At 42.7% G+C, this 72089-nt stretch overlaps 1 protein-coding gene, 1 long non-coding RNA gene and 1 pseudogene across 2 annotated transcripts; 1 reads left to right on the top strand and 2 right to left on the bottom strand.

The window, feature by feature from the left end:
- Nucleotides 1-53688: 53688 nt before the first annotated feature.
- On the top strand, nt 53689-55662 carry LOC131901946 (uncharacterized). Its single transcript, XR_009376947.1, has 3 exons — nt 53689-53772; nt 54052-54136; nt 54978-55662. It is a non-coding gene; the product is annotated as an uncharacterized LOC131901946 (long non-coding RNA).
- Nucleotides 55663-58722: 3060 nt separating this feature from the next.
- On the bottom strand, nt 58723-59447 carry LOC131901948 (SIN3-HDAC complex-associated factor-like; annotated as a pseudogene).
- A 3822-nt stretch (nt 59448-63269) lies between these two features.
- On the bottom strand, nt 63270-64700 carry LOC131901944 (nitric oxide synthase-interacting protein-like). Its single transcript, XM_059252987.1, has one exon. It carries the CDS (start codon nt 64684-64686, stop codon nt 63781-63783), a length of 906 nt encoding a protein of 301 aa, XP_059108970.1. The 5' UTR covers nt 64687-64700; the 3' UTR covers nt 63270-63780.
- Between the last annotated feature and the right edge of the window lie 7389 nt (nt 64701-72089).

Raw genomic sequence — 72089 nt, 5'->3', positions numbered from 1 at the left:
ACTGAGCCCAAACAAAAATCCAGCATCTTTCCAAAGAATCCATTAAGGCCCAGGAGCTAACTAGAGCAAGTATACAAAAATGCTTTGAACTCAAGGTGAGGTCAAGGTCACTGGGTCTTATGAAGGCAGCACAGTGTGATTGATGGCACAGAACTCAGAACCTGGAGGTAAGGCTGGGTGTCCAGAGCCAGGGCTTTGCTAGCCTTGTTCTCAGGCATTCACTCAACCTCCCAGCTTTCATTTCAGATGGTGAGATGAGAATTGTTACAGTTGACCACCTTCCTTCTTTGTGATTGTGAAGAGCATTAAGAGTTCTAACAGCAAATGACCACCATTGTTAATTGTTAATTATATGCTAATTGCAAGCTGAATGTTCCTTTTATGAAATGCTTGGGATCAACAGTTTCAGAATTCACAGCATTTCGTATTTCAGATGTTTTTTAGATGTGAAATGCCCAATCAACCAGTGCAAGGTAAGCATGGGGTGCACGGGGTGGTGGTGGTGGTGGTGGTGGTGGTAATTTCAGTTATATATAGAGAGAGTGAATTGAATTATGTCAGTACTCACTTTTGACGAGATTTATTTAACAAGTTTCAGACACGCTTCAGGGTATGGAATCTTCTGTGCCAAGCACAGCAGCACACATAAAAGAAAGAAATCCTCAGGTTTGAGATCAGCCTGGGTAGCTAGACTTAAAACGAAAAGAGGACGAGATAGACAGACAGACAGATAGATAGATAGATAGATAGATAGATAGATAGATAGATAGATCGAAGGTGTAATACTGAGGTGCAGATTGCTTTGGAAACCTTGGCCTACTGTGTCTACCAGTTCATGCCCTATGGAGCTAAGTGATATGGTAGAAGCCATTAGGGCTGAATTGTCAGGAAGGCATGTCTTGAGAGAGAAGTGATAACCAAAGCCACTGAGACAGAAATTCCTGAATTATAGATCTGTTAGCCTCATATTTTTATTTACTTAGTTTATGTGTCCAAGTGTTTTACCTAATGTGTGTCTGTGTGCCATTTACATGCTTGGTGCCTATGAAGTCCAGAGCAATGCCCCTGGACCTGGAGTTACAGGCTGCCATGAGCCATCAGGAACTGAACCTGGGTCTTCTGCAAGAGCAGCCAGTACTTATAGCCACTGATCCATCTCTTCAGCCCCCCATTAGCTCTATTATAATTGAGATTTAATTATTTTTGTCTTCTGATTCGATGTAACCCTGATCTAACTAATGTTAGTGTGATGGTGTGTAGACACACATGCAGGCAACACTTTGTACACATAAAATAAATCTTCTTTTTCCTTCTTTTTTAAAGAAAAACACAATCCAACATGATGGCATGACTTTAGTCCCAGACCTCAGGGAGCTCTATGGTTGCTTAGGTGGTTTCTGCAAGGAGTAGGTTTTAGTTTTCCTCTTCCACCCTTATGGTGATATTTTATTTGTGCTGAAATGTGATTTTATTTGTATGTTAATAAATGAAGTTGCCTGGGGGTCAGAGCTAATAGCAAGCCATAGCAGAAGTCTGGCAGTCGTAGCACATGCCCTTAATCCCAATCACATGACAGGCAGATCTCTGTGTTTTCAAGAACACCACCAGCACGGAGACACACGTCTTTAATCTCCATAACAACCATAGAAGACCTGGAGTTCTGTATAGACAGGTAGTGATGAGAAGGTCATGTGGTTGGGTTTACAACCAATGAGAAGGCAGAACAGAAAGTCAATAAAAAGACAGACACACAGGAAGTAGGTCTCTTTCTCAGGGGAAGGATGGCAGCCTCAGTGAGGGGTAAGAAGACGGTTTTAGTCTCAGTTCTTAGCAACTGCTCTGATCTCTTGGGCTTTTAACTCTGCATTTGGCTCTGTGTTTCTTATTTAATAAGACCGTTACATCGACACACCCTGCTGTCTCTTTATTTCCTAGGGAGGGTCCCCTGCTCCAGTGGTGAATGAGAAGGGCATGAACCACAACATCACCCCCACCGTGCTCCTTCTTGCTTTACCTGGGGTAACTGGCAGCCTGGCATCCACTGTTGCTTGTTGTGCTGTTGCTGTTTGTAAGCTTTGAAGACTTATGCCAGTGTAGAAATTTGGTGTCCTCTTAAGTTCAAAGCAATATGTATAGAAAACAAGCATATCTTGAGAATGCCACAGGAAGTCAGCTGCCAGGACCTCCACAGCACACAGGAGCACAGGCCCATCGAGATGGCTGGGTGTTGAAGGCAGTCCAACAGATGTGCCATTAAATTCTCATGTCTGATAAATGTGACTGTCCCCTATTAAACAAATCCTTCTTGTCCTGTATACACAGTTTCAAGACTCCTGCATCTTTCTCTGACCTCTAAGCAAGTACATCAAAGGTCAAGTGGCTTGATCTCTGACTGTTCCATAACAGGTTTCTGTACCAGCTGCTGGAAAGCCACCTGAAGGAAGGAGCAGCATATTGCCAAGGACCAAAGGCAGGGCCTGGCTGGGGCTTGGGGGTTGGCATTCTGGCATCAGACAAGGAGGTGTCAGGCCTCCCCAAGAGCAAGCAAGACAACCTCTCACAGACATGTCCACAGTCCAGCCTAATCCAGACAACCCCTCACTTCCCAGGTGATCCTAGATTGTGTCAGGTGGACAATGAAAACTGACCATCAAGGGGTCTCAGTCAGAAAGGATATGATTCAAGTGTTTGTGACAGGAGCATGGGGCAGTGTGAATGAGGGCACAGCCATATGTCCAAGGAACTACTTGCAGAACCAGGGACCAGGTGGGGATTGGCCAGGAGCTACTGTTTGCTGTTGGTTTAGGGGCTCTGCAGAAATTAGAGCCCACTGGGTACCTGACATCTGGGCACTTAGGAGTTGGAGATAGGAAGATCAGGAGCTCAAAGTCATCCTTGGCCACACTGGGGAGATTTAATCCAGTCTGGGTCACATGAGACCCTACCTCAAAAAAAAAAAGCAACAAAAAATTCTCCAGGTGGGGATGAGAGCAGCGCATGAGTCTGGCTAGGATTTTCTCATGTCACTGAGTGAGGGCTGTGATTGAATCTGGGCCAGTCAGGGTCCAGGACCTGCCTGGATTAAACAGGGTGCTCATCTAACAGTGACGATGACTGGTTAGGGATGTGTGCAGACATTTTATTTGGATTTTCGTCATTGGTGGATGGAACTACAGCTGCTGGTTGAACCCTTGGTGGACACAGCAACCCTGGAGAGGCCCTGACTAGCCCAGATGTCAGCAGTACCAAAGCTGAGGAACTACTTTTATCTTATTTCATTTTGTCATCATAGATAGTTGTTCCTCGCACCTTGGCACGTGTGGCATCAGAGGACAACTCTGTGGAGTTCTTCTCTCCTTCCAGATTCCTGTGCATTCCCCAGATTGAGTCCATCGTCAGGCTTAACAGGCAAGGAAGGGCCTTTATGGGCTGAGCCAGCCAACCCATCCCAGTGTTTTTTGGCTTTTGGTTTTTGTTTTGTTTTTTGTTTGTTTGTTTGTTTGTTTGGTTTGTTTGTTTGTTTGTTTTTTGATACAGAGTCTCATGCAGCCCAGACTGGCCCAGAAGTTGCCTTGCATCTGAGGGCAGCTCTGAATTCCTGAGTGCTGGGTTGGGTCTTGAGCACAGGAGCTACTTACTTCATAGCTCCAGAAGTTAGTAGCTCCTGTGTTACTGTGAAGTTTCTTAACGGTTTCCTTGCATAGCATGGTTGTAAAAGCAGTAAAATAGAGCCCCTCCCTACCTCTTTATAGGTCACCACTTTGAACAGATTTATCTTTATATCTAGGAATTACTTGTTGTGGTTTACGGGTTATGATCATCCCAAGACTTGCTAGCAGGGCTCCATCTTCAGCACCACAAAGAAGAAACACTTAGCCTAGTGGCACCCATGGTCCCTTTAGTCTGTTTAGAATGCCTGTGCCTGGGGAGTTGACAGGGTTTGTTGTTTGTTTTTGAGACAAGGTCTCACTGTGTGGCCCTGGCTGTCCTGTAACCCATAGAGATCCAACTGCCTTTGCCTCCTGAGTCCTCTAAAAGTAAAGGTGTGGGCCACTAAATTATGCTTGGCAGTAATTTGCTCTTCTGAGAAAGAATTTGTTGGGGCTAGAGAGAAGGCTCAGCAGATCTTAGAAGGCTGGAGAGGTGGCTCAGAGATTAAGAGCACTGGCTGCTCTTCCAGAGGACCTGAGTTCAACTTGTAGAACCCACATGGCAGCTCACAACCATCTATAATGAGATCTGGTGCCCTTTTTGGCCTGTAGTGATACATGCAGGCAGAACTCTGTATACATAATAAATACAATCTTAGAAAAAATGGAAGGGTAAGTCTCTGTTTGTTTGCTTGCTTGCTTGTTTTTCATGACACCTGGCTGTTCTGAAACTAGCTCCATAGACCAGGCTGGCCTTGAACTCATAGAAATCTGCCTGCCTCTGGCTCCCAAGTGCTAGGATTAAAGGTGTGTGCCACCACCTGGCAAAAAAAAATAGATCTTAAAGAAATAAAAAGATTCCCCCCACCCACCCAACTCCCAGCCCGTGAGATGGCTCAGCCATTAAAGGCACTGCCTGCATGCCTGGTGCCCTGAGTTCAGTCCCTAGGACCAGCCTAGAAGGACCTCAGCCCACAACAGTCTCACTCACCACAGTAAATAACTTCCTAAAAACAAGACACTTAAAGAGGCTTATTGAGCTCATGCTTCTGTAAGTCTGTGCACAAAGACAAGAGAATTGAGGAGCTGCCCCTCACCTCAGCCACGGGGCTCACAGGCACAAGAGTCCAGCACCCACACAGCCTGGAAGAAACAGTCCTGGGGGCCCCAAGCAGTACTGTACCAAGAGGTGCAGGCCCAATGGCACTGACAGTGACATTCTTTGGGCAGAAGACAGCTGGGTGATGATGGGAAAAGGAAACCTGCAGTCCACCATGCTGGATGGGCACGGCACAGCTCCTCCTGACCTAGACCTTTCAGCCATCAATGGTAAGTAGTTTCTTTTAGCCCTTCAGCAGCTGAGGTTGTAAGGATGGTCCACAACCTTAGAAAGCCCTTGTTGCCAGTTTGACTCACTGCTGTGAGAAGAATCTGTGCCTTTCATGCACACCAGGCCTAGGATTGTGGGTCCCAGTGTGTTCTCAACTGACAGTGTGGGTCAGTTCCCTCCTGCCTGGTGGGGTGGCAGGTCCCAGGCAGGGTGACTGTACCAATTACAGGTCACAGGCCAGGTGGTGGTAACAGGTGTGGGTCCCAGGCAGGGTGGTGGTAACAGGTGTGGGTCCCAGGTGGGATGACAACAGCAGGTGCGGGTCTCAGGTGGGATGACAGCAGCAGGTGTGGGTCTCAGATGAGGTGGCCTCAGCAGGTGCAGGTCCCAGTTGGGATGACAGCAGCAGGTGTGGGTCTCAGATGAGGTGGCAACAGCAAGTACAGGTCCCAGGCAGAGTTACAGCAGCAGGAACAGGTCCCAGGCTGTGCTTCTGTCATAAAGGGCATGAGGGCCTGGGTGCTGGGGTTGAGGGTGACATCTTCCTCTTGTGACAGTCTGAGTCATGAGTCAAGAGGCACCTGTTATGTTCTTGGTCACTTATGGTAGCACAAGCCTGAAGCCCCAAGCTGGGGCAGGAAGATTGAGTCTTAGGCCAACCTAGACTACATCTCCAAAAATCAAGTGAAAGACTCTTTTTTAAATAAATAAAATGGGTCTATTTTAGACAAAAGCATGTTCAGGGAGGCTCCCCAGCTAGACAAGACAATGTCAAAGAAAGCTAACTTCAAGTCCTTTACCACCCCTCAGAGAAAGAGAACCCTTTACAAGAAGAGACAGGTAAGTACAGAGGTATTGGGCAGTGGGTAGTTCTGACTCTCAGCACCTAAGGCTTCAGGTCAGAGGCAGTCAGTCCTCCTCTAGGAAAGAGGCCAGGACTATGGTGCCCATGAGACCTGCTCAGGTGAGTGTGTTCATATACTGAGTGGGGTAGGGGATACCCATACAATTTCCAGGCAAGTATAGACCTGGCTCCACCCCCAACCCCTCTGACACTATTTCCATTTGAACCTATAAAGTACACAGAGGTTGGGGGTTCTGCCATACCCGGAAGAGCCAGGTGAACATGGCTTACTGAGAACTGAACAGCTGGGCCCTGCAGGATCTGCAGCAGACCATGGACATGATGGAGTTGCAGATGCTGCTGACCCTGCTGTCTGTATGAGTAGCTTAGATGGACCTCATGAGCACCAGTGTGTCTTCTGCCATCTCCCCCACCCCACCTGAGTTGGTCTTGCACCCACAGATGAAAGAGAACATGATTCTGCTGGAGAAGGATGAGAAGGACTTGGCAGCCATGTGCTGTGAGGAGAGGCTACAGGACAGGTGCTGGAGATGCAGCACTAGCTGCTGCTCTAGCAGAAAGACCAGGAGCAGAATGCCATCCTGGATGCCCAGGTGGGTCTGAACATGCTCCTGAAGCCAGGGGTGCATGAGGAAGCAAGGATCAGGGTGTCACTGCTGTGGGATGGTCTATATGTCAAGTGTGTTGCTGATTGGTCAATAAATAAAACACTGATTGGCCAGTGACCAGGCAGAAAGTATAGGCGGGACAAGGAGGAGAATAAAACTGGGAAGTGGAAGGCTGAGTCAGAGACACTGCCAGCCACCATGATGACAAACAGCATGTGAAGATGCCGGTAAGCCACGAGCCACGTGGCAAGGTATAGATTTATAGAAGTGGATTAATTTAAGCTGTAAGAACAGTTAGCAAAAAGCCTGCCACGGCCATACAGTTTGTAAGCAATATAAGTCTCTGTGTTTACTTGGTTGGGTCTGAGCGACTGTGGGAGTGGCAGGTGAGAGAGATTTGTCCTGACTGTGGGCCTGGCAGGAAAACTCTAGCTACAAATGGTGCCCAACGTGTTGGCAAGAGTTTCCACCTAAAACCTGAGAAAAGATTCTAAAATGGAGCTAAAAACAGCTTCCTAATTGTCTCTCTCAAATGAGCAGCAGCTGCCGGTTTGAGCTACTGGCGGGTTCCTGGCATGTGTGCTCGACCTGCAGTATGGCGGGAATGAGGCCTCTGCAAGTGGCACATTAAGCTGTGTGGTGGATTTAGCCTTTGCTAGTACAAAACAAAAAAAGAGGTTTCTGGGCTACACGCTGCTTGGATAAAAGCATAGACCCAAGATAGCTTCCAGAGCTGGCAGTAAACTACCACTGCCATGTTGGGAAGCTGAGGTGGGCGGAGCCAGCAGCCACAGCTGCTGCAGTTTAAAGCAAAAGATTCACAGTAAGACAGATTCAGATGTAATAGTTTACAATTTGTGTAAAATATATGTAGGCTTGAAAGAGACAAAATAGGTGATATATAGAGTTATAGAAACAAATACATAGTTTTAAAAAATAAAGTCTTTAAAGAGACAGTAAATGTAGTATAAAAAATAAGCCACGTAAAAATGGATATTACACAGAGAATCTGGATTGTGTTGTCTTTGGGATTCTTAACTGCAGAGAGATATTTGATTGTAAAAGAAGCTGAGTTAAACCAATATGCATTTTTAAAGACATCTTGACTCCAAAATTTGGATGTAAGGGTATGTTACTTTGGAAAGGAGACTCTGCCTTTGTTCCCACAGAAAGCCAGAGGCTGTGGATTTGTTCAAGATTAAGATACATCAGGTTTGACCAGCCAAGACCCCCTGAAAGGTCTCTGATGACACCATGGCCCAGATGATCCAACATCCAGAAAGATTTGAAGGCAACTGGCTCAGACGATACACCCTCATGGACTGTTCCATAATCCTAAAATTTTCTTTGTATCCCCATAAGATACAGCGCCCCCCTCCAGCAGGAAGTAGTAAGAGAAGCTACGCCCAAATTCCCATATTATATGTAATTTTACTTTGTTAAGGTTAAAACCTTCCTTTTTGAAATAAAAAAAAAGGGGGGGAGTGCTGTGGGATGTTCTGTATGTCAAATGTGTTGCTCTGATTGGTCAATAAATAAAACACTGATTGGCCATTGGCTAGGCAGGAAGTGTAGGCGGGACAAGGAGGAGAATAAAACTGGGAAGTGGAAGGCTGAGTCAGAGAGACACTGCCAGCCGCCAAGATGACAAACAGCATGTGAAGATGCCAGTAAGCCATGAGGCACATGGCAAGGTATAGATTAATGGAAATGGATTAATTTAAGCTGTAAGAACAGTTAGCAAGAAGCCTGCCATGGCCATACAGTTTGTAACCAATATAAGTCTCTGTGTTTACTTGGTTGGGTCTAAGCGGCTGTGGGACTGACAGGTGAGAGAGATTTGTCCTGACTGTGGGCCAGACAGGAAAACTCCAGCTACAATGATCCTCCTGCCTCAGCTTCCCAAGTTGCTAGGTTTAGAAACATGCACCACTATTCCCGATAAAATGTATTACTCAAACTGGGTGGTGAGATCTATGTATTTGCTTGTATAAGGTATATGAAATTGAAGTTTATATAGCTACTGCCAGGTTGCTCTGTCTAGAAGCATCTGCAGAGCTCAAAATGTAACATAGGTCTATTTTCCAGTTTCCTGTCTCAAACTTTACTCTTGTGTCTTTCATACGGTCCTACTGATAATGAGTGGAAGTTGGCAAGAACAAAGCTCTGGATGAGATACTTTGATGAAGGTGGAACTTTCAGCCTCCTTGCAACATTATCCCCAGCCCCAAATCTTTTCTCTATCTTGCCAACTGATTCAACAACACTTCCATTCCCCACAGTGACCCTGATAGAAGACAGAGGAGGCACAACTTGAGAAGCCTCACAGTGACACTAAAATGAAATCTGTTTCCCTGGACACAAATTGTTTTCCTCCTTTCCCTTCTGCAGGACAGCTCTTATCTTAACGATCACGAAATCACTCAAACTTATGCTTTTGACATTTCTCAGCCATGATCCACTAAGTCATTTTGCCTGCCGAATATTTACCAAATCACTTGGAGAGGTGAATGATAAGAGCGCAGTCCGACAGATGCAAGCTCCCTATCCATGCTGAGTCACAGGAACGCCTAGCTGGTGACCTGATACAATGTCAACATTATTACATACCACTTCCTCACTGGGACTAAACACAGCCAGTTCTGTGGAATAGAAGTCAACTCTAATCTAGCTGTCTGTGGAATTGACTTGACTAGGGTCCCTGTCACATACAAGCAGCTGTGTAATTTTGAGAAAGTGACTCTCTGGTTGTCATTTTAATTTTCTCCTCTTTGCAATAAAGCAGCACTATCTTGTGGCCTCCCAGATGGCCAAATGGGTTTTCTGCTCCAGGTAAGAGGATGTGAGTCTAGGTCAGATAAGATGAGGCAAGGTGAGACAGAACAAGAACTATGGGATGGTAGGTGTGCAGCTCTGGCCACAAAGCCTCCCTCTGTAACTTATGAGCAGACCATGGAGGCCTGAGCACCCACTTGTCCTGTGCTGAGCTGGAAGCCTGCGATGTGCAGACCCCCAGTGTTGAGAGGCTCCACAACCTTTGTCCCCATTGAGACACTGCGGACCATTCCCTCCAAAGCCACATCCCACCAGAAAAGGCCAGCCTCCAAATAGAGCCACATGCAACACATCCAATCATAAATGGAATGTGAGGCTTAAGCCTGTCCCTGAAGCACTCTGGCCCAATGAGCATCCGGGCAGAGACTGTAAACCTCCCCCATTCCACCTGTACTTCCGGCCTGGTACATTGAGCATGCTCAGACTTGAGGACGTGAAGGAACTGCTGAGGAGCTGCTGAACCATTGTGGAGGAGGTCTGTGCAGTTCATTCTGGTGAAGGCAATCCCAGGCCAGGGTGGCCAGGCTCAGGGTCTCTGAGGGGTGGACCACACGGGTACTGCACATGCATGTCACACAAGTGCACAGAAATAATAATGGCAATCATAAATCTAATTTAAAATTGATGGAGAATATTGTTATGACTATCTCACAGAATTTTAAGTTTTACTGGAGCTGTATGTCAATAAAAATTATGTTGATTTCTATATTTTATAAACCCAAAATCTGTGTTAACTTTGTATTAAGACTAAAAAAAAAACAAATATGCTTCTAAATTTATTTAACTCAGTTGTGCTCTGTTATTAGCTGCCTATGTCTAAACATGAAAAAGAGCACCAGACTTTAGTTACAGAGATTATAATGCAGTACTAACACTTGCCTATAAAACAAACATGTTTTTGTCAGATGGCTTGCAGGGTGCAGTCAGAAACTGAGGCCAAACAAAAATCCAGCATCTTTCCAAAGAATCCATTAAGGCCCAGGAGCTAACTAGAGCAAGTATACAAAAATGCTTTGAACTCAAGGTGATGTCATGGTCACTGGGTCTTATGAAGGCAGCACAGTGTGATTGATGGTACAGAACTCAGAGTCTGGAGGTAAGGCAGGGTCTCCAGAGCCAGGGCTTTGCTAGCCTTATTCTCAGACATTCACTCAACCTCCCAGCTTTCATTTCAGATGGTGAGATGAGAATTGTTATAGTTGACCACCTTCCTTCTTTGTGATTGTGAAGAGCATTAAGAGTTCTAACAGCAAATAACCGCCATTGTTAATTGTTAATTACATGCTGATTGCAGGCTGAATGTCCCTTATATGAAAGGATTAGGATCAACAGTTTCAAATTTCATAGCATTTCGTATTTCAGATGTTTTTAGATGTGAGATGCCCAATCAACCAGTGCAAGGTAAGCTTGGGGTGCACGGGTGGTGGTGGTGGTGGTGGTGGTGGTGGTGGTGGTGGTGGTGGTAAATTTAGTTATATATAGAGAGAGTGAATTGAATTATATCAGTACTCACTTTTGAGGAGATTTATTTAACAGGTTTCAGACACGCTTCAGGGTATGGAATCTTCTGTGCCAAGCACAGTAGCACACATAGAACAAAGAAATACTCAAGTTTGAGATCAGCCTGGGTAGCTAGACTTAAAACAAAAAGAAAGAGGACAAGATAGATAGATAGATAGATAGATAGATAGATAGATAGATAGATAGATAGATAGATAGATAAATGAAATGAAAGATTAAAATCTTCTCATCTTGGCCACTTCTACTCCTGATAATTATTTACCAATGGGGTCCTTGCTGTTCTCTGGAGCTTATGTTTCCAGATAATTCCAGTATTTGCCCTTTGGCAATGAAAATCTTGGAGAGTCCTAAGATCCATCCAATAGATTCTTATGGAATCCTTAGGTTTTATAAGATGCCCTTCCTGAGGAGAAGAACAACTCAAATGCCCAGAAGAAGCCAGGATCTTCTTATGACTACTTCCATTCCTGGTTCTTAATGACATTATTGTGTTGATGAACTTTAACTTATGTGTAACAACAGCTCTAGTTTTCTTGGAACTCGCTCTGTAGCCCAGGCTGGCCTTGAACTCACAGAGATCTGCCTGTCCGCCCAAGTGTTGAGATTAGAGGCATGCTCTCCAACCACCTGGCATTAAATTGTATTTCTTTTTTTTCCATTCACAGGCAGACCCCCAGTGTTGAGAGGCTCTACAACCTTTGTCCCCATTGAGACACTGCGGACCATTCTCACCAAAGCCACATCCCACCAGAAAAGGCCAGCCTCCAAATAGAGCCACATGCAACACATCCAATCATAAATGGCATGTGAGGCTTAAGCCCGCCCCTGAAGCACTCTGGCCCAATGAGCATCCGGACAGAGACTCTAAACCTCCCCCATTCCACCACATTCTTCTGGCCTGGTACATTGAGCATGCTCAGACTTGAGGACTTGTAGGAACTGCTGAGGAGCTGCTGAACCGTTGTGGAGGAGGTCTGTGCAGTTCATTCTGGTGAAGGCTGCCCCAGGCCAGGGTGGCCAGGCTCAGGGTCTCTGAGGGGTGGACCACACGGGTGGGAGACCGCCATCTCCTCAGAGTCTGGACTTCCTCACAGCCCCGGTTCTGGGGAGGCTGAGGTGAAGGCAAAGGCCTTCTTGGCAGCAGCCTCCTCTTAGGCCAGGTCTAGTGAGGGCTAGGGCAGTCTTCTCAGAGCCTGGAGACTCCTCACAGCCCAATTCTCATGAGGCCTTGATGCCTGCTGTGAAGATCCAGGATGGCAGGATGCAGTTCTGAAAGAATGATTATAGGCTTTCCTCCAAATTGTAATAGGCTTAATATTTTCTGTATTTCTTTACTTCATCTTAGTGCCTGTGGTATCTGCAATATCCCTTTTCTAATTCTTTATGTGAGTAACTTTAGTATTCTTTCATTTTTCATCACTAGTATGCCTAGAGATTTATCAGTGTTATATAGATATGTATTTTTCTCTTACTTCTTGTCATATTTATTTTCAATTTATTGAATTTTAAAAATTGATTAGGGGCTTCTTATTCACTTTCTTTTTAGTATTTATATAAAATTTATGTCACAGATTACAAATTACTTAAGTCAGGTGTTAAGTATTTCATACCTATAATCCAAGCCCTTGGGAAACAGGATTCCATGAGTTTGAGAACAGACTGGGCTGCACACGTAGCCCTGGCTACACTGGGGCTATGCTACAGAGTGAGATCTTATTGTAGAATGTACACACAGAATCCAAATGTATTCAAGTTCATATAAAATCATTTCATGGTTTAGTTTTTTCTAATCATGGTTTAGCTTTATTCCATAAATTTTGTTATCTTTTATTTCCACTTTGATACTTTTACTCTCACTATGACTTTCTCTTTTAATCTATTGATTACTTTAAGAATGAAATGTTTAATTTTCATTTATTGGGGATTGTTAAGATATTGTTCTCCTATTAACCTATATTTTAATTTTCCTGTAGTCACATTGCACACATCACTTTATATCGGGTCTTTTATGTTTATTTAAACCTGTTTAGTATCTTGTAACATGGAGTGTATTGAAAAGTGACTTGTGTGTTCTGGAAATGTTGTCTTAAGCTGTAGTTTGAGGAGGTGTTCTGTAAATGTCTGTTAGGTGAAATTGATTGACAGCAGTGTTCATGTTCTCCTTATCCTTAATGACTTTCTCTGCTTCTTTCTTATTTTATTTTTTATAGTACAAGAACTTAATTTAATTATAATTTAAATTTTTTCTTATTACCCAATCTTATCCTGTGGATATATTAAGAGTAAAATGGAATTTTCTGTTCCAAATGCATCATCTTTAACCCTTGTTATATAGGAACTTTTGTTCCTATGTCAAAATTGCACTGAATTATTCCATATGTTCATGTTTTTTAAAAGTCAAAAACCTCATTCATTTGACTTCTTGTTGTTTAGTTCATGTTAACAAATGGTAGAAAGTGAAATTTGATTTTTTTAACCTATGCATTTTTTCTTTTTTTTTATTGATTCTTTGGGAATTTCATACCATGTACCCCAATCCCACCCATGTCCCAGTCCCTCCATATCTGCCCCTCACTCTTTTAGAGTCCCCCCACAAAGGAAAGAATAGGAGAATATAAATGAGACAAAATAAACAATAATTAAAAAGAAGAAAAAAGTAAAGCACTTCACTCCCCGACCCCCATCTTTCCCACCTCTCCATCATCTCTTCATTATCTTAGTGGCATTGGGAGCTGCTGTGTATCATGCAGGTCTAGTATTGATGGTGTACCGAAGCCAGGGACCTTGAACCTGACCAACATCTCATTACACAACAAACATTTGCAAGTGAAGCTGTTGGACTTTCCCTCCTTTTGTTCTGTTGACTCCCATCTCCAACTTTAATTGTAGATTTTTCAGTTCCCATCCACTTTCTCATCCAGGTTGGAGGATTCGTAAATACTTTTTAAGTAGAGTGTTCTGTCTGCCTGGAAAATTGATCCCTTTTCACCACACACATGTATATTATAATATTTGTGTTATTCATAATAGATACTTTCCCTAGTAAAACTTATTGTTCAGCAGTTTACTTTAGTAGTAACATAGGTACTAGGACATTTTAAAGAACCCTGCCTTTTCCTGCCTCCTAACTCAGACACTCTGCCCATACATTTGTTTTCTATTCATCATAGAGTGAAATCATTTATGGTTGTTTATCTAGTCTGGCAATTTCTCCCATCTAGACCTTTATGTTTAATGCAATTACATGGTTATTTTGAGTCTTCTATCTTGATAGTTTTAACTTCATGGGTTCTGTCCAAAATGTCTTTCTGTGTCTGCTTTTGGGTTTTTATTCTATGTATCCCCTCACCTAGCTTGCTATTCAAACATCTTTTAAGAAAATTAATAGCTGTTTTTCATGCACTGAAGGCCCATGGGATACTAAACTCAGAGCTCCTTCCTTGGTGACTTGTGTCAGAAGCTGCCAGACCTCTGGAGCTCATCTATTGTGTGTTGTGTCAGCCAGACCAAATAATAGTTTATAGTTTACAGATTATTCATGCCAAAATTTCTGTCTTTTGTTATGGTGGACTTCAAAGCTTTTGTAATCCTTCTTAATTAAATATACATGATGAATGACAATATGGTGATGGAATTTAGGCACCCTGTAACTTTCAGTGACTAAAACTAATGAAATGCTAAGAAAGCTCTTATAATGTTTAAATTTTATGCAGATTTATTTGCATAAACTTTATACAACTCAGATTCTTACATGGTCCAATAATTTTATATACTGGTGTTAATCTTTTATGATTTTTGGTTCCAGAATGACCTTGTAGTACTTATAATTTATTTAATTACAATCCTTTATTCTTACAACTGAGAGTGTAAGAATGAACTGACATCATGTATAGCATACATGCAACCCTCTCTGCCTCTCTAGTTCCATAAAACTCAATAGGGAAATTTTGAGAGAATACTTTTAAAATTCCACATATGTGTTTATAGGGGGAGGTGTGTGCACAGGAGTGCAGTTCCCACAGAGATAAGGAGAGAGCTCCAGATTTCCTGGAAATAGGGATATTGGTGTTTGATTATCAATCACTGTGATGGGTGATGGGAACTGAACTCAGGTTCTTTGAAAAAGTACAGTGTGTGTTTTTCAGTGAGGCCAACTCTAGCCCCATCATTCAAACATTTTAAGAGAAGTTTAGAAGATAGTAAAAATGTAGTCATTATGTTTAGTTTTATAAAAATCTATAAGCCCTCATGCATATAAGTAATTCTTTTTCTGTTTTGTTACTTCTAAAATTAATCTTATCATTCTGTACATATTAATTATACAAAGTCACTAATTTGTTCATATACATCCCCTCACTACCCTGTTGTACTCCCTCCATCTAAAATATGTGCCCTCACGCTTCCTCAAAAATTTTCCTCCTACTTTGATATTTTTTCTAGATTCCATTTATGAGAGAAGATATGAAATATTTGTATTTTGGAGAATTGTCTATTTCTTAAGTTTGATGATACATAGTTGCAACAATTTTCTTGAGAATTATATAATTAATTTTTTCTATAGTTTTTCTTTCTTTATTGAATTATCTTGCATTATTTATGTATATCATGCTTTCTTTATCCAGTAGTGTATTGGTGGTCTTCTAAGCTCATTCCATAAATCATCTGTGTTGTGGGAGGCACAGTGATAAAAATTACACACAAACTCACATACACACATATACGTGATTCAGTATAGTGAGTTCACTTTTAGAAGTAGGCACACCCAGGAGTGACACAGCTGGTATGTCTTTGTTAAATTTTCATTCATAACCATCATTACAGCATCCACAGTACCCAGGATGTTTTATTTTACAATAAACATAGCATATATGATCTTTTTTACACTTCCTATGCAGCATTAAAAAATTAGATTTGGTGAAAATTGTAATCAGTAAAAAGACACTTAGAGCTGGAATTATGGGGCAATCTAAATATTATTCATCACCAAAGGATCATTTGTCCTCTTCTGTGTTTCCATTTCTTTTTTTATTTTACTAGTGTGAGAATGGGTCTGGGGACCCAAGAAAATGACCACATAATCTGTAGTTTTTAAGCCAGGCTGTAAGTCCTGCTGCAAATTTATTTTAATGCAAGTGGTTGCCATGCCTTCCTTACTCTGAGTGGCCAGAGCTTGACCTCATATTACTGCATGGCTGGTTCTCTCAAAGTGGTCCACTTGGTAAGCAGAATGCACTTGTGAGTATCCAGTATAACTTTGCACACATATTTGTATCTCACATATATGTTGGCATTTGAGATACTGTCTCAGATATGGTCATTATGAAAAATTGTTTTCAGCATGCAGAAAATGAAACTCTGCTCTTTGTCTTCTACCATACACAAGCTCTGCACCAAATGCATCATAGATGTCAAAATGAGACCTGATACCCTGAAATTGTCAAAAGTCACAGTAGAGAAAATACTCCCACTTCCAAGAACAGGTAAGGGATTTCTGAGTAGGACTCTAATCCAATAGTAAATGAGACCAAAAATCAACAAATAGGATCTTATGAAATTATGACTTTTTATTTCAGCATAAGCAAATATAATTGAAGTGGTGGCCTACAGAATATGAGAAAATCACTGGTGCAATAGTGACATGGGAGTCACTGTTTAATTAACTTCCTTCTGATCTCATGAGGCCTGCACTATAGGAAGGAATTAATACCTAGTACTGTGTACCTGGTCAAAAGTCACTGGCTTGATAGGTCATAACCCTTAAGATGATGCTACTATTGTTATTTTGTGTAATAGCAACTGCTTTGTAAATATTTCTGTTTCTACAGCTAGATCTCTTCAGCTCTCAGTCTTTGTCAGAGGTCCTTCTTTTGGTAGTGGGCATCAGTGAATGCACAGCCTCATAACATTAGAATGTTGAAGTGACCATGAATGCTCATTGCTACATGGAACCTGTAGATTAACCACTTCTGTTAGACATAGGAAACATTGTGGAAAAGGGCCCTGAGTTTCCTGACTGAGCATGAGGGGAACTTCTATGACATGCTGTCTTTTGGACATGACATAAGCCATTGCTCACTCACAAGAGCTGTGATCACCTGAAGCTTCAGGTGACCATGTTCAGGACTGACTGTGAACATACCTATCTTTCCTGAACCAGACAGCTGGAAGAGGCAGTCTGCTGGTGGAAGACAAAGCCTACTAAGCCTTTGTCTTAGTACGGAAAATAAAAAGGAAGCCAGAATTTGGCCATTTGTATTACTTACCAGTTCCCCTTTATCTGTCTGCTCTCCATGGAAGACTGTGTAATTCCTATTCCCTCAAATCAATGAGTTTATTGAGGTTAATACAGGAGAATAGGTATGGAATTAATTATAAGAATATGAATAACTTTAATGTGTGGCATCACAAAGTCTCACATTAGAATGGGTGACTCATGAAGACTAGAATTCTGAATGTGTCTGCATGACTTGTTTGCAGCTGAATGAGACAGAGTGTCTCATTTCTTCAGTTCTCCTTAGTTACTACCTATTTAACTTTGGGAGTGGAAGGGCCTTGTTAATCCTGTAAGTTTCAGCTTTCCCAGCCATAGTTTTAATTGCTGGGTATTATGAACTTCCATAGAACTTTCTGAGACTTAAGGAAATAGCCCTACCCAGGGAAGAGCACATCAGTTGGATACTCAATATCAAATGATCAATCCTGAAAACATATATTCTAGCTATACAGAATGATTGGTTTACATTTAGGAATATATAACTACATGCATATACACATATGTGTATATATGTATATGCTTATAACAGCAATTAATGAAAAGGCAGGTCATAAATTAGAAAGAGAGCAAGGAAGAATATAGGGAAGGTTTACAAAGATGAATGAGAAGAGAAAATAATGTGATTATAGTCTCAAAAACAACAGAAAAGAATATCATGTCATAATAAGGAAAATTGTTATGCAACACTTTACCCTTTCCTTAAACTGTTAATTGTTTCGACAAGATCACTTTCTTTCATGGAGTTCTGCAAAGGCTGGAGAGCCACACACCAGTCCTGAAGTCCCTCATGAAACAACCATTTAATTTTCATCTCTTCTGTAAGCACAACTCCATCATGCCCAGTGAATTGGCCATAATTTACTGCTTCTCTCATACATATATTTTTGTTTCTTTTTTTAATAAGATTTTTTTTCATTTTATATAATAACCACAGATACCCCTCTCTTCCCTCCTCCCGCTTTTCCAGAATTTCCCCCTTCAACCCACCCCATACTCCCTCCTCCAACAAGGTAAGGCCTCTCATGGGGAGTCAGCAGAGACTGGTCCATTCAGTAGAGGTAGGTCCAAGCCCCTCCCTCTGCATCAAGGCTGTGCAAGGTGTACCACCATAGGTAGTGAGCTCCAAAAACCAGACCATGCACTAGGGATGGATCCTGATACTGCTGCCAGGGGGCTTCCTTAAGCAGATCAAGCTAAACAACTGTCTTGATTATGCAGAGGGCCTGGTCCAGTCCCACAGAGGCTCCATAGATGTTGGTCTAAAGTTCATGAGTTCCCTCTAGTTTGATTTGGTTGTCTCTGTAGGTTTCCCCATCATGATCTTGATGCCCCCTTACTCATAGAATCCTCTTTTCTCTCTTTGACTGGACTCCCAGAGTTTGGCCTGGTGTTTGGCTGTGGATCTCTGGATCTGTTCCATCAGTTACTGGATGAAGGCTCTATGATGACAGGGTATTCACCAATCTGATTACTGGACTAAGACAGTTCAGACACCCTCTCCACTATTGCTAGTCATCTAAGCTTAGGTCATCCTGATGGAGTCCTGGGAACTTCCCTAGCACCCAGTTACACCCTATCCCCATGATTTCTCCCTCTATCATGGTCTCTCATTGCTCTTCCACTATGTCCCTGCTCCAGATGGACCATCCTGTTCCCTTATTTTCTCATCCCCAACACCTACCCTCCATCGCCCCTCTCCTCCCCAGTTTACTCATGGAGATCTGCTGTGGATATTGTTCTGTATAAATAAAACACTGATTGACCAGTGGCCAGGCAGGAAGTAAAGGCGGGCCAAGCAAAGAAGAGAATTCTGGGAAGCAGAAGGCTGAGGAAGGGAGTCACTGCCAGCCCCCCGCCATGACAAGCAGCATGTGAAGATGCCGGTAAGCCATGAGCCATGTGGCAAGGTATAGATTTATGGAAATGGATTAATTTAAGATATAAGAACCGTTAGCAAGAAGCCTGCCACTGCCATACAGTTTGTAAGCAATGTAAATCTCTGTGTTTATTTGGTTGGGTCTGAGCGGCTGTGGAACTGGCGGGTGACAGATTTATCCTGACTGTGGGCAAGGCAGGAAAACTCTAGTTACAGAGATCTCATCTATTTCCCCTCCCAGGGTGATCCATGTGTCCCTCTTAGGGTCCACTTTTTTACCTAGCTTCTCTGGAGCTGTGGGTTGTAGTCTGGTTATCCTTTGCTTTACATCTAGTATCCACTTATGAGTGAGTACATGTCATGTTTGTCCTTCTGAGTCTGGGTTACCTCACTCAGGATGACATTTTCTAGTTCTATCCATTTGCCTGAAAACTTCATGATGTCATTGTCTGTTACTGCTACATATTATTCCATTGTGGATATGTACCACATTTTATCTTCAGTTGAGGGTCTTCTAGGTTGTTTCCAGGTTCTTGCTATTACAAATAATGCTGCTATGAACATAGTTGAGCATGTATCCTTGTAGTATGACTGAGCATTCCTTGGGTATATACCCAAGAGTGATATAGCTGGTTCTTGAGGTAGATTGATTCCCAATTTTCTGAGAAACCTCCACACTGATTTCGAAAGTGGCTGTACAAGTTTGCATTCCCACCAACAGTCTAAGAGTGTTTCCCTTGCTCCGCATTCTCTCCAACATAAGTTTTTATCAATGTTTTTAGCTTAGCCATTCTGACAGGTATAAGATGATATCACAGGGTCATTTTGATTTGTATTTTCCTGATGGCTAAGGATGTTGAACATTTCTTTAACTGTCTTTTGGCCATTTGAGATTCTTCTGTTGAGAATTCTCTGTTTAGATCTGCACCCCATTTTTAATTTGATTGTTCAGTATTTTGATGTCTAGTTTCCTGAGTTCTTTACATATTTTTTAGATCAGCCCTCTGTCAGATGTGGGGTTGGTGAAGATCTTTTCCCATTCTGTAGGCTCCCATTTTGTCTTATTTACCATGTCCTTTGCCTTACAGAAGCATCTCAGTTACAGGAGGTCCAATTAATTAATTGTTGCTCTCAGTGTCTGTGCTACTGGTGTTATATTTAGGAAGTGGTCTCCTGTGCCAATGCATTCAAGACTACTTCTACTTTCTCTTCTACCAGGTTCAATGTAACTGGATTTATATTGAGGTCTTTGATCCACTTGGACTTGAGTTTTGTGCACAGTGACAGATATGGATCTATTTGCAGCCTTCTACATGTTGACATCCAGTTATGCCATCATGATTTCTTTTTCCATTGTATAAGTTTGGCTTCTTTGTCAAAAATAAGGTGTTCATAGGTATGCAGATTAATGTCAGGTTCTTCAATTCAATTGATTGGTCCACATGTCAGTTTTATGCCAATACTAAGTTGTTTTTAATTACTATAGCTCTATAGTAAAACTTGAGGTCAGGGATGGCGTTGCCTCCAGTGGTTGCTTTATTGTACAGGATTGTTAAAGCTATTCTGGGTTATTTGTTTTTCTATATGAAGTTGAGTATTGTTCTTTCCAGGTCTGTGAAGAATTGTATTGGGATTTTGATGGGGAATGCATTGAATCTGTAGATTGCTTTTGTAAGATTGCCATTTTACTATGTTAATATTACCTATCTGTGAGCATGGGAGATTTGTCCATTTTGTGATATCTTCTTCATTTTCTTTCTACAGATACTTAAAGCTCTTGTCATACAGATCTTTCACTTGCTTAGTTAGAGTTACCCCAAGGTGTTTTTTATTATTTATGGCTATTGTAAAGGTGATGTTTCTCTGATTTCTTTTTCAGCTCATTTATCGTTTGTATATAGGAGAGCTACTGGTTTTTTTGAGTTAATCTTGTATCCTGTTACATTACTGAAGGGGTTTATCAGCTGTAGGTGTTCCCTGTTAGAGTTTTTGGGGCCACTTATATAGACTATCATATCTTCTGGAAACAGAAAGAGTTTGACTTCTTCCTTTCCAATTTGTATCCCCTTGTTCTCCTTTTGTTGTCTTTTTGCTCTAGCTAGGACTTTGAGTACTATATTGAATAGATATGGGGAGAGTGGACAGCCTTGTCTTGTTCTTGATTTTAGTGGAATCACTTAGAGGTTCTCTTCACTTAATTATATGTTGGCTGTTGGCTTGTTGTAAACTGCCTTTATTAGTTTTAGGTGTATGTTCCTTGTATTCCTGATCTCTCCAAGACCTTTACCATGAAGGGGTGTTACTTTTGAGACTTGTTTGTTCCTAAAAATATCAGTTGAAATCAAGATTTGGAGTTTTATCAGGCTACAACAGAGTGCAGTATAACACCATTTGTATTATGCTATGTCCATATTCATTGGCTACTCAGATGAGAGCTTGGATCATATGGTGAGTAGCACATCCTGGCATGCATGTATTGAGGATGGAATGTCTTGTAAATGAAATGTATGTGTTCCACACAGTTGGTACTCAGGATATCAACTTATATCTGTATATGAAGTTTGAGAGTCTAAGATTTTCAACAAACATTCTTCCATGTGTCTCTTTTGATGCCTAGATTGACTATAAAATATCAAGGTCTGGAATCAGAGTTCCCTCTAACTACCAGATATGTTAATGATGTCCATTTGCTTTCATCTGTAAGGGAGCCATTGGCTCCATTGAGAACATGGTATTTCTGGCTCCCTTTTGGTTAGGGTATTGGATGAAGAAGAAAATATTCTGCCCTCACATCCTTCATGTTCAGGGCTTCTGAGTTTAATTCTTGCTCAGTAGGCTGCAGGTCTCCACTGATAGCAGTTTATGGTCAGGCGTGTTTCTCTTCTGGGATTGACTGGACTCCTTTCACACAGGGCTTGGTCCTTGGCTACTTGATCAGTGTTTGGTCTAGGAAGAGTTCTTCATTGTGGTTGGAGCAGGCTCCATTTAAATTGTCTCTTCAAATTGGACTTCCTAGGGTCAACATTAAGTCTGACCACATATCTCTCATTGGGTTGGCAGGGGCTCCCTTGATTTTCGGGTTTGTGGTTTCTCTTCATCAAGGTCTGTGGTTGGCCTGTAACATTTCCACTTTTGATTTTGCCTGGTTTGTTCTTTGAGCTTTGTATGAGCTCTGAATTCTTCCCAGTCAATATTTGCCCCAGACCTGCTTCTGCATTTGGTCCTTGGTGTCTTCAGAATAAGGATTAGAGCTGGGCATGGCTGTTTTTTTGGGTTTCTCTAGGTGTTCTTTCTTTAAGGAGATGACCCAGTCCCACTTCTCTTCTTTATTAGGACCCAGACATTCATAGTGAGGACTGGACTCAGGCCCACTAATTTTCTCGGTTTTTGCCTGGTCTTTTTCAGCCTTAAGGTTATGATGTGGCCCACATCTCTTCTTCCTTAGGCCCATACTTCATCAGGGTAAGGATTATAGGCAGACAGTTTTTTTTTTCTTGCTTTGTTCTTGGCCTCTGTCATTTAAGAGAATGTCCCAGGTCTTCTTCTCTCCTTGTTTTGTCTAAGGTTTTTGTCAGGGTAAGTGTTAGGCCCCTGTGTTTCCTTTTCCTGCTTTGTCCCGGCCTCTCATTTGAGTGATTGGTCTGGGCCCACGTCCTTCTTAGTTTGGCCCAGTCTTCTTCAGGGTCAGAGTTATGCTAAGGCCAACTTCTCATCTTGGTGGGGGCACTGGCTTCAGTCCAGGTAAAGTTGAGGCATGGATATTCTCCTTTTCTTTCTTTGAGCCAGGTCTTTTTCTTCTGAGGGATAGGGTAGTACTAATTTCCCTTTCGGTTGGGGCCAACCTTCTTCAGGGTCAAGGTTAGGTATGGCTATCCTTTTCTTTTCTTTTTGTTGCATTTCATTTTGTTACTTTTCTTTCTCCTTTAGCCTTGGCTCTTCCATGTAATGGACTGGCCCAGGGATACCTCTGTTTTTCCTCTGGGTCGGAGCTTATTCAGCTTCAGGTTTTGGTGCAGGCCTCTTTTAGGTCAGTATTTGACAATTTTATTCTTAGGGTTGGTCCCTGGCCTTTCTGGATGAGGGAAAGCCATTGCTAATTTTGGCTTTATTCCTGGTCTTCATCAGGTTCATCCTCAGGCCTTGGAATACTTTTGTCTTGACATCTTGGTTTGATGGTTAATCCTGGTCTACTTTCACTTTAGGTACTTAGCATGGGCTTTATCAGGGACCATGTTGGCCTGGGCTAATTTCAGGGTATGGTGGTATCCAGGCAGTTTTTGTGTTAGAGTTAAGCCTGCTTACATTGATATTCTGGGACTGTCTGGTACCTGTTTCTCTTTAGCATTGAAGCAGTGGATACATTTGAGTCCAGGTTTGTCTGAATCTACTTTGTAATTTGTAATTAGCCTTGGATTATGCTCAGCCTTTCTGAAAAAAATAACATGTGGATATTGATAGAGGATGGTGTTTACAGCCCTTCTCTTACATCTCAAGTATATTCTGAGGAACATTGGCTCTTTCCAAATGAAGTTGGCACAGACACCAGCAGACACAGCAGAGATTCCAGATGAAATGATCTACATATTACACAAACAGAAAGGTGGAAGTAGGGAGGAGACATTGGTGCTTGGGATAGTCCTTGGTGTTGCATTGGTGACTGTGCCCATGGTAAAGAGGCACCATGGGCTCATGTGAAAAATTGTTGCTTCTCAGTAAAGATACCAAAATAGAGTCCCGACAAGGTCTCTCCTACCTTTCCTTCCTTCTGTGGTCTGCTTCTATGTAGGCATATCACAGGCAGTTAATATAACAGCAGAGGCTGGTCCTCCATTGATCTAAGGCTGCCTTGTTAGGCACATGACAGTTGTGCAGACCTTCTTGTTGCCTCTTGCGCAGTGTGGGCATGATGTCCCCTCCTGTATGTCATTCATGGCATGCACTATGAGGGTGCTTCTTTGGTCCTTGCTATGGAAACACTTCTCAATATCTCATTTGACTTCTGCCTTGAAAACCCTTGGAACAATGAACCATGCCTTAGTGATCCCTTTCAAGAAAGCCCCTTGTCATGTCCATTCACTGACTTGCAATCAGGTCTTCCCACAAAGAATGTCTGCACTGACTTACCAGAAATTGATTCCTGCTCACATTATGACTGTTGTGAATCACAGGCCACTTTAATTGAGTGAGCTGCCAACCTGTCAAGGGCACACATGTAACCATGAAAGTGATTCCTTATGGAAAGTCACAGAGGCCAGGCCTCACTGTGCTCAGGGGAGCACAAAGGTGGTCAAGCTATGCAGATGTTTTTGGACTGGTAATTAGGGAAGGTGCCCTAGTTATCATCATTGCTTGGGGACAACTTCCCATCCAATAATCCTCTCCTACTACAAAAGTTCACTGCTCAAAAGAGAAAGGTCAGTGGCGATGGGGCAGACTCAGTCTGTATGTAAACAGTTCAAATAATTGTCTACCATTTCTGAGACTCAGTTTATCATCAGTATTCTCTTATTATGAGATGTGTATTGTGCCATCTGCAGTACCTGGGCCTTGGGGAACAGAGCTGTTTGAAATTTGCCCTCCATCCTGTCCCTTCTCCAACATTAAACACAACTTGAAGTGGGATTGACCAGAAAGCAGAAAGCCATGAGGCTTTCCCTACCTCCTCTCATCATGGTAGTTGATGACTTCTGAGGCTGTCACTCACTGGATAGCAGTGTAACAGTAGTTCATCCTGTCCCATTTTGGAAAGTGGAGTCCTGGGACAGGTGCTGACTCTGCCTCAGCTGTTGTCACCTTTTCTAACAAATGCTAGTGGAGATTAGTAGTACAAAATAATGGACATATCTCACTTTGAGCAAACCCCTTCCCAATCTCCCATTGTCCTTTGCCTTCATGCCTCTCTCCTTCCCTGAAAGTTTATCTCTCACAGCTGGTCTCAGATTTCGTGCAATACTTCTAGCTCAGACTCCTTAGTGTTGGGTTTCCTTTTTATTTATTTATTTATTTATTTATTTATTTATTTATTTATTTTTACCATGGATGCTTTTTTCTTGCCCTAATATGACATTTAAGGATAGTGGGAAGGAGGCATCTTAGAGATCTGAGGAGTTAGTCAAGGTATCACAGTGTTCCATCCCTCCATCTTATGAGGATGGAAACATACACTTAAGAATTGTAGCATGCAAAAAGAAAGAAAACAAAACTGAATTAACATGTTTTTCTACTGGTCCTCAACCAATAAAATCTCAGTTATAAAAGAAAAACTCTTGGGAATTTCTTCCTGTTATCTCTAGATGCAGTGTAAGCATTGTGCTATCCTCAAAGCCAAACAGGTTTTAGGGAGGGTGGCCTCAATAAAACCAGGTATCTAATCACAGACTTGAAATGATTTTCCTGTCTGCAGCAGCAGAATCCGGAAGAAGAGAAGTTATACAGTTGCCCAGCAGAGACGCCTCTTTGCTGTCTCAGCCTGGAGGCCTGTGGTAACAGTTACAGTAGGAACATCCCACCTGGAAATCTTCCAGTGGACATCATTTTATCCTGGGAACCCACAATTTCCTGGTCTTCACCAAGTTCTGGATAGCCAGTAAGTGTTTTTAGTTTTACTTGATGGTGATGATTTACTATAATCTGAAAGTGCATTAGAAGAGGAAGGAGAAACTGAAAACTTACATGTGCTTGGTGTCAAATGTTATCTGAAGGGTTTAATATGTGACATAGATTGTAGATATCCATCTAAGAAAGATCCTGAAACATCTATACATTGTTAGCAACATCTTAGAAAACATCAGTATTCTAGAAGCATGGCAATTCCATGCACAAAATGCAGCATGATAAAGCATGCCCCACCCAAAAGTAATAGTGCCACTAGCCCATCATAAAGGATCAGGGCACCATCATTGTTGTGCAACAATACACATGCTTTTTCACACACTATACTCACATATATGTGCCCACATTCATACATTTAGAAACATGTATTTGTCTACACCTTTGCATGCACACACACACACACACTCACACACACACATACACACACAGACACATGCAGACACATAGAAATATACATTAAATTAATTAGATGTACAATAATTTGGCATAACAAAAAATAAAAAGAAACAAACAACCTCTGTGATATTGGTAAGCATGTGTATGGTATGCATGTTGTACGCAGAGCTATGGGTATAGTTATGTACATGTTTTTATAAGTACCTATATGGTATACATAATATGTACAACCATATCTAACTGCATATACATGTGTATATAAATATAAAGATAAACTGAAATACCATTTTCCAGACACCCGCCAAGGAGGCAGCAGAACTTTCCGAGTGGTCATCTTGCTGTGTTAGTTCTTTTCTACCTTCAACTCTGAGTACCTGTTATGTTTGTTTGAAAGGCATAACTTTTTAATTCACAACAGAGACACTGTTTTGCCTTATTAAAAAATATGTAAAATGTAACTTTCAAAAAATAGAAACATGAGAAATAATCTTTGCTTTCAGTATCTAGAAATGAATATCAAAACTTCCTTCAACACTTTTTTCTATAACTGTATATCATTTCAATACTTTAATATTAATCTTATTTTTTAATTTTTTCTCACCTGAATAATGCAGTCTTCAATATATATGTCATGAGGTATCATTCTCCGTGATGGTATTGGCCATTACTGTCTCTATCTAAAACATCTTCTAGTTGCCTAGAAGTCAAGTTGTTAATTCCTGCATGGACTAGTTTATATTTCTGTGTAGACTTAGGAAACATTTATTACACTAGGCTTTGAAGATACAGAGGTAACTAGGGTGAGTAGCATTGGAATGGGATGGCTTGGGTGGGCTGACTGCATGTGTTGGGAATGTTCTAGTTAAATGGGTGAAAAGTCATGTCTGAATTAATAGGAGGCCAAAAGGCAGAACACAGAAGAAAGATATTTCTAACTCTGCATGCTGCTACTCAGTGTAGAACAACAGATCAGCTCTTACCCACTGCATGACACATGGCTGTCCTAGATTTCTAACCTAGCATGGTGAAATTATTGTTTTTGGCTTGCTCTACAGTGGTGTCTATAAAGATGATACAGGTCTAAAAGCATTTGTAACAAATACACCTAAATGTACACCCCTTACAAGGTATTCTGCATCAGAGCTGGTTTATACCAAAGTCCATGCTCAAAGGGTCGTCCAGAAGCAGAATTCTTTCTTGAGTCCATTGTTCTCTGTGATTATGTTGGATACCTACTGTCTTAGTTAGGGTTTCATTGCTGTGAAGGGACATAATGACCACAGCAACATTTATAAAGGAAAACATTTAATCAGGTGGCTTACGATTTGAGAGGTTTAGTCCATTATGATCATGGCAGAACATGGAGGCATGCAGACAGACATGGTGCTGGAGAAGGAGAAAAATGTGGAGATGAAGCTACATCTTGATCCACAGGCAGCAAAAATTGCTCTGAGACAATAGGCATGGCATGAGCATAAGAGATCTCAACCCTCCCCCACTGTAACATAAGCCTCCAATAAGGCCACACTCTCTCCAACAAAGCCACACCCCCTAATAGTGCCAATCCCTATGAGATTATGGGGGCTTATTGCATTCAAATTAACAAACCTCCAAGATATCCTTAGAAGGCGTAATAAAACAGATTATGGTGGGGCTAATAGAAGATGTTTTTGAGAGGAGAGAACTTTTTGTAAAAAGAGGAGAGTCTTATCATTTGTTTCTACCCATCTTAGGATCCTTTTCAGGGACTCCACAACAAAACAGAGATTACCAAAAGGAAAGCATATTCACTTACCTAGTGCAAACTTTCACAGCACAAGTCTTCCTAAGGTAGAAAAAAAACCCAAAATTGCTTAGACATGAGATAATTTTTTCAAGATTGTTTTCATCCAGAATTGTCATTCCATAGAATATCCTGTGTTTAAGAAGTAACCCTTAAATGTGCATATTTTCACATAATATTAAGTAAATATTCTAATTTACAATTGAAAGAGTCAGGTACTTTAAATGTACATTAATAGCAACATTTTGACTTCATTTAATCAGTATCAAATTACTTAATCATAAAAGCATATAGTATTGATGCCCAGCCACTGAGTGAGCATGGGAGTTGGGAGAAGGTGAACATAGCATCATCAGCTGCAATCCATCTCCGCCTCACTGTCATTTGCCCTGGGGAGCCTCTAACCCTGAATCCCGGATCCCCATGCACCCAGCCAGGCATCATATTCATTTGGAGAGTTCCCTCTTAGACCCAACTTAATGAGCTTCCAGCTATCAGGAAAAGGACGGAAAGAGTTATCTCTCACTGAAACTGTTTGATACGTATGAAAGTATAAGAGCAACTGCTACCACTGTACATGCCTGCACTGTCTTTGAACAGGTCTCATTCCCTGGTCTATGCCACCCCTAGTCAGGCTACCAAGCATGAAAGACAAGAACAAAGCCTTTGACACCAACATCTCACTTGTGCCTAAAGTCTCAACAGGAAGAGTAAGCAAACAGAATTAATCCATCCCCAGAAGTCCCCATGCCTCATCCAAATGGCAGTCACCACAAGCTTCACAGACTCCTGCCAAAAAACTGTCCCAAGTGACAGCCAGCAGCCCCAGAACACTCCTTAGTTTAGAAGTGGGGTAACATCCCAGGCGCAGCTCAGAGTGACCCATGGAGCACATGGAGATGGTGAAAGGGCATCAATCCTGCTGTGGAGATCATCTCAAGAGGAATTACTGACCCTGCAGGCAGCTAGAAACCAGACAAGGCTACCAAAGAAAGGGAGTCTTCCAAACACTCATCTGGTCTCATATCAGGCCTGGGTCCCCACATTCTACAACATGTAGGGACAGAGGTGCACATGGCCCCAAAATTATGGGCCCTTACTCTAGATTTCATTATGGTCCTGATCCTTGGAGTGGGCTACAGCCTTCATGTTCACCAGAGTTCCTTCCCTACCACAAAATGATGCCTTTATGTATCTTCCATGTTTCCCAGTACCCTTACCCTTCTCACCTCGGGGACGTTTTCTGATAGTCAACTCCTGGTGGGCCCAGTCATTTCACCCATGCGGCATGACATTGAGCCGTGGACATGCACCATGGCTCAGGGCCAGCACTCTGTCTCTGAGAGCATGTAGTAGACCTGAGCTTTTGTTCTAGAGTTGATGGAAAGTGGAATGTTATGAAACGTGTGTCAAAATGAAAGCAATAGGAGTCAAGCAGATGAATGGCAAATAGTGAGGGCTTTTGGATCATGTCCTCTCTGTGTGCCTTCATCAGTCTTCAGATATGAGGCTGCACGTTTCCTCCATGGAGAGACATGTGGTGCTTCTGACTTGCTTCAGGAAATTGTCAGGAAATCCTTTCTAGGTTTTATGAGCAGTTTCAGGGGAAGATCTGAGTCCTTCCTCACATTCATTCATCCACTCAAATACCTACCTATGTCAAGCCCCATGTTTTGATATAGCATATTCTGAATTCCAACAAGTATGAAATAAAGCAAAAGTCTGGGTATAATTAATGACTGTGCTCATATTTGATCCTGAAGTATAACTTTTATATAAATTTAAAGATGAATCTCAGTATATCATGTTCTGTGCATGTCATTTTGCATCAACTTTTCAGTGATTCTTGTTTTAAAAGTATCTAAAGACTGAAATGTACAAAGTACTTCATCTAAGTGGAATGTTTTCACTAAGTCTTTGAGACATTAGTATTCTAAAACATGCAGTAACCACAAAGGCTATTTAAGTTCTGGAGTACCTTGGAAATTTTGATCCTTGTAAGAATGTTATATTGGGATAAGTATGTGATGATTGCAGTAACTGGTTAAATGCTGAAACCTGAACTGTCCACAGTGGTCTCAGAGCACTAATGACTAATAGCCTTAGACCTGACAAGTGCATGGGGCACATAGGACAGACTCTCAAAGGCACAATGCCAAGAAGGAACATGGCATTTCAATGACTCACCCTGGAACCTTCCTTGGTGCTTTTTCACTGGTTATTTCCAGTGAACTCACTTACCTGTATGGCAGAGTAACTTCACTTTTGCTTTTTCCCATGAATTACTCTGGACTAGCAGTTTCTTCAAGCTAGACACACAGCAACCCTCATCTCATCAAGAATTCTTACCCCTAGGCTGAGCTTTTATTAAGAGTATCAATCATTTGAAACAAAATTATGCACAAATTTTCCAGTGCACTTTAATATTAAAATATTCTCTAAGTTTCAGAACCACAAGAAAATCCTCTAAGGCAGAAAGCCACGAGTTGATCATGAAAAGTACCAGGGAAGGGCCGATGAGATGCCTAGTTGGGTGGGAGGAAAGAGCTTACTCCTACAAATTTGTTCATTGACCTCCATATAAACAGAATGTCAAATTGGCATGGTGTGTATTGTATGTTCATTCTCTCTCTATCATATGTATGTATGTATGTATGTACGTATGTATGTATGTATTTCCCCCTCTCAAAATAAGTAAATGGATATATGTTATTATTTTAAATTCCGATCAGTAGATTTCCATACCCTATTCATATGAAATAATTAATTTTTAAAATAATGAAAGAAATCGATGCAGCTCACAACTGTTTGTAGCTCCAGTTCCAGAGGATTTGACACCCTCACACAGGCATACATGTCGGCAAAACACCAATGCATGTAAATTAGTGAATAAACAATTAAACTTTTGTAAGTGATAGTGGGGTCAGGAGCCCCACAAGCTTGCCACAGAACTAAATAACCTAGGCTCATAGTGAATCAGAGCCTGAACCACCAACCAGGGAACATGCATGGGACTGACCTAGGCCCTCTGCATATATTTTTCAGTTGTATAATTTGGTCTTCTTGTGAGACTCCTAACAGTGGGAGCAGGGCTTGTCTCTAATTCCTGCTTTGGGGACCCATTCCTCCTACTGAGTTGCTATATCCAGCCTTAATAGAAGAAGTCATGCCTAGTCCCACCACAACTTGATATGACATGGTAGGCAGATATCTGTAGGAGGCCTGCCCATTTCTGAAGAGAAGAAAGAGAAAGAGGAATGGATGTGGATCAGGAAGAGTGGAGGTGGGCGGAGGGTTGAGAGGAGAGGATGGAGGTGAAATTTTGGTTAGGATGTAAAAACAAAAATAAACAAATAAATAAAATCATTCATTCTAAAAGAAGGGAGAATATTGATGTTTATCACATTTAAATTTGAGATTTAATAAATGTTTAATAAATGTCCCTCAAGGGACATTACCACTTATTCTAACTTTTTATTGTGTTTGTAGTTGTACAGGGTAGTTAAGTCATGCTAGGCATAATTTTGAGGTGGTCTAATACATAATGTGTTTGCTTTGTACTTGGAATAATTATATCATGTTTAGGCATTATTATGACCTGGTTATTTTTTACATTTAGAAATTAATCATGATATAAAAAGATATAATTATGTGTCAAGTTGACATGGGGTGAAGTTGTGATAGATATTTTTAGTTGTCAATTTTATTACATCTGGAATTAACTAAGACCCAAAAATGGAGGGGCACACCTGTGAGGTATTTTTGCTTAATTTGAAGAGAGAAAATCCACATAGAATCCAGTTCTGGAAGACATTATCTGGATGTTAATGAGGAAAGAAACACCTTTAACTCAGACATTTTGAGCCCCAAAACCTCATCTGTAATCTGAGCCAGGCCTCGTGCTGGAAGCTCATATACAGAAATGGAGGAAGGGAGCTTTTGCTCTTTAGCTGCTTGCTCTCACCTTGCTAGCAAGTCCATTCCTTCACTGGCATTGGAGCCATCTTCTTTGGGATTCGAGACTATACTACTGATGGGCTGAGACATCAAGCATTGTGGACTGAGCAACTACTGGATTCTTGCACTTTGCCATTATAGCCAGCCAATGTTCAATTAGCTGGACCACAGCCTCTAAGTCATTTTAAAAAATAGGCTTTTGTATGTATAGAAATGCTTTCTATAAGTTGTTACCCCATAGAACCCTGACCAACACCAGACAGAGATAAAACTTTTAGAGTAGTTTGGGCCTCACAACAGCATTATCTCAGTTATGAATTGCACAGAATCACTGGGCAAGAAAGTAAAATAACACAAGTCTGAAATTTCTCAAAAGGAACACACAGTAATCAAATTAAATGAGTAATTATATGAGATGGACAGATTCTAGCTTAAGTGAGGAATGAAAAACCAGATGTCTTAGCTTCTGTGGGCCAAGACCTGGCAACACACACACACACACACACACACACACACACACACACACACACACACTAAGATCAGAAGACAGTAGGAACTTTTTGCTCTTGATAGTGATAGTTCTAGCCTGGAGGCACACGGAATTATTTCCTTTACACATTAAATCTCTGCCTCACTCTCAGTCTCAGAACTAAGATCTATCCCAGAGGAGCTTCACCAGAGTAAATCAGTCATCTTGAAGAACTTTCTCGATATAATCGAGATCTGCTGTGGTAGCAGAGCACCTTCACCCACTTCTCTCCTTTTATAGTTTTGCCCAGAATCACTCTACACCAGAGACATGTGGCCCTGACGAAAACTCTATCCACTCCCTCTAGTCATGAGGTTCCTCCCAACATTGCTTATCTGGACCATCAAGAGGGATTCCTCATCCTACCTCTACCCCCGGAGGGTCTTCTCAATTCTGCATTTCATCAGACAGGCTGAATAGGTGTTGTCAACCTAGAGGAGATCTAGGAAATCTGTTCCATTCTGACAGTCAGTGAGACTGGGGCAGGATCCTGAACCTATGAGGGCCCTGAATGGATGTGTGGCAGCCTACGACAATTAGCATGCCTGTCCCTACAGTTTTCAAGAAACTTCAGTCTTTGGTTGGGAGTGATCCACCTAATACAGCACACGTCGCTGGGAGGACAAAGGTCAATTGCAGGGACTGGGGAGATGGCTCATCCATTAAGAGCATTTATTGCTGTCTCAGAAGACCCACAGGATAGCTAACAAACCTCTTTAACTTAAAATGCAGGTGGACTATGCCCTCACCTGGCCTCTGTGGGAATTGCATGTATGTGGTGGTAAACACCCCTAAGTATAAAGAAAACACAAAATATCCCAGCGTGTCTTGCAGGAAATTCTCTCTACTGATCTGTTATCACTCATGATATATTTCAAGAAAACCAGAGGCATATTGCTTTACATTTCCTGATTTCGTTTATACAATTTTAATGAACATTCTTATTTCCTGAGAAGCCTGGAGCAATATATTTTTGTTTCCCTTAATTTGGTATACATGATGATTTTGTGAACAAGTGTGTACAGTGTACCACATTTTACTGGAAGCTAAATATATGACCTCAAAGATACAATATGTCTAGTATTTCTCTTATGTAGTTGTTATCCATGGAGTAGGCTATACCATCCACATCCAAGGTGCCATCCCCTTGTGTAGTCCTGAGACCCACGACTGGGAAATCCCTGTGCAGCCCGAGCTTCCTAGAACTTACTGAGATACATCCAAGCCTGTGATTTCTGGGTTTACAGGAGTGTGAAACCTCACCTGACTAAAGAAGAGTCTCAGAGTGAAAAGTTTGAAATTGTATTTTATTCATAAAATACATTCATTTTACTCAATGGGGCCTTCAAAACAGTGTCATTATATACAGTGTATAGCCTTAGCAAACTATTAAAACAATGACAAGAATAAAAGTAATAACAAAAGTTAACAAAACCTTAAATGAAAATGAAGAAAACCAAAAACCAAAGCATAAATATCCCAAGATATAAAACAAAAATATTAAGGAAATTACAGTTTCCTTTGGAATTTCATTATGGAAGAGCAAAAGAGGTGAGGAACTGGCTTATTCTCTGTAGACAATTATCTTCAGCTACACTTGCCCATGACATGGTGTCAGCTTCGGCACTGCAGTAGAGAGACTCTTGTGCTTTTGGTGTGTTCTGTCTAGATGGCAGTGTGACATAAACACAGTCTTCCTTGTCAGATTTCCCATCACATATGGAGTCAGGGTGCTTAATAATTTGTCTTGTGTTCTCTGTATTTTAGACTTATTTCTGACACAAAATTTTCTCCAGTGATAGTGAGCCCACTGATATGGATCAGATTGAGGCTGGATCGCCTGATGGTAGGTTGATATTTGCCTCACTATTGGGTTCAAAGCTGAAAAGAGGTGGCATTTTCTGAGGAGGCCTTGAACCTGGAGTGTAGAATGTCATGCCTTCAAGGTGTTCCTGGCTTCATCCAGCCTTCTCAGTCTTCTTAAGAGGTGCTGTCAGGTAAATTCAGTAAAGAAAGTATGATTTAGAAACAGTTTTGCTGTGCCACTGGCATGAAAAATCAGGGCCTATTCATCCCTAGTAAACAAAAGTTAAGGAAGGAAACACACTCCATGATCCCTGGCTCTTGGGGATGGGTCTCAATGGTAACTTAGTTGCCAGGGACATAGTGTTTCTGCTTCAGCAGCTCCATCTGCAGGAGGCTCTCATCCTGGGCTGTGGTCTGCTCCAGTTCCTGCTGGAGGTTTTCAAACCTAGGGGAGGAAGATAGATGGGACACAAGCCTGGTGGGGACCTGCCATGTCAGCTTTTGAGCCCCCACCAGATCTACTCAACTAGACAATCGAGCATTACCTTTCAGCTGAGTTCATTCCCTGCTTCCCCAAGGGAAAAGGGTCAGAGAGCTACTGGGCAGGATTTTTTCCTCAACTTTTTTTTTCTTTTTTTGGTTTTTCGAGACAGGGTTTCTCTGTGTAGCTTTGAGCCTTTCCTGGAACTCGCTTTGGAGACCAGCCTGGCCTCGAAATCACAGAGATCCACCTGCCTCTGCCTCCCGAGTGCTGGGATTAAAGGCGTGCGCCACCACCGCCCGGCTTTCCTCAACTTTTAAAAACTGATAGAAGTTGATCTGGAAAATACACAATTCTAATGCTGGATTAGAAAAAACAGCATATTTCTACAACAGTCCAAAGACATCATTTTGGAGAAATATCAGTATGACAAGGTCTGAGGCACAGGTCAGGGAAGATGTACCTGGTCTTTTTTTTTTTTTTCTTTTTTCTACTCTGGTTTCTCTTCAGATCGTATAAATCTTTCGCCTTTTATCTGGTCTTGATTAGATACCAGGTGAATGTGAACCTCCTGGAAAACTCTATGCCTGCCCTCTAGTGGAGCCTACACAGCAATGCAAAGAAGGCTCTGATGATTCCTACAGCCCAGACCCCTGCATGGGATTAACTTGTCAACTCCTACTCTGTTTATGACCAGAATAAATCTTCTCATGAGAAACTGATAAACAGTGAAGAGAGCCAGCAATCAGCAGTAGGCTGCTGTATGCAAATCTGCCAAAGTGTAGACATTTATCTCTAAACACATTCATGATGGAAAATAAAGATGTAGGAGGACACACTTACCTTCACGATTGATGATCCCCCTCTAGGTTTCTGGCAGTCATGGGAATATTTGTGAGGAGATCTAATCTAAGAGATGAGATACTCAGAGGATACTAGAGGTCTCAGAAGGGAAGAAGAGGACACAATCCCCATAAGACCAAGGAGAAAGCATATTGCTTCCAGGACAGAATTTCCTGTTGACTGAGCCAGTAACAACACTCTGAGGTGTTCTTTCCCTGGCTATATGGCTGGGAGCTTTGCCAGTTGAACAGAAACTCAAAGAAGACAGAGATCCAGGTACAGCGGACCCACTTGGATCCACCTGCTTCTTGAATCCTAGGTTCCTACCTCATCTGGGACACAGTGAAATGATGCTGCAGCTTTACTGCCAAGTCCCTTTGCTGGGTGAGCAGCTCCTTCTGCTTCCTCAGGGACTGAAGATTTTCCTCAAGTCTTTGATGTTCCTGCTCATTAGAAGCTTGCGTTTTTAGGGAAGGGTGGTCTGCACCCCTGTACATACATATGTGTGCAAGCACACACACACACACACACACACACACACACACATACACACACATATGTACATGTATGCACACATACAAGCACACTACATTGCATCCGTTTTTAGTTTCCTAGATAACACTGACATAATAGGAGATCACCTGGGATACTATGGAGAAGAAAGTGACCTTTCATTAACCCACAGCCTCTCTACTCATATTCCAGCCTAGAGGCAGAAAACACAGGAAACTCTGAGCACAAGGATGTGGAGAAAATTGTGTACTTTTACTCTCTTTTGATAATTTTCATTTTATTTTTAATTTATATGTGCAGGTGTTTTGCCTGCCTGTGTGTCAGATTAACACATGGGAGAAGAACTCAGTGGACTTGTAAGTCAATGTAGTGCTTGCCTTATAAACCTGTACACAGATAGGTGAACCCCAGGGTTCCTTGACCAGTAATCTAAGCTCTCCTAGCAAGGTCCCAAGTCTGTACATTGAAGACTTAGTTCCCCAGCAAAGGACCACTGGATGGCAGTGGACCAGCAACTTGCTCTCACTCAATGCTTCTCAGTGTCTCCAAGGGGGGCAGCTTCCTCCTAAAGAAGCTCTCTAAACCACAGGTTGCCTCAATTTAGGCCCAAAGAAATGAGCTCAGAAAACAAAACAAAAAAAAATCTCTAAAGTCAGTCTATATTAACCTTTTCTCCAAGTAAGATGATTGTGTCAGGAATTTCTTTGAATAACAGAAGGTTAACTAACTCAGCCAAATGATCGCATGTATTATTCCATGCTTCACAATATTCCATGGACCACATTGTATGTTTTCCCTAATCAAGGATGGGCATCTGAATAGTTTCTACCTGGGGGTTTTCTGATGAGTCCTGGTGTAAACCTGTTGTCCCATATTCTCTGTGGACACCTACTTTCCATTCTGGAATCAATGGACCACTGGAGTCTGCATTCAACATTCTGAATAATTATATATAGCTTCTCACAGGGCTGCACCATCTTACACTACTAGCAATGTCTGAGAGTTCTCATTTCTCTCAACCCTCCATCAGGCCGATTTTAACTCAGTATGAAGAAGTTTGGAATCAAAGCAGGTTCTGAGTGCTGCAGACACAACATGGAGTGTGTGATTTAGAGTATGAGGAGCCTAAAGGGTGCACTGAGACAGCTTCTCCTCACACCTCAGCATAGCTGTGGGACTTCTGCTGGGCTGAGATGCAGCCACAAGACCCTCTGCAGTTCAGAATTTCTCAAAGAATAAAGTCCATGCCAAGCTTCAAGTACAAGGTTAACTGAACCAAGGTTAGGCAAAGGTGAAAGGAAAATGGCGGCAGGCGATGAGGAAAAAACAAAACAGGATGCAGGGAAGTCATCAGTGGTCAGCCACAATTCACCCAGAGCAGAGAAGGACACAAACCGTCAGGCACCTTTCATGCCTCTCAGTAGCCTCTTTCTCACCTTCATGGAACCCATTACTTTGTTTTCTCCAGAGGATTTCTTTGCAGATAAATAATTCTGCCTCTACAAAGACCTGAAAAACCTTTAGCCTGCATCAGTTTTCTGTCATTTGTTGTAGTTAGCTGTATGGACATGCAGAGTGATGGGCAGCTCCATCTGTTCTTTGACTGATGCAAAGTGGTACTAACTAGATTAGGCACAGTACTTTCTCACTGAAGTCTCTCTCCATCATTCTTAAAGATGTTCCATTGTTCCATGAGTGAGTGAACATACACATAGAGGCTCAAACTCATATTCTCATACCCCATAGAAACACAAGACAACACATAGACACACACACACACACACACACACACACACACACACCTTTCTTGAACCCAGAAGGGCAAGGGAGAATACGCGAATCTTGCAACAGCTTTTGTACTACAGGGAGAGGTAGTGTGTCCTCCCTGTTGTCTACAAGCCACTTAGACTCAGCCAGGCTTTTCTGCCCTGTCCTGAACTTCTTTCCCCTCCTAGGGAAGTTTTTATCGCCAGACTCACTGATTGTACAGATAAGTAACAACCTCTGCACAACTGAGTTTGACCACATAAGACCAGGTGCTCATGGGAGATGGCTGGACAGGAAGCCTCCTGATAGATCCAAGTTGACCCATCATAGTCTCCTCCCTAAACCTACCCAGACTCCTTCACAGAAGGAAGTGATAGACCAGAGAATGGAAGTCACCCATTGTCATTACCCAACAACTTTTGACCAGATTATAGTGCATGTTATATTAAAACATCCCAGGTCAGACAGTAGGATGCTACTTAGGTCACCCACAGCACTTTCCTGAAATGCAGCACTCTATAAAACTATGAGGAGCAATCTTTCATAAGAACACAGCCATATACATGTTAGAGTGAGCATCAAAATGTCAGGTTCCATGTGTGAAGCCAGTAAGACAAACCAGACATTTCCTGGGAAGTTACTTCTATGCCGAGAAAGAAAAGAAGTCTGCTTATTAATTTTAAAATAGATCCATTGTTTGATTCTTGTAGGGGACGTTCCTCCTTCCATGCTGTTTCTGCCTCTGATCTAATATGACACCTGCCAAGTAAATGAGACCCAGAGCCTTGACCCCACTCACTCAGACCTCTGTGCTACTCCCTAAGTGGCTCCCATCATAGCACTGCTCCTTCCATACTAACGTATTGGTGAGTGAAATGTGATTTACTCGTCTCCATCAATGGACTGCAGCTTCTAGCAGAGCAGTAGGGTTTGCTTGCCAGTCATGCAGTGCCTTTCAAGAGGATAACTCCAGAGAAAGACTTGTGAATGATCACAGAAATGAACTGTTGGATGGGATGGGTCAGGTGGATAAATGAGTAGATGGTTAAATGGGTGTGTGTATATGTATGTGTATGGTTAGACAAGTGGGAAACTTGGCCCTGCTGCTTCAACCTACCTGCTGCTGCCTTGTCCAGAGGTCATAGATCTTCTCATGGGCCTCCTCACAGAGCCTCCTCACCTCCTCGCAGGACTCTTGTAGTAAAATCTGCTCCCCCTGCAGCTTTCTGTTCTTCTTTTTCAGCATGCTCACTTTTTCCTTTAGCTGAGTCCATTCACTCAGGAGCTGACTGTAGAGGGTGCTGAAATATCACCACAAATGATGAGCTCTACCTCCATCTGCCACTCCTGCCTCCTAATACCATCCTTCCTGCAAGGTCCCATGTCCCCATCCCCATGAACCCTGGGTAGGAACCCACATTTGCCATGCCAGCATCACTCAGTGGCAGGCCAAAGCCAGAGAATAGCCAAATTCCAGAAAGATTCAAACTGCTTCTGAATACCCTGACAGCAAAAGGGATTCATGTACCTATGAAAACTGGATCCCCCACCTCCCCCCACACACCCTGGTGTTTAACTGTTCACAGTATTGGGAAACATGAGCAGGTACAGGGAAACCATGCTCTAAGGGGGACAGAAGACCCAATGGGAATACATTTCATGTGTCCCATAGAAACCAGCTCTGTAAGCTCCTGCCAGAGCCACAGAAAACATCCATGGTGCAAACCATGTTTTCTCGCTAGAAGCTCCAGAAGTTGACAGGAAAATGTTGGGAGGAGCTCTCAGACTCTTCACTCTTAGGAGAACTCAGTTTAGGAGGCACAAGTCCAAGAGCTATCAGGCAGGCTGCTTGCTAAGAGGTAAACAGACTAGAACCACAGCCCAACTTTGTTCAAAGGTGAAGAGGGGAGAAGCTGCTGTGGGATGTCTTTCTGTATGCTGTGAATATGTATTGTTCACATTGGTTAATAAATAAGATGCTTTGGCCTATGGCAAGGCAGGATGGAACCAGGCAGAAAAATCCAGGAGAGACAGAGAAAGAAGTCAGAGGTGGAGGAGATGCCAGCTGCCACCCAAGGAGCAACATGCCAGCAGCCTGGCCATGCAACAGCCATGTGGCAAACATAAATTAATAGAAATGGGTTAATATAAGGTGATAGATCTAACTAGCAAGAAACTTAAGCCATTGGTCATACAGTTTGTAAGTACTATAAGCCTTTGTGTGTTTATTTGGGACCATTTGGCTTCAGGAGGTGAGTGGGACAGATTCCTCCTGACAGCTGGGTCAGGCAGGACTTGAAAAACTTCAGACTGCCAGAAACATTCCTTACCAATTTTTGGAGTCCCATCTAAATTAGGCACTCACCAGTAGGAGTTGGTCTTCTCACTCAGCTTCTTGCACTTGTACAAGGCCTCACAAATCTCCTTGGGGAATTTCTTTACATCTGACATCTCCTTCTTATGCTGTGTTTTCAGAATCTCAAGTTCAGAATTCAGCCTGTGGTAGGGCATGGCCCCAGGAGCAAAGAACCCCATGAACACAGGCCTCAGGGACCACATGAATTAAGGTTCTGTTTTGTACTACCCTAGCCCACGGGATTTCACACCCTGAATCCTATGTACTGGACCTCCTGATGTGCATTGGACTTGCCTCACTGTCCCAGGGCCAGGAAAGGCTGGGTGTCAATAGGGAAGTAGACAGGACTACATGAGCTCCCTCAGTAGACCTATAGGGGCAGACTAGCTGGCTAAGAGGGTCTGAGGAGTTTGTGCCACAGTTCGGGGTCTATCTGAAATCTGCAATGACATTTCCACTCTCTTGAGAACAGAGATTCTTTCTTCTTACAAGGATACCCAGAACTCATAATCAGTATTTCTGTAGAGGAGGCACTACATGAGGATGGCTTTATAAACTCCCAAGAGGATTCCAATGAGGCACCAGGATGAGCACAAAGGCTGAGAGCAGTGATGCTCAATGTGGGGCTCCCTGGCCTCAGCACTTACATCACCTGAAATCTTTGAGACATGTGAATATTCAGGCCTATTATCAATCTCTGACTCACAGGATCTGGAAGGACACACACACACACACACACACACACACACACACACACACACAGTAAGTGAGCCTCTCAGAGACAGTACAGAACACACTCAGACACACAATCCTCAGCACAAAGAAATTTATTGCCCCACAGGGTAAGCATGACATTGGGAGCCTGCCTCTGGATCAGGCAAAGGCAGACAGCAAGCAGCAGGCTTTTTTTAGCAGTGGGTTTTTAAGTAGAAAAGCTTAATCTGTACTAGGGTGAGTTGTTGAGATCTGATTGGATCAGTTAGCCAGTGTAGCCAAGTAATAAATTTTGATTATTAGACTTTGGTGTTTAGTTTCAAGAATGAGTCAGTGTCCACTAAAGAGAATGACTTTGGGGACTAAATTTAGGAATGTAATCTAATGGTTTATCAAGGGAGAGGGAAGTGAAAAGAGCAAAACCTGCCACTGCCATGTTTGCAACTTTTGGACCTCTTAGAGAACACTTCACATACATAATTCCACACACAGTTAGGATGTCAGAGAAATACAGGTAAGTGGCATTGTCTCATAGTATAAGGAACAACCTGAGAGGAACAGAGATGAATTCCAGGCCTTCTGGTCACACACGGATGGACTGAGTAGGCCCACCAGGCCATTCAAGCTGCTCCAATAGCAAAAAGCAAAAATAAATATCAATTCAGAGCACTGAGCATCTCCTAAAAGCCAATGCCTGTCAGGGCCTCTTGAAATGCATGTTGAGATCTTACACACTACTGCCTCTCTCTGTACATTGTGATTCAGGCCACAAGCTCTGGTTTTCATTGGGAGGATTCAGAACAGACTATGTCCTATCTCAATCATACAGGCTTCAGTTCTGCCTCTCAGATGTACTCAGGACACAGTAGGTTCAAGACAGTCACCAGAGAAAAGGGCATGATGAATACCTGTTGTTCAACTCATTGTTGTTATAAAGGTCCAGGAGTTCCAGCAGTTCATTCCTCTCATTGGTCATCATCTGTAGCTGAAGGGTCAGTTTATCCACCTGGTTCAGCTGTTGCTCCTGCTCAGTGAGGAAGAAGGGTGTGGATGATGCCTTCCTAGTAGTCCCTGTAGGTACATAAACACAAGTGAATTTGTCCAGATGAATGGCATAGGGCCAAGAGAGATCATGTCGAGTCCCAAGAGGAGTCCTGAGGAAGAGGAAATGCATGGCACCAGTGAAGCCCTCAAAAATCCGAGCAGATATCCTTAAACTGGGTACCATAAGCCATGTGTCTATCTCCAATCTCTAGGGATAGATATATGCCTCACGCCCTACTTCAGCCCCACTGTCCTGAAAGGCATAAGCAAGGCCAGCCATGTTGGTTTGGAATTCTCACCAGATACCTGATGTGATGCAAGAAAGTCCTGGAGTTCCTGGTGCTTTGCATCTCTCAGCCCTGATAACCTGTGTGCAGGACTAAAGCAACTGAATGTCTCAGACCTGGGTACATGAATGGAAATTTTCCCTTGCTGGTATTTATATCAGATATCCATGAAATCTACAGAAATCCACTGAGAATAAAGTGCAGCAACATCCTACCCTGATACCTCATTAGTGGTTCTGGGCCTCCTTTAGCATTCTTTGCCAATCATAATGAACTGAAAAAGGTCCCAGCACAGCATCTGCCTCCCTGACATTTCCTGGCCCTCTGCCCTCAGAAATCCTCCACTTTGGATCTGCTCCTTAGCAACCCAGGTAAGCTGCATAGGCCCATTGCTTCAGATGTTAACAGCTACTGCACCCAATTAACAGAAGGACCAATTGTGGCATCAACTTCTGCTTAGAAAACCAGTGCTTTCTATGCCAATCAGTGTGCTTAGTTTTGCCAACATGTCAATTGGTGAACCCTGTAAGCACTTAATAAATGCCTCAAGGGCAGTTGGCATTGCCACAACACTGGTGATTTCACAGAAGATGCCAAGGGCTCTCCAGGATACAATAGAATTTCCAGAGTAGGGACTGTTAGGGTCACTGCTAATGTCATCACCTATCTGATAACCAACTCTTCCCCAATTCACCAAAAGCCAAGCTCCTCTTTCCAGCAGCCTTCCCTGAGACAGAGCAGGACCTTCAGCACCTCGTCATTTCAATCCAGAGATCTCACTGATTCATTAGAATCTAGTTCATTCTAATTCAATAGTTCATCGTGTGTGGAGGGCAAGACTCAATTTCCTGACACTGCCCAGGAATGGCTCTTCTCATCCTGAAGAATGCTAACTAATAAGATGAGAAATAAAGGATGCTAAGAAATTAGCTCAGGATAATGGGGAAGGAAGATCAGTTCCACAAGGTGAACAAGCACATTAGAGAAGATCCACAGGGCAGTTACAATGTATGGGGGTGGTGGAGGATTGTGTGGGTCCTGTCAGAACAATGATAATCATACAGGTAATGATGAAACTTTTGCCAAAATCTTCATCAGAATACATTCCATCCATCATGATGTTAGCAAAGGAGTTATCAACTACTGAAAGGTATGACTGAAAATACCTAAGGACTAGGCTTCCACAGGTGAGCCCTCTGACAACAAGAACAAAAACTTACAGGAAGAGTGATGTCCCAGTCCTGCACTCAAGGTAGAGGAAAGATGACTGGCTAGTGAGAGGCAGGAATTCAGAAACCTTAGGGGTCACTGACATGCAGCAATCCTTGGTGGCTCCTGCCTTGCTAGTGGTTGTTATTTAAACTGGGAGAACCTCTAGCTCTGGGCAGGGGACTTTACTCTCCTTGTTATTAGTGACACACACCAAAAGACATCCAGTGTGTGTGAAGTGCAGGGCTGGTACTGAAACCTCTTTAGTCCCTCTGTGCTTCCTTACCACTCAGAATGAAAGCAGAGGGCCCTCAACAGAACAGCTGCAGCCTTCACCATCCCTGGCTCTCTGTCAAACTAACCTTGAAAAATTCTCAACTTTGTTCTGCTCTTGAAGAACTCAGAGGACTAGGATAGGCCCATGGCTTCTCAGAAACTCTCACCCCCTTAGCCCCACTCCTAGAAGGATCACCTGAAGCCTTCCTCCTTCAGGAAGCTCCCCATCCCTTTCCCAGGACTCACTGCGCTTTCCCCAGAACCATTTATTTCTTGATGTGTGACATGGAGACTGAAGGCCATCTTCCTTCTGCCTCCCTTTGGTCTCCCTGTGCTCATCATTCTGTCTCCCAACAATCCTGTTCAGTCTAGTCAGCATGTCTGTAGGTGAAACACGAGACACTGCACAAATGCCCCAATGACAGTTGGTGTTGCCACAACACTGGTGACATCACATGGAATGCCAGGGCTCTCCAGGATACAGTAGAATGTTCATGTGCTGATGTCACATGGTATAGCTGTTACATCCCTGCTACATACCTCACCCAAAAGTGACTTGAAACCAAAGTTTAGGCGCCACCTGTTCCAATCCACATGCTCTTGAAGAGGTGGCACTGCTAGCTTTGGGTACAAGATCCATTAGGAGGACATGAGAAGGGCAGGCAAGGGGAGAGACTCAACAGTTGTTGCATCATACAGCTTTGTTATATCCAAACCTCACATTTCTTATCATGATATCGCTATAAAGAGAAGCCAGGTCATGGTCAGCCTGGAGTGCATGTTCTTCAACCAAATCTCTGGACCTAAGCATGATCCTTGCAACCTAGGACTGATGAAACTTTTGGGTGATCTGTGTCATTTCAGATTTTGAAGCTTTAAGCAAATAAATGTGATTGTCAACTTCATTTCTAGATAGAGTCTTGTGAAGACCAAAAAGTTGAGTACATCCTGGAATTTGGGAGCAAGGCATGTCCTCTAAACTGATATAAAAACTATTTTAAGAACATAGATGACAGTATTGGGGGTAAATAAATCTGAGTAGAGAGGTGGTATAGAGAGGGGTGAGATACTCAGAGAGTGTGATTGCTCACATGAATCCAGAGATGAGGCAGTAGATCTAGATGGAAAAGTATAAAGGATTGCCTGCAAATTCCAGTAATTAGAAAGAGGCCTGAAGTCAGCTGTATAGTTGAGACCTCAGATAGCTTGGTCTTTCTAACAATCAATTGTGAAACATCACACTTCCATGAACAGATACCCTGCCCAGGATATATAGTTATTTACCCAGCAAAGACAAAAACCCCTTCTGCATGGTCCTGCTTCTTATCTCACTGATGTCCCATCCAGAAGAGGGTTCATGTTCTTCCAAATGCCCTGAGATCAAGCTGACAGCAGACAGCACCTGCCTTCCACAATGTTCATCTCAGCCTACTCTTGGTAGTTGGATCATGTTCAGGAAATGAAATGGGGGATAAGACTTTGCCTAGCCGCTTCTCAAAGTTCAGGCTTGAGACTCCCCCTCTGTGAATGTCAACTTTCCTGTCTTCTACAGGGAGAGGAGTGTCTCAGGGGTCTGCTGGTTTCTTCTCCTTTTCACATGCTTCAGGTGACCCAAGGGACAGCCTCCTCAAGCTTACTCAGAGCTGCACAAGACAAAGCCTGGCTTCAGACTCCCCGAATCTGGCCTCAGCAGCCATGAGAATGGTGGCACAGTTCACATGACTTTTTTAAGACACAGGCTCTCCTGGAACTTGCACTGCAGTCAGTCTTCCATTCTCCTCCTCATTTCCCAAGTGGTTGAGATCATGGCATGCATCACTATGCCCAGCTCCTTTTTTTCTATTTCTAAATGTTCAAACACCCAGAAACAACCAGAGTGAGGTCAAGATCATGATGCGGAAAACCACAGAGATAGCCTACCCAAGCTGGAAACTCTTGGACTCTGGCGGGAACAAGCACAGGACCAAACTAGGTCCTCTGACTGTGGGTGACAGTCTGGGTGATCACCTGCAGCTTCACGTGACCATGTTCAGGACTGACTGTGAACATACCTATCTGTCCTGAACCAGACAGCTGGAAGAGGCAGCCTGCTGGTGGAAGACACAGCCTACTAAGCCTTTGTCTCAGTACAGAAAATGAAAAGGAAGCCAGAAGTTGGCTTTTTGTATTACTTGTCAGTTCCTCTTTATCTGTCTGCCTCTCAGGGAAGACTGTGTAATTCTTTTTCCCTCAAATTAATGAGTTTATTGAGGTTATTACAGGAGTACAGGTATGGTGTTACTTATAGGAATATGAATAACTCTAATGTGTGGCATCACAAAGGCTCACATTAGAATGAGTGACTCATGAAGACTAGAACTCTGAATGTGTCTGCATGACTTGTTTGCAGCTGAATGAGACAGAGGGTCTCATTTTTTCAGTTCTCCTTAGTTACACCTATTTAACCTTGGGAGCGGAAGGGCCTTGTTAATCCTGTAAATTTCAGCTTTCCCAGCCATGGTTTAATTGCTGAGTATTATGAACCTCTTCTCTCTTTCCACAGAACTTTCTGAGACTTAAGGAAATAGTCCTACTCAGGGAAGAGCACACCAGTTGGATACTCAATATTAAATGATCAATCCTGAAAACATATATGCTAGCTATACAGAATGATTGGTTTACATTTAGGAATATATAACTATATGGATACACACACACACACATACACACACACACATATATCTTCATGCACATATATATGTATATGAACATAGCAACAATTAATGAATATAGAGGTCATAAATTAGAAACAGAGCAAGGAGGAGTGTAGTGAGGGTTTGGAAGGATGAAAAAGAAGAGAAAATAATGTAATTATTATCTCAAAAATAATAGAAAAGTATTTCATGTTATACAAAGGAAAATTGTTACACAACATTTCACCCATTCCTTAAAATGTTAGTTGTTTGTGTAAGTTCACATTCTCCCATGGAGCTCTGCAAAGGCACTAAAGGCAAACACAAGTCCTGAAGTCCCTGGTGAATCAACCATTTTATGTTTGACCTCTTCTGTAAGCACAGCCCAGTGCTCTATCATGCCCAGTGAATTGGCCGCAAAGCACAGCTTCTCTCATATATATTTTATCAGGAAAACCCCATCCTTCCTTCATCATCTTCCAGTGTGTGTGAGACCTCTGCTTGTGATAACCAAGCATCCCCAATGCTTCCTGTGAGCCAGTCCATCAGGAAATAATTTCTCTCAGATTTCATTAGATTACATAGCCTGTATTTCAAGGAGGTTTTTGAAAGCTCACCTACTTCCCCACTTCTATTGCACTCAGATTGATCTCATCTGTTCTCATAGCCTACAATCCCATGAGCCAAGCTTTGACAGGAGGTTTCATTGATCTTTTGAAGTCTTTTGTATCAAGTAGTTGAGAGACAGAATACTCCCTGACTAAGACAGGCTCTTTTTGCAGGCCATTTTAAGGCTATCAAATGCAAGTTCTAGCATGGATTTTCCTTTTCTCTGTATAAAAGGTTGAAACTAAGTGGCATCTTCTATCACTTTTATTTTAAACAGAGAATTACACTCTAATTGTATACAAGTGTAATGAATTTTGTCCTAAGGAATTTTAATAAATACAGCAGTTTCATATATGATCTTGATTTTTTTTCTCTTCCATAAAATTTCTGACTTATGACTTTTCTGGGTTTGAGTACAACTTTCCATTTCCATTTAGAAAACTCTACAGATTTTACCTCTTGACAAAAATTTATTTAGTCATAAAATATTTTTGTAAACTTCATGGTAGAGAACTAATAAACACTGAATATTTCAACTCATTGAATTCATTGTATGTAAATTACATTTGTCATATAAAGAAACAAACTAAGATAATGCGTTTGCAAGTTATTAAAGTATCAAGTTGTTGGATGTAGGTTTTGGGCTCGTTTTAAGCACAACTTGCATTTTTTTAACAAGCACTCCTTTACACAATATTTTTAGTGTCACAGTGTCAGAGATCTAAAGAACCTCATATTTTAGCAAGTACCAGGAAAGATAGGGATTATAAAGATTTTGGGTGGGAAAATATGGAGAATAAAACCTACAGAGAAAAGGTTTTTTTTTATTTTTTATGATGTAATTAGCATTTTCTAAAGCCCTGTAAAAATTCAGGGAGGCAAAAATGATTATAATATCCGGGATGAAAAAGGGAAGATCAAGAAGAAGAAGAAATAAAAGAGGAAGAGTAGTTGTAGGAGAAGATGGATGGATGGATGGATGGATGGATGGATGGATGGATGGATAGAGATAGGTGATGAAATAGATAGATGATAGATAGATAGATAGATAGATAGATAGATAGATAGATAGATAGATAGGCAGAGAGACAGACAGAGAGACAGACAGAGAGACAGTTAGGAGTATATACAGTTTTCAGGCTATACACTATAGTGTTTATTGGGTTCACCAAAGGCAGGATGGACTCAGAACATTTGTCCTTCTTCCCCGTATTGGTCAGAGAACTAGGTATGGTTGAAGAACTCAGAATTTTTCTTTTAGTATCTGTAGCCCTTTAATTCTGGACAATCCTAGGATTTGTGGTTCCCAAAAATAGCCCTCAAATTTAGTTCCATTCCAGTTGTCTCTCAGTGGTCCCACTTTTTCTTTGTGTTGATATGTGAGGTGAGGTGGGACAAATACTAGTTATCCAGGGGGCCCTGGCATTCTAGGCCCCCAAGAATCTTTTTAAATGAATGCTCCATGGTTTGTATAGAACTCTAGAAAAGGAATAAGGAATCCTTGTTGCAGCAGATGATACAGAGAGGTTGAGACAAAACAGATTGGGTTCTAGCATGGATTATTACAATGGAGAGGCAAGAGTTTCTGGTCCAGAAATATTAACAGGCTAGATACTCTGAAGATTACATTTAGATCACTTTTTTCTCAGAGCTGAGGACCAAGCCCAAGGCCTTGTGCTTGCTAGGCAAGCACTCTACCATTGAGCTAAATCCCCATTGCCAAATTTTTAAGGACATATTTTAGAGAAAAGTCAGAAGGAAATGGAGGATTTAAGACTACCAATTTCTGATGCCATCTCACAGATTTTCCAGAATGTGATGGGCTGATCGTGTTTGCCTTTGGGGATGTTATTTTTATAAAGACAGCAAACTTAGTAGGGGGTTTCTAGCATTAAGCTCAGCAGCACAAGGACACCCCATTAAATAACTAGTCTGGAATCCTTTAAGTAAAGAGGAGATGCAGCAAGTTGATGAAATGAAATGTAGAAGTGCCTGCAGTTGAAAGGTCGGGATGAGATGGGTCACGCCAGAATGTTAATCAAGAAAAGTCAGAATAAGGAATATTAAATATAGGAGGAAGTCTGACAGTGTGTGGGAAAAGTCTTTATTTGCTAATGCTTTGGTGATTGGTATTACACATCATCCTCGGAGTATAAAAATAATACAATGGGGATCCTTCTTTGAGAAAACATGTCCACATTTGATATGATATTGTATATTAAGTTCAAGTCTCTGAAATCTTGTAAGAAAAAATGGAACATCATGGACCATGTTTCTGGAAAAAGAAATAGAGAAGAATTACTGAAGCAGATTTTGGTTGGAAATATGTTAAACATATATATGTACCCATAAATGTATATACATACAAAATCACGAGAAACAAAATCAGTAAAACAATCCAGACAGGAGTCCAATGGGGTCTGAATATTGATAAACACAATTATCTTGATGTCTACACTATCCACTTAATTCAAAATTCAGGCTGTCGACAAGGACAATGCTGTTCTGATGAGGATGACATCAGGGCTCCCTTTCTAGCCTTATTCAGTGGGCTGTAGATGGCAGCATTCAGCATTGGAGTGAACACACTGTTTACATCACCAAACCTACTGTAATTCTCTATGTTAATGTGTAAGAGAAGAACTGAGGTAAACTGACAGTCATGTCCTAAATATCAGGCAGACCCGCTTTTAAGCACCAAATGCAAATCATGGTTATCTGAAATATCAAGAGTATGAATATAGCCTCAGTGCAGTTTCCAGTGGTCTTTTGTCACCTTCAGCTTCTGACTCTGCATTTTAGAAGTTATGTAGACAGAAGAAATTACCTCAATAATTTTCACGTATAAAAAGCAACAGTCAGATTCATGATACAGTACTGCCTTGATTCATTTAATTATAACTCACATGGGAATATTATCAGTCAAATAAGAACACTAACATTTTCTTCAGAATTCCTCCCAACACATAATCATATTTTATATAAAACTTGATATCTCTGAAATGTTTGTAGCACATTACAACACTTGAAATAAAATAGTATCTTCTGGGCAGGACAGGACTACTGCACTCATGAATTCCAAGGTCAAGCCATCAACATTCTAAACCAAATGTCAAAGATCAATGGATTACAAATTTGTGTTTTTAAGACATAGGTGCTAAATTATTAGTCATGTCAAAAACATCAGTGAAAATATAATTTAGATGTGTCATCATTAGTAGACAGGTAGCTTTAAAAAGAATAACATAATGGTTGCTTTTCAAGAATATTTCTTGGGAGCCACATAAATGTCAGGAAGTAACCTTTACCTGGAACAAACAGATAAGATGTCTGTCCTGAAGGAACTGAGGAAGTTATTACCTTTTATCCATCTCGTACATTACAGCTGCTTTTTGCTCTGGGCAACCAACCCTCCAGCTCTTCTTGTGTCTGAGACCTCCAATAGAAGAGGATTTTCCTGCAGGAGGCAGCATCCAAACCCTCCTATTGATTTGTTCCTGAAATTCAGTCTCCACAGGAAAGGCAATCTTACCTCCTGCCCATTATTCACAGCCTGAAACTCACTGCTATTTATGAAAATGATTATATGCCATCAAATCATAGGAATTTCGGCTCCTTGTTAATATTTTAGTGGAAGGAAATTTTAAGTTTTCCCTTGGGTAGATACTACATAGTTAATAACTATTTTAGACTGTTATAACTATTAAACAATTTATTTTTATTTTTATTGAGTGAATATTTTATTTCTTTTTTACTGAAAATAGATTATTCCCTCATACAATAGTTCCCAACCATAGTTTCCCCTCCCTCCACTCCTCCCAGTGCCCACAAACCTCCCCTCTTCCTCAGATCTGCTCCCCCTTGGCTTCTTTTCAGAAAAGAACAGGCCTCCAAGAGACAACAGCCAAACATGACAAAACAAGATAAGACAAAACAAAAATAAGACAAGACAAAAGCCATCATATAGAGACTGGACAAAGCAATCCAATAGGAGGAAAGATGTCAGAGAGGAGGCAAAAGAGTCAGAGACAAACCCACTCCTACTATTACAAGTCCCATCAAAACTCCAAAATATACACAGAGATGCTAGTGCAGACACATGCACGCTCCATGTTTGCTGCATCAGTCTGTATAAGTTCATATGAGCTCTGCTTAGATGATTCACTGGGCCATGTGACCTGATAGAGAGTTTCAATTTAGACTCCCACTTCCACACAATGACTGGCTGTGGGTCTCTGCACCCATCTGCTGCTAGAAGAAACCTCTTTAATGACAACTGGCAAGACACCAATCTATCAGTATAGCAGAATATTGTCAAGAATATTAGCAATCATTTTATTGATTTTTTTTAGTTACATTTGGTTCTACCCTAGGTCTGTGGGCTATTTGGTCTCCAGTTCCTGGCCATGCTGGCAGTGTAGGTCATGGACTGCTTTTCCTTCCATGGGCCTCAAGTTAAACCAGACATTGTATGGCCACTCTCTCAAGTTCTGTGCCAACACAGCCCCAGAACATCTTGCAGGGAGGACAGACTATATGTTGAGGTTTTTGTGGCTTGGTTGGTGTCCATGTTTCTCTTTCTGTAGCCTGCAGAGTACCTTTCCAGGCCAAACAGAATAGAAGATAGGGGTGAGAGCTCCATGAAGGCAACAGCTTGATCTCTCTATGTTCAATGAACTGTGTAGATGTTGCCCACAACAATGGTACCCCACTGTCAGTTTTCAGAGAGGAGCACTTTGTCCTAGCATCAATATAGGTTGTTTAGGGATCTCCACAGAATCCCCTTCCCAACAGTTCGACTGACTGCAATCCAGTCTCACCAGTAGCCTTGCCTGGCTACAGAAGATGGTCAGTTCAGACTCTGTATGCTCCATTACTAGGAATACTCACTAGGATCACCCATGTAGGTTGCAGGAAGTTTTCCCTGCACTAGCTTTCCACAACACGCTCTAAAGGCCCCCAACTCCAGCTGTCTCCCCATACTCCCTCCCTTTATCCCTTCCCCTTAATACATGATCCCTTCTAGTCCTGCCCCCACTAACCCCAAGTCCCCCTGAAAAATATATTCTATTTTTCCTTCCCAGGGAGACGCATGTGTTTCCTCTAGAGACATCTCTTCATCTAACTACTTTGTATCTGTGGAATGTAGCTTGATTATCCTTTACCTAACAACTAATAATATACTTACAAGTGAATACAAATTATACTGGTCTTCCTGGGTCTAGGTTATCTCCCATAGGATGTTTATTTCTAGTTCCACCCATTTTCTTGCAATGCCAGTTGGATGTCATTTTTTAAACACCTGGGTAATACTCCCTTGTGTAAATGTACTACATGTTCTTTATTCATTCGTCCATTGAGGGACATCTAGGTTGTTTCCAGTTTGAAGTTATTATGAATAAAGCCACAATGAACATATTTGAGCAAGTGTCCTTGTGGTAGGATAGAGCATCCTTTGGTTACATGTCCAAGAATGGTATACCTGGGTCTTGAGGTCGATCAATTCCCAATTTTCTGAGGAGCCACCATATTGATTCCATCGAGGCTGTACAAGTTTGTAGTCCCACCAGAAATGGAGGAGTGTTCCCCACTGAGAAAGCTTTATTCTCAGTCTCATTGCCTGCTACCATTTTCTTTCCATCTTGGCCTCACCATTGCTGTGTTGACCTTGGCCTTGAAGCTTGGCCTGAATTTTTTTCCCCCCGAGAGATTCTGAATTGCAGGGGTGCCTGTGGTTGCATCTCAGCAGAGCAGAAGTCCCATAGCCATGCTGAGGTTTGAAAATAGGGCTGTCTTAGTGCACCCCACTCACTCTCATTATAGTCTAAAGCACTCACCCTCTGCTGTGTCTGCAGCATTCAATAACTGATTTTATTCCAAAGTTGTTAAGTCTGAGTTAAAATGGGCCTTATGGAGGGTTAGGAGAAATGAAGAGTCTCAGACATTGCTTGTGTTGTAAAATGGTGTAGCCCTATGAGAAGCTATTTATAATTTTTCAGAAAGTTGAACTGCAGTCCCCAGGTAACCCAGTGATTCTGGAATGGGAAATAAGTTGTTCACAGAGAAACTAGCTGACACCAGGGTTGTAGCAGTCATCTTCAGAGCAGCCCTGAAGTCAAAACTATTCAGATACCCATCATCTGTGAGTGTAAAAGTACAATGTGGTCCGGGCTTTCCATGGAATCTTGTTCAGTAAGAAATAATACATGCGATCATTTGTCTGTGACTTAGTCAACCTCCTCTTATTCAAACAAATCCCTGACACAATCATCTTACAGGGAGGAAAGGATTATATTGGCACCTGGTTGAGGATTTTCTAGTTTCCTGGGCTCATTGCTTTGTGTCTGAAGTGAGGCAGCCTGTGGTTTAGAGAGCTCCTTTTGGAGGAAGCTGTTTATCTTGGAGACACTGGGAAGCACTGAGTGAAGCTATTGGCTGCTTCACCACCATCCTGTTGTCTTGTGCTGGGGATCCAAGCCTTTACTGCACGGATTGGAGAACTTGATGAACAGGCATGGCTTATAGGCCAACCACCCCATGAGCCCATTTGTTCGTGCACTGGGTTTACAAGGTTTGTGCACTTCATTGACTGATCTGTCCATCTGTCCTGCCCACTGTGTTCTTCCATCTAAGGAATGTTCAGTTTCTTCTTAAATGTCCTGGGTGATCTTTTCTTATATTAGCATTATTTGGGAAACTAAACATGTGAATGCAATGTAGTATGTTTGTATGCGTACACACTTGTATGTGTGTGTTCAAGAGTGTGTGTGTTCAGGAGAGTGTGTGTCTTTGTGCGTATGAGTGTTCAACCCTGCACTAAGAACATAATCTTCTACTAAACAGAAACAGGAAAGATTGGAGGAGAGACTAAAATACCTGCTGAAGCAGAGAGATCTGGTCACCAAGCACAAGGTCTTGGCAGAAAAGCTGCAGCATTACTTCACTGTCTCCCAGATGAGGTAGGACCCCAGGCCAGGAGGGAGTGGCACTCAGTAGTTCCCCTCTACCTGAATCTCTCTCCTATTTGGATTTCTGCCCATCTTCATGGCCTTTGAGTCACAGCCAGGGAAAGAACATCTGAATGTATGAGCTGGTTCAGTCAACAGAAATGTCTGTCCAGGAAAAATACGTATTATCCTTAATCTTTCTAGAGATTGTGTCCCCTTCTTCATTTCTGAGCTCTCATATGTCCTGAGTTCATTGATCTTTATGTCTCCCCACACATGTTCCCATGGCAGCCCCAAACCTAACAGGGAGAGTGTTAGATGGAAGACAGTGTGCCCTCCTGCCTCTTCATTTTCCTTCAGGATGGCACCTTTAGAGGTAAGGTCCTTCCCTTGTGCAGATTTGCATGGAGCCCCTCCTTACTGATTACAGGTTTTCTGAAGTGAGCATCTGTTTGCTGTGAGAAAGTTTCTCTGGAAATAAGCAGGTTTAGAGTTTGACAGGTTGAAGCCAAGGAATGTTCTGTGCTGGAGTAAACAGAGCCTGCACACTGCAGTGTTGCGTAGACACCACTAGAGGGCCTCATACAGTTAGGTTCCAAGGTTGCTGAGTTGCCTGGTATCTGTTCAAGGCCACGCATATCTCTCCTGAACTGTGTGTGACTCTGACATTGCTATGCTGCTATTTTTTTTTTCAAAATAATGTATCTGAACTTTTGGAGAAATGTGCTGGGGTTTTGTTTGTTTTTTGGTTTTGTTTTTAGTTTAAGTGTATATTTCTCAGTTCAATCTCTAGCAATTTTTAAAGGCTGAGAAAAAAATCCAGAGCCAGCTGCTCTCTGGCCCTTCTCTCTTGAGAAAGAAAGGAATAAGCTCAGCTGAAAGGTAATGCTGATTATCAAATGCTGGCATGGCAGGTCCCCACCAGGCCTGTGTTTCAGCTGCCTTCCTCTCCTAGGTCTAAAACACTCCAGCATGATCTAGAACAGGCCACAGCCCAGGGTCAGAGCCTGCTGCAAACACACCTGCTTCAGCAGGGACACTAAGTGCACCAGGCAAAAGAGCCACCATTGACTCCTATCCCCTGCAACCATGGCATTCGTGGGGTGGTCTTTCTTCCTTCACATTGGTGTCCTGTGAGTGAATAGGCCCTGGTTTTGTCTAGGCCATGGCAGAGTTAGGATGCTTATGGGAATAATTGCCATTCTTTCTCTTGACAGCACCACTTAAGAGAACTCCACTCTAGCATCAACACCTCCTCAACAAAAGACATCTTGTAGCTCTGAACTAACCAGTGAGGAAAATCCCAACCTACCAGCAACCTACTAAATAATGTTGATTCATTATTCCAGGAGAAAATAAATCATCAGAAAGAAGCTTGAGCTACAGAGGACCTGCCAAGACTACTCAGAACTCAGACATCTATTAACAAGTGGCCCTCAAACGGGACACAGCAGCATGAGGAGGGTATGTTGGTGAGCCAGAGTTACTCTGTCAGTTTACTCTCCATGTCTTTAGTAAGCTGTCTGAGTCCTCCACATGTGGTGAGAAATCCGACAAGAAAGCCTGCATGGCTGTCATGCTGTTATCTATACATACCACATGGAGAAGAATAGGATTCCCTCCCCAGGGCAATGCTGAAGCCAACTCCATGTCACGTGAAAGTGTTGCTGAAGATGACGCACTGCAGGTGCTACAGCACTCCTTCACACCTATGTTAGTTAGTCATCGGATCTTCCATCAAGAAAATGACTAGGGATTCTCCAGTGTCACAGCCTGGACTGGCAGGACTGGTCCTGAGAAAGAACTTATAGAGGAGGTCTGAGTCATCTTTGGTGCTTTGGAAAGCCAAATGTACTCCATTGATTCGTTGGGTCTAGAGTAGAAGAATATTTTTAGCTTAAGTTTTTGGAGGGGTCTTTTCTTTGCTGGGGTTTTGTTTGCTTGGTGTTTTTAGTTTAGTTTAGTTATAAATTTTGTTATTTTTTGTTAATTTTTTTATTCTTGTCAGTGTTTTAATAGTTGGCTAAGTATATACACTGCATTTACTGACTGCCTTTTAAAAGTCCCCATCGAAGACTTTTTGTGAATAAAAAAGCAATTTCCAACTCTTCACTTTTACAACTCTTCTTTATTCAGGCATGGTGTTGCACTCCTGTAACTTCAGAACTCAGAGGCAGAGATGAATCTCTGCAAGTTCCAGGAGCCTTGGCTACAAAGTGAATTCCCATCTAACCAGGGCTACATAGGGGGTTTACACATTGAATGTTGATGGCATGGTCTACTCCAGTCTTCATGACCTAGCCTTTATGTTAACAGCCAGATTTAGAGAATGTAACAATGATGAGCTTCTGGAAAGAAAGGAATCTCCCTTCTGCACTACATTAGTCCTTTCCCCATGCCATTTCACAATTGCCCATTGTGGTTCTGGGATAGCAAAACAGTGAAAGTGGCCTTGAAATGCATGAACAAAGTTTACCACTACCCACAGCAGAGGGGAACTGCTGAGCTGCAAGTGTGAATACTGGAGATGACTTCTGACCTCTCACTCCTTTAGCATGACTGTTGCATTGGGGAGATGTAGAGTAATGACCTGCTCTGGCACTGTCATCTGCTTCCATTAGAAATATTGTGAACAAAGCCTGAAGGATTCATTCCAGTCTCTGAAATGGTGATTCCCGTTGGTTTATGACACAAAACATTTGATAAAATTCCATAAGGCTGTCTCAGATAGGTTACTCAGAATACCAATTCCATCTGCTAAATTTAAGAAGTATGAGTTTGGGGCTTGGGGAGATGGTTCAGTAGTTAAGAGCACTTGGGTTTGGTTCCCAGCACACATAAGGGGGCTCATATCCATCTGAAATTCTAATTCCAGAGGACCCAATGACTTCTGACCTCTGTACCAAGCATGCCTCTGGTACTCAGATATACATGCAAGCAGAACATTCACACACAAGTATACATAAAAGTAAAATAGGTGAGTATTACCAACTAACTTAATGCTACGTGGCAGATGAAAAGCTTCATCTACATTTTTTTTCAAGACAGGGTATCTCAGAGTAGCTTTGAGCCTTTCTTGGAACTCACTTGGTAGCCCAGGCTGGCCTCGAACTCACAGAGATCTGCCTGGCTCTGCCTCCCGAGTGCTGGGATTAAAGGCACGTGCCACCACCACCCGGCTACTTCATCTGCTTTTACTTTTAAATATTATCTCTAGATTTTTCTCAGGCTACATCAGAATTCAGTATCCTACTTTGGCATCAAATATCAAGTTTGTTTACTTTATTTTTTTCTAATAAAACTAAATTTATTCAATATCCTACAGTAATGGTTTTGATAATAACTATCCAAGAGTATAAAAAGTATAAGACATATTTGTAGAGTTAGTATATTAATACAAAGTGCATGCCTAAATACAGTAAGTTTACAGGCAGAGAGTTGAGTGGGAGAAGACTGCAGTTGAGGTCTAATAATAAATATATAAATGCAGAAATAGAGATGCTCAATCATTGGGCACTCTGTGCATATGGTGGCTTATACTAGGTAGGTTTTTCACAAAAGGAAGAAGCACACTAGGTAAAACTATAAAACTACAGGTTGTCATAAAAACTGTGGCTCTCCTTGTTGTGAAACACTAACAGACTTTAACAATCCAGTTTTCATAATAATCACGAGTGACAGAATACTAAGGCAGCATGTACCCTTCCCTCTACAATATGTCTGACATGGAAGTATTGTTTTTTCCTGAATTTTGAGAAGAAGCCATTGGACAGCTTCAGGAGTGTTCTACGGAGAAACCTTCTCTGAGATCTTAATGTGAGGCATTCCATTCAGCTACCTGGATGTTCAGAAGCCCAACTCCAAGAAACCAACTCAACTAACCAATTCAATCTCAATATACAACTCTTCTCTTTAGCCTACTTTAAATAGTGGGAGAAAAGCAACAAAAGCCCAAATCCTAATAAGGTCAAGACAAGGCAAAGGGCTACTCTATAGATAAAATCTCCACAAAGGTCAACTGAGGAAATCCAGAGCTAGAACTGAATCATACGGATATCAGTGAGTCCCATACAGTCATGTAGCAGCAATGTCAATTATTTATACACTGCAAGTTCTCTAAAAAATGTGCCTCAAGCAGCATCAGCTATGCCCAATGCATCCCCAGGACTTACACATTCTAATAAGTGGTTTCTAACCGCGTGTTCTCTACTGTATGGTGATATTTTGATACTATTCATATAGGACCTTGCCCATCCTACAGGCTTACCTTCCCATGAGGGAGCTCTGGTTCTGTTTTAGAAGATTCACATAAAGTCTTCTTATCAAATATTAAGATGAAGGGAAGTGACACGATGCTACCTGTGTGTTCAGAAATTGCTTCCTCCTCCAAGCTATTTGGAGAAATCTCAGTCTCCCCTGCTTAATAGTCAGTACTAATGGTCTGAATCATCAGAAGTTTGGTAATGCTGAAGCACTCCAGAATTTTTAACTGTCTCTAGAGGCAGGTCATGCTTCTGAATTATGACAAATTATCATGAGGAAAAATAAGTGTAGCCAGACATTTTAAAATGCCTCAACTACAACCTTTCCACAGAAAGACTAAACTACATGTGGTTTATCATAGAACAATCGCACCTCTGTGCCCTGAAATCCCCTAATTATATTCATTTGGGGGTATTAAACAAGCAAAAAAAACTTAAAGAGTACTTTACAACAGCATTCCACTTTCCAATGAAATACTCAGCATCTTAAGTATCATGTACACTTTTTTTCTTGCAGTAAGCTAGATACTGGCTTCTGAGTTTGTTGGATGGGGAATGGGTAACACATTAAAACTGTTATATAAAATGTCTTTTGGCAGAATAGTAGGTATCCAAGTTAAAAATAGGAGGTCAGTTTGTTGCTTTGTGGTCTTTTCAAAGTTGAAACCAATCTTTGTTCCCTTCTACTGAACCTCAATAACTACTCCTGAGTGGAGATGGGCAGAGGTGCCTGCCCCTCTTCCTCAGGCTTCTCAGCAGCTGCTTTCTTTCTGCTGCAGCAAGGCTTAAAGAGATGGGTGTCAATGAGAACTTCACCAAAACTGCCCTTAAAGATGATCCCACAATGTATTTTCTGTCTTTTCCAGTAGGTAATATCTAAAAAGGAAAAACTGGAGTCCTCTTAGAGCTGGAAGCCATCTCTGTATCTGAGCCTTGATCTGACTGGTTACTGAAGCAGAGACTGGGCTGGAGAGGCACTTGAGGTGCTGTGAGCATCAGGATTGTGGTGTTTAAATTCCTTCCACAGTTTACTCATGTGATTGCTTTTCATCCTGTTTCCAGTTAGAGTTCTCACTTTTTTTTGTTTTAAATGTTGTCTTTAGACTGGGTCCTGCCCTTGCATCTACCACATGATTCCAGTTTTGTTGGTTTTTTGTTGTTATTTTGTTTTTGTTTTTTGTTTTGCTTTGTTTTTCTGGATCAGCTGGCAACTTCTTCCATCTTTCCACAAACAACACACAGACACTGCAGATGTCATGTGCAACCCAAATAGCTCTGAAAATCCTTTTTGTAATGTTTACTGTCCATGAACCAAGAGCTGGAAGACTTAGCTCTGCAGATACAGCAGTCCTCTGTTCTTCAGTGCACCTTTGGCTTGTGAAAACCAAACATATTTCCTTCTGGGAAATAGCTTCCACGTGCAGCAGCATCCACACAGGGCAGGCTGCACCGAGAAAACCCCTGCAAGCACTCACTGTGTCCACAGTGAATCCAGCAAGTTTGCTGATTTTATCTGCTGCCTAAGTTAAAAAAAATTCTAAAACCTACCCAAATGTTATAGCCTAGAGCAGTAATGAAACAAAAATGCTAAAGCCAATTAATGATAAAAAAAATGTGAATGTGTATATACTTGTCAAAATTCTTAAAGTGGTAGTGTGGAGCTATTTTAATGGTTGTAGCAAAAGAAATGGAGTCAAACCACAGGGGAAAAAATGAGTTTGATGGGATATACTTCATAGTTCTCATTCATTGTTTGCTCCTCATTACAAAAACAACCCTCCCCCATATTTATAACACTTTTATTATCTCCTTCTATTTTGTAATCAGAAGGTCCTATGGTATATACCTATGGTTACTTTACCATGATATGGACCATGCGGAAAATAGAAACAATGAAGATGATTGAGGAACAAAGATATGAAAATGTTTTCATCAGCTCCTATTTAGACATAAAAAACAATCCATATCATGAGGTGTGGTGGTGCATGTCTTTAGTCCTAGCATTAGGGAGGCAGAGGCAGGAGGCAGTGTTTGATGCACACCCCAATTGTTAGTTTCTGCCACGCCGCAGCAGCCTGCATCTGCTGCTGCCACCACAGCAGTTACGTCATCACTTTTCATCGGGTTCTTTCCACCCTCAGCTCTGCCACACGTGCAGCCTTAAAAATGCCCGCCAGGCACAGCTCACTCCCTTTCCATCTCTGCCTTTTTCACATCTCTTTGCTTCTCCTCTCTTGCCTCTTCTTTTCTCTCTTGCATCTCTTCTTCCTCTTGTCATTCTGTCTCTCTCAAGTCCCCACTCCCACACAGCCCTTCACACTTCCACTCACCATTCCCCAATGAACCTCTTTGCAATAACTGTTGCTGGTGCTGTGTGTTGCTTAGTGGCATACCTTGGCAGGACATGCTGAAAGGTACTCAGTATCACCTCGCTTTCTTTTTTATTTATCATTTCACCAATTACTTAATTTAATTTAGTTTATGTGCTTTGGGGTGTGGGATAGGGAGAGGTGTGCATGTGGAGTTAAGAGGACAGCTCTTTGGAAGTCTTTTTGAGAGGATGCCAGGGTTGCAGCCATCTTAGAGAAGGGTCAGACAGGGGACAACAGGCCCTTGGATAAATTGTTCTTAAAAAACCCACCAGATGATCTGCTGCCCCTTCACCCCTAGACAATTAGGAGCTGCACACCAGGCATTTCCTGCCATAACCTAAAGGATATGCTATAACATGACTGGCATAATAAACAAAGCACCAGATATGTCCTCTGAGATATTTTCTGCTGTTACAGATTGTATACCATAGCTGTCATAGGGAATGAGTTTCCTGCAGATAAAAAGTGGGATGTCTAACTGTCAGAGGAAATGGATCTGCTGGTCAAATGGATACAATAACGTAGATTGCTAGAGGATAGGGCAATTTTCTTTGAGTTGCAACTCTCCAATCAGTTCAAACCAAGCATCTCTAACCTGACGTAAGCACCAGTCTTGAGCTTGTAATGATATAGAGTTGGAATTCCCCTAGATCTCCTACCCTAACCATTAGAAAAACCCTGCTTGAGTGCTACTCAGGGTCTCTCCTGCTCTGCTGCATCAGATGGATGGAGAGACCCAAGTTAACTGGCAGCAATAAAAAGACTCTTTGCTGGATTTTGGTCTCATGGGGGTCTTTGGGGTACTCAGGGTACAACATGTTCCATCCCGCTACCTTGTGAGATTTCAGGGTTGAACATAAATTCTCTGGTCTGCTTGGAAATGCCTCTCCCCAATGAGCATTGCTAGTCCTTGTAGCAGGAATCTTAGAGAGTCTTATTAATAAAATCAAACCCGAGGCCAGTTATTGGGGTGAATGCTGGTAGATCAGAGAGACAGAACAAGCCACAGCATTCTCACCTCGCCGGATCCTCAGCTGGTCTCTTCTCCACAGAATGGAGGCCTCTGTGTCCTCATCCCAATGGCTCTCAGCTGAACTGCTGCTAGAAGCCTGAATGCTTAACCAGCCAAATGCTCAACCAGGCAAATGCTTAACCAGGCAAATGCTTCTAGTTTCTGGTCCTCCCAGCTTATAAACCTTTCTGCTTTCTACCACCACTCCCTGGGATTAAAGGCTGCTTTCTGGGATTAAAGGCGTGAGTCACCATGCCTGGCTGTTTCCAATGTGGCCTTGAACTCACAGAGATCCAGAGGGATTTCTGTCTCTGGAATGCTAGGATTAAAGGTGTGTGCTAACATTTTCTAGCCTCTGTATCTAGTAGCTGTCTGTCCTCTGACCCCAGATAAGTTTATTAAGGTACACAATATTTTGGGGAACACAATACCACCACAAGTCCTCAAACAGTTTCTTGAAGAAGAGCTTTTATTTTTTTTTTCTTTTGCAATTTTATTTCACTTCCAGCACAGCGTGATTGATGGCACAGAACTCAGAGCCTGGAGGCAAGGCGGGGTGTCCAGAGCCAGTTTTTCTGCCTTATTGTTGAATTTCAGACTTGATAGAGGAGCTGACAGTTTGGTTCAGCTGGTAAATTAGGCACTAGTCACCAAGCCTGATGACCTGAATTCAGTCCCTGGGACCCACATTTTTTGGGGGCAGAGTACCAATCCCTTACATTGATTTCTGACCTCTATACATGTACTGCGGCATGCATGTCACACAAGTGCACAGAAATAATAATAGCAATAATAAATCTAATTTAAAATTGATGGAGAATATTGTTATGTCTATCTCACAGAATTTTAAGCTTTACTGGAGCTGTATGCCAATAAAAATTATGTTGATTTCTATATTTTATAAACTCAAAATCTGTGTTAACTTTGTGTTAAGATTAAAAAGTAACAAATATGCTTCTAAATTTATTTAACTCAGTTGTGCTCTGTTATTAGCTACCTATGTCTAAACATGAAAAAGAGCACCAGACTCTAGTTACAGAGATTATAATGCAGGACTAACACTTGCCTATAAAACAAACATGTTTTTGTCAGATGACTTGCAGGGTGCATTCAGAAACTGAGGCCAAACAAAAATCCAGCATCTTTCCAAAGAATCCATTAAGGCCCAGGAGCTAACTAGAGCAAGTATACAAAAATGCTTTGAACTCAAGGTGAGGTCAAGGTCACTGGGTCTTATGAAGGCAGCACAGCGTGATTGATGGCACAGAACTCAGAGCCTGGAGGCAAGGCAGGGTCTCCAGAGCCAGGGCTTTGCTAGCCTTGTTCTCAGGCATTCACTCAACCTCCCAGCTTTCATTTCAGATGGTGAGATGAGAACTGTTACAGTTGACCACCTTCCTTCTTTGTGATTGTGAAGAGCATTAAGAGTTCTAACAGCAAATAACCGCCATTGTTAATTGTTAATTACATGCTGATTGCAGGCTGAATGTCCCTTATATAAAATGCTTGGGATCAACAGTTTAAGATTTCATAGCATTTTTGTATTTCAGATGTTTTTAGATGTGAGATGCCCAATCAACCAGTGCAAGGTAAGCATGGGGTGCACGGGGGGGGGGGGGTGATGGTAAATTCAGTTATATATAGAGAGAGTGAATTGAATTATGTCAGTACTCACTTTTGACGAGATTTATTTAACAGGTTTCAAACACACTTCAGGTTATGGAATATTCTGTGCCAAGCACTGTAGCACACATAAAGAAATACTCAAGTTTGAAATCAGCCTGGGTAGCTAGACTTAAAACAAAAAGAGGATGAGATAGACAGACAGACAGATAGATAGATAGATAGATAGATAGATAGATAGATAGATAGATAGATAGATAGATAGATAAAATGAAAGATTAAAACCTTCTCATCTTGGCCACTTCTACTCCTGATAATTATTTACCAATGGGGTCCTTGCTGTTCTCTGGAGCTTATGTTTCCAGATAATTCCAGTATTTGCCCTTTGGCAATGAAAATCTTGGAGAGTCCTAAGATCCATCCAATAGATTCTTATGAAATCCTTAGGTTTTATAAGATGCCCTTCCTGAGGAGAAGAACAACTCAAATGTCCAGAAGAAGCCAGGATCTTCTTATGACTACTTCCATTCCTGGTTCTTAACGACATTACTGTGTTGATGAACTTTAACTTATGTGTAACAACAGCTCTAGTTTTCCTGGAACTCGCCCTGTAGCCCAGGCTGGCCTTGAACTCACAGAGATCTGCCTGTCCGCCCAAATGTTGAGATTAGAGGCATGCTCTCCAACCACCTGGCATTAAATTGTATTTCTTTTTTTTTTCCATTCACAGGCAGGTTTATTAGGTCACAGCTCAGGCTTGCATCACTGGCCGAGACAGCTCTGCCTGTAGCTTCACTCCTGAGCCTGCGAAGCGGGTACCGCCGCGCTGCAGCACGATGATATCACGTTCTGTCAGCGGATCCCCGTTCACCGGGTCCACCATGTCCTTCTGGATCAGTTTCTCTACACACTCCAGGGTGACCACAGCCCCAGAGGGCCACAGCACTGCACATGGTGTGGCATTGCTCAGGCTGTCTCGGGTCACAGCACACACGTAGCGCTCACTGTGTGTGATGAGTCCCACGCGGTCTCCAGAGTCGTCCAGCTGCGTGAAGTGCACTGGCATCAGGTCCGACATGCGTAGAGGCTTCCCAGACATCGGGCAGGTCACAGTGCGAGATGGTTTTTCCAGCTTGGTGGCCTTTGCCTCAGGCGTCAGTGAGGGAATCCAGAAGCTGGGCAGCGCTTTGTTCTTGTCCTTGCCTGGGGGACCCACCCTGGGCCCTGGCTGCTCACCATCTGTGTTGGGTAAGGTGGCAGCTTTGGGCATGAAGGGGTTGAGGGGCCGGCTCACGATGGCTGCCTCCTTCTCCAGGAAGCCTCGAACTTGGTCCTGGGCTGCAGCTTGCTGAAGCTGTTTCTGCTCTTCCCTCCGGGCTGCTCGCTGCTTCTCATCGGCCTTCATCTGCCGGGCAATCTCTTTCTTCTGGTGTAGGATGTACTCCAGGATCACCTCCCGTTCATACAGGTAGCCATCTGGGGTGACCACAGGATCATGGCAGGGCTGTAGTGAGAGACAGCAGCAGTCAAAGTCCTTCACGGCGTCCCGGCTCAGTCGGATGTTCTGGGTCCCATAGCCTGAGGCCGCTGCGTCCCTCTTCTTCTCATGGTAGGTGTAGACAGCCCCTGCAGTACAGTTCTTACCATGCCGTGTCATCCTCACAAACGGTTATCTGACCCGTCGCTGCTTCTACTGTGTTATGATGACACATAAAGTTCCATTTAATAACACACTAGGAAATAAACGTAGATATTGTAAATTTTCTTTCTACTGTGATTTCTTACAAAGAGTAATTGTTTCCTCGACAACTCCTGATCAGATCCTGTTTCCACGAATCTGCAGACTGAAGCTTGTGAGTCCTCGCCGGAATGGATCTCAGCCGAACTGCTGCTAAAGGCCTAAAAGCTGAAAAGGCACTAGTTCCTGGTCCTCACACCTTATATACCTTTCTGTTTCCTGCCATCACTTCCTGGGATTAAAGGCGTGTGTCTTTCCCAAGCAAGACATGATATCTCAAGTGCTGGGATTAAAGGTGTGTGTCACCATGCCTGGCTGTTTCCAGTGTGGCCTTGAACTCACAGAGATCCACATGGATCTCTGCCTCCCAAGTGATAGGATTAAAGGTGTGTGTGCCATCATTTTCTGGCCTCTATGTCTAATGTGTTGGCTGTTCTATTCTCTGACCCCAGATAAGTTTATTAAGGTACAAATATATCAACCACAGAACTCCCTCTCCCAAGTGGAGGCAGTGTGGCTTATGGGTGGAGTCCCTGCCTAAAACCTCACAGTGAGTGGCTGGGTGCCAGTATGGTTCACCAGTGGAGCCCTTGCCTAGAATCTCCCAGAAGGGATCTACAGGCCTGGCTTAGTGCTACTGCACTTGGCTACTTGCAGAAGGCCCTGGCTTCCATTCCCAGCACTGAAAATAATAAAGAAAATAACAACAGTGTAGGTGGCCCCAGGAATGCATCATGGGTTGACTGGACTCCAGCCAAAGTCTAACATGGAACACCAGGAGAACTGTGGGTGTCTAGAAGCCCAGACACTGCTGAAGGGCTACATTCCAGGCTACATACATTGCACTAGAGTTTTGGGGTTTTGGTTTTGTTTTCTTTTCAGCACTGGGAATGGAACGCAGGTACTTAGCATTGGGCAGACACTTATTACGGAGTTACAGCCCCAAGCACTCAGGAGGCAGAGGCAGGCAGATCTCTGAGTTCAAAGCCAGCCTGGACTACAGATTGAGTTCCAGGAATGTAGCTAGGAGCAAAGCAGGAGTCTGAAACTTCTAGCCATAACTCTCAATGTGAGCCCGCATAAAGGGCACCATTGGCCAGGCAAGAAGTTGTCTGGGCTGCTTGGTGGTATCCACACCCACTGAGAGCCTTGGTTACTTGGGATGAGGATCTTGACAGAAACTGAGAGTAGAGCACATATCGTAGGAAATTAGAACAAGCCCTAAATGCAATGTCTGCCACTCTTAGAAGACACAAGGCTGGCATGGTGGCACACTCCTGTGTACATAGCACTAGAGTTTTGGGGTTTTGGTTTTGTTTTCTTTTCAGCACTGGGAATGGAACGCAGGAACTCAGCATTGGGCAGACACTTATTACGGAGTTACAGCCCCAAGCACTCAGGAGGCAGAGGCAGGCAGATCTCTGAGTTCAAAGCCAGCCTGGACTACAGATTGAGTTCCAGGAATGTAGCTAGGAGCAAAGCAGGAGTCTGAAACTTCTAGCCATAACTCTCAATGTGAGCCCGCATAAAGGGCACCATTGGCCAGGCAAGAAGTTGTCTGGGCTGCTTGGTGGTATCCACACCCACTGAGAGCCTTGGTTACTTGGGATGAGGATCTTGACAGAAACTGAGAGTAGAGCACATATCGTAGGAAATTAGAACAAGCCCTAAATGCAATGTCTGCCACTCTTAGAAGACACAAGGCTGGCATGGTGGCACACTCCTGTGTACATAGCACTAGAGTTTTGGGGTTTTGGTTTTGTTTTCTTTTCAGCACTGGGAATGGAACGCAGGAACTCAGCATTGGGCAGACACTTATTATGGAGTTACAGCCCCAAGCACTCAGGAGGCAGAGGCAGGCAGATCTCTGAGTTCAAAGCCAGCCTGGACTACAGATTGAGTTCCAGGACAGCCAGGCTGTTACACAGAGAAACCCTGTCTCAGAAAAACAAAAACAAAAATCCCTTATGTTGTATACTGAGGACAGTAATAGATTTGACTATGGCTTTGGACCTGTACCCTTCCAACTCTGTACACTTAGGGACAACCATGCTGAGGGTGTAATCGTGAGGTGCAGATTGCTTTGGGAACCTTGGCCTACTGTGTCTACCAGTTCATGCCCTATGGAGCTAAGTGATATGGTAGAAGCCATTAGGGCTGAATTGTCAGGAAGGCAGGTCTTGAGAGAGAAGTGATAACCAAAGCCACTGAGACAGAAATTCCTGAATTATAGATCTGTTAGCCTCATATTTTTATTTACTTAATTTATATGTCCAAGTGTTTTACCTAATGTGTGTCTGTGGGCCATGTGCATGCTTGGTGCCTATGAAGTCCAGAACAATGCCCCTGGAACTGGAGTTACAGGCTGCCATGAGCCATCAGGAACTGAACCTGGGTCTTCTGCAAGAGCAGCCAGTGCTTTTAGCCACTGAGCCATCTCTTCAGCCCCCCATTAGCTCTATTATAATTGAGATTTAATTATTTTTGTCTTCTGCATTTGATATAACCCTGATCTAACTAATGTTAGTGTGATGGTGTGTAGACACACATGCAGGCAACACTTTGTACACATAAAATAAATCTTCTTTTTCCTTCTTTTTTTTTTAAAGAAATACACAATCCAACATGGTGGCATGACTTTAGTCCCAGACCTCAGGGAGCTCTATGGTTGCTTGGGTGGTTTCTGCAAGGAGTAGGTTTTAGTTTTCCTCTTCCACCCTTATGGTGATATTTTATTTGTGCTGAAATGTGATTTTATTTGTATGTTAATAAATAAAGTTGCCTGGGGGTCAGAGCTAATAGCAAGCCATAGCAAAAGTCTGGCAGTGGTAGCACACGCCCTTAATCCCGATCACATGACAGGCAGATCTCTGTGTGTTCAAGGACACCACCAGCATGGAGACACACGCCTTTAATCTCCATACCAACCATAGAAGACCTGGAGTTCTGTATAGACAGGTAGTAACGAGAAGGTCATGTGGTTGGGTTTACAACCAATTAAAAGGCAGAACAGAAAGTCAATAAAAAGACAGACACACAGGAAGTAGGTCTCTTTCTCAGGGGAAGGATGGCAGCGGCAGTGAGGGGTAAGAAGACGGTTTTAGTCTCAGTTCTTGGCTACTGCTCTGACCTCTTAGGCTTTTAACTCTGCATTTGGCTCTGTGTTTCTTATTTAATAATAAGACTGTTACATCTACACACCCTGCTGTCTGTTTATTTCCTAGGGAGGGTCTCATTCAGTGGTGAATGAGAAGGGCATGAACCACAACACTACGCCCACCGTGCTCCTTCTTGCTTTACCTGGGGTAACTGGCAGCCTGGCATCCACTGTTGCTTGTTGTGCTGTTGCTGTTTGTAAGCTTTGAAGACTTATGCCAGTGTAGAAATTTGGTGTCCTCTTAAGTCCAAAGCAATATGTACAGAAAACAAGTATATCTTGAGAATGCCATAGGAAGTCAGTTGCCAGCACCTCCACAGCACACAGGAGCACAGGCCCATCGAGATGGCTGGGTGTTGAAGGTAGTCCAGCAGATGTGCCATTAATTTCCCATGTCTGATGAATGTGACTGTCCCCTATTAAACAAATCCTTCTTGTCCTGTATACACAGTTTCAAGACTCCTGCATCTCTCTCTGACCTCTAAGCAAATACATCAAAGGTCAACTGGCTTGATCTCTGACTGTTCCCATAACAGGTTTCTGTACTGGCTGCTGGAAAGCCACCTGAAGGAAGGACCAGCATATTGCCAAGGACCAAAGGCAGGGCCTGGCTGGGGCTTGGGGGTTGGCATTCTGGCATCAGAGAAGGAGCTGCCAGGCTTCCCTCAGAGCAATCAAGACAACCTCTCACAGACATGCCCACAGTCCAGCCTGATCCAGACAACCCCTCACTTCCCAGGTGATCCTAGATTGTGTCAGGTGGACAATGAAAACTGACCATCCAGGGGTCTCTGTCAGAAAGGATATGATTCAAGTGTTTGTGATGGGAGCATGGGGCAGTGTGTCTGAGGGCACAGCCATATGTCCAAGGAACTACTTGCAGAACCAGGGACCAGGTGAGGATTGGCTACTGCATTCTGTTGGTTTAGGGGCTCTGCAGAAATTAGAGCCCACTGGGTACCTGACATCTGGGCACTTAGGAGTTGGAGATAGAAAGATCAGGAGCTCAAAGTCATCTTTGGCCACACTGGGGAGATTTAATCCAGTCTGGACTACATGAGACCCTACCTCAAAAAAAAAAAGCAACAAAAAATTCTCCAGGTGGGGATGAGAGCAGCGCACGAGTCTGGCTAGGATTTTCTCATGTCACTGAGTGAGGGCTGTGATTGAAGCTGGGCCAGTCAGGGGCCAGGACCTGCCTGGATTAAACAGAGTGCTCATCTAACAGTGACGATGACTGGTTAGGGATGTGTGCAGACATTTTATTTGGATTTTCATCATTGGTGGTTTATGGGTTATGATCATCCCAAGATTTGCTCAGCAGCTGCTGGTTGAGTCCTTGGTGCACACAGCAACCCTGGACAGGCTCTGACTAGCCCAGAGGTCAGCAGTACCAAAGCTGAGGAACTGCTTTTATTTTATTTTATTTTGTCATCACTGGCACCTTGGCACATGTGGCATCAGAGGACAGCTCTGTGGGTTCTCTCCTTCTAGCTTCCTTTGCATTCCCCAGATTGAGTCCATCATCAGGCTTACCAGGCAAGGAAGGGCCCTTATGGGCTGAGCCAGCCAACCAATCCCAGTGTTTTTTGTTTTTTTTTTTTTTGGTTTTTTGATTTGTTTATTTGTTTTGTTTTTGTTTTTTGTTTGGGGGTTTTGGGGGTTTGTTTGTTTGTTTGTTTTTGGGTTTTTGTTGTTTTTGTTTTGTTTTGTTTTGTTTTTTGATACAGGGTCTCATGTAGCCCAGACTGGCCCAGAAGTTGCCTTGCGTCTGAGGGCAGCTCTGAATTCCTGAGTGCTGGGTTGGGACTTGAGCACAGGAACTACTAACTTCATAGCTCCAGAAGTCAGTAGCTCCTGTGGTACTGTGAAGTTTCTTAACTGTTTCCTTGCATAGCATGGTTGTAAAAGCAGTAAAATAGAGCCCCTCCCTACCTCTTTATAGGTCACCACTTTGAACAGATTTATGTTTATCTCTAGGAATTACTTATTGTGGTTTACGGGTTATGATCATCCCAAGACTTGCCCAGAAGGGCTCCATCTTCAGCACCACAAAGAAGAAACACTTAGCCTAATGGCAGCCATGGTCCCTTTAGTCTGTTTAGAATGCCTGTGCCTGGGGAGTTGACAGGGTTTGTTGTTTGTTTTTGAGACAAGGTCTCACTGTGTGGCCCTGGCTGTCCTGTAACCCATGGAGATCCAACTGCCTTTGCCTCCTGAGTCCTCTAAAAGTAAAGGTGTGGGCCACTAAATTATGCTTGGCAGTAATTTGCTCTTCTGAGAAAGAATTTGTTGAGGCTAGAGAGAAGGCTCAGCAGATCTTAGAAGGCTGGAGAGATGGCTCAGAGATTAAGAGCACTGGCTGCTCTTCCAGAGGACCTGAGTTCAACTTGTAGAACCCACATGGCAGCTCACAACCATCTATAATGAGATCTGGTGCCCTTTTTGGCCTGTAGTGACACATGCAGGCAGAACTCTGTATATCTAATAAATAAAATCTTAGAAAAAACGGAAGGGTAAGTCTCTGTTTGTTTGCTTGCTTGCTTGTTTTTCACAACACCTGGCTGTTCTGAAACTAGCTCCATAGACCAGAATGGCCTTGAACTCATAGAGATCTGCCTGCCTCTGGCTCCCAAGAGCTAGGATTAAAGGTGTGTGCCACCACCTGGCAAAAAAAAATAGATCTTAAAGAAATAAAAAGGTTTCCTCCACCCACCCAACTCCCACCCCGTGAGATGGCTCAGCCAGTAAAGGCACTGGCTGCATGCCTGGTGCCCTGAGTTCAGTCCCTAGGACCAGCCTAGAAGGACCTCAGCCCACAACAGTCTCACTCACCACAGTAAATAACTTCCTAAAAACAAGACACTTAAAGAGGCTTATTGAGCTCATGCTTCTGTAAGTCTGTGCACAAGGACAAGAGAATTGAGGAGCTGCCCCTCACCTCAGCCACGAGGCTCACAGGCACAAGAGTCCAGCACCCACACACGGGGGCCCCAAGCAGTACTGTACCAAGAGGTGCAGGCCCAATGGCACTGACAGTGGCATTCTTTGGGCAGAAGAGAGCCGAGTGATGATAGGAAGAGGAAACCTGCAGTCCACCATGCTGGATGGGCACGGCACAGCTCCACCTGACCTAGACCTTTCAGCCATCAATGGTAAGTGGTTTCTTTTAGTCCCTCAGCAGCTGAGCTTGTAAGGATGGTCCACAGCCTTAGAAAGCCCTTGTTGCCAGTTTGACTCCCTGCTGTGAGAAGAATCTGTGCCTTTCATGCACACCAGGCCTAGGACTGTGGGTCCCAGTGTGTCCTCAACTGGCAGTGTGGGTCAGTTCCCTCCTGCCTGGTGGGGTGGCAGGTCCCAGGCTGGGTGACTGTACCAAGTACAGGTCACAGGCTGGGTGGTGGTAACAGGTGTGGGTCCCAGGTGGGATGACAGCAGCAGGTGTGGGTCTCAGATGAGGTGGCATCAGCAGGTGCAGGTCCCAGGCAGAGTGACAGCAGCAGGTACAGGTCCCAGGCAGTGCTTCTGTCATAAAGGGCATGAGGGCCTGGGTGCTGGGGTTGAGGGTGACATCTTCCGCTTGTGACAGTCTGAGTCGTGAGTCAAGAGGCACCTGTTATGTTCTTGGTCACTTATGGTAGCACAAGCCTGAAGCCCCAAGCTGGGGCAAGAGGATTATTAAGTCTTAGGCCAACATGGACTACATCTCCAAAATCTAAGTGAGAGACTTTTTTAAATAAATGAAATGGTCTATTTTAGACAAAAGCATATTCAGGGAGGCTCCCCAGCTAGACAGGACAATGTCAAAGAAAGCCAGCTCCAAGTCCTTTACCACCTCTCAGAGAAAGAGACCCCTTCACAAGAAGAGACAGGTAAGTACAGAGATATTGGGCAGTGGGTAGTTCTGACTCCCAGCGCCTAAGGCTTCAAGTCAGAGGCCAGGACTGTGCTCCCCATGAGACCTGCTCAGGTGAGTGTGTTCATATACTGAGTGGGGTAGGGGATACCCATACAATTTCAGGCAAGTATAGACCTGGCTGCACCCCCAACCCCTCTGACACTATTTCCATTTGAACCTATAAAGTACACAGAGGTTGGGGGTTCTACCATACCCGGAAGAGCCAGGTGAACTTGGCTTACTGAGAACTGAACAGCTGGGCCCTGC

This window comes from Peromyscus eremicus, unplaced genomic scaffold (genome assembly GCF_949786415.1).
Source record: "Peromyscus eremicus unplaced genomic scaffold, PerEre_H2_v1 PerEre#2#unplaced_706, whole genome shotgun sequence".
NCBI classification, from domain to species: domain Eukaryota; kingdom Metazoa; phylum Chordata; class Mammalia; order Rodentia; family Cricetidae; genus Peromyscus; species Peromyscus eremicus.
This window is presented reverse-complemented; position numbering and strand designations above follow the sequence as displayed.

What these genes read in the sequence shown, in the direction of transcription:
- LOC131901944 (XM_059252987.1), bottom strand. Translation starts at nt 64,686, where the DNA reads ATGACACGGCATGGTAAGAACTGTACTGCAGGGGCTGTCTACACCTAC.